We start from the raw sequence: 72,089 nt of genomic DNA, 5'->3' as shown, positions 1-72,089 counted from the left end.
GTTCTCTTCAACCATTACTCTTCCCAGAAATGTTTAAAACTTAGTAGATTTGTTAGGACTGTCAACACCATTAGGTGGTGGTAAAGGGAGGCTGATCCCCAAACCTCCTCCCTTGTAAAAAAAATGCATTATCTTGGATAATCGGGGGATTTGATATTTGTATTTATTTTCATGTTTAAACTATTTTTTTGTATTGCGGGTTGTTGGTTGAATGAATGGTGGTAGGGGGAAAGTTTGAGAGTGGTTGAAAGCTTCAAGAACGTTAATGGCGGTCGGATCTGTGATTGGAGAGCGATTTCGAAAACTGAGAATTTGGGGTTTCTTGAGGAATTAAAGTTTTGGGGTTTTTCACCCTAACCAATTTCAGTTGGTTAGTTTAGGGTGGTGTGCAAAGGTTGGGTGGCCGGAATTTGGGGTTGGAGCGCTGGAGAAGATGAAGGGATCGGGCACTGTTCCTGATGTTTTGTTTGGGTACTATTTTAGTTGGGTCGACCACACTAGTTGGGTTACCTTGGGCGGACCACATCAGTTTTGTTTTGGGCCAATTCTTTTAGTCTTTTATTTTGGGCCGCTTTAATATGTATATGTGGGTCGGTCCTTAAAATTTTAAGTGGGTTCGATGAGAACTATTTAGTTTCAAATTTTTAAGTTAATAACAAATCGGTTTATGGGCTAAACCGGGTCGGTTTAGCCGATCGCTTAGGACCGGGGTTTGAGCTCTTTTTAAATATGGGTTTGGGTGAGGACCGGGTGGAATGACCACCGGTTAGGACCGTTGACTGTTGGGTTGACTGTTGACTTTTTCCAAAAATGTTATAGATTGAATTTATGGACCAATCCGATGATAGGATGTGGGTGACACTTGTATAAGCTTGTTTGTCAGTATCTAATATAGATTTGACGTTGATCTTGTGTAAATATTGACACGTGAAGATAGGGAAATTTTAAGATGCATAGATATATACGTTTGAATAAATTACGTAACGAAAATCCTAGAACCTAGCTACCACAACTCATGTGATTGGCCCTGTGTGGGCGTGTGCAATTTGATTGGCCCTTCAGGCGTTTCAGTAAATCTGAATGGCCCTTCTGGCGTAGCCGAATAGTGGCTTGATTATCTCATTCGCAAAACTTTAGAACGAGACGCGCATTACTTTTATGCCGAATAGTGGCATTACTTACATAATGGTTTTCGTGTGAGGGTTACCGTGTTGCGGCATCCCGCTCAGGGTAGTTACGCACGGAGTGGTACATTATGTAAGGGGAGGAATGTGGATGTACATGTTCGGCGTTGGGTAGCGATTGTGGTAGCCAGGAAAACTAGGTAAAACATAGAGACGACGGGTTACTATGGACACTTGATAAATGTTACTACCATGATATTTTCCTCAGGTGTGGTTATTGATTTAAGACTTTCAAGTTAAGTTTCATTTTTGTTATGATTATTACAAATTGCTTGCAGGAGAGTGGGTTAAACTAATTATTCTTGCAGAGAGGACCCACTCTGTGATAAAGCATGCATAAAGGTAAGTACTAGGTTGACATAAGTTATTTACTCTTAGTTAGAAGTTAAGGTGCTTTTATGAAGGAACTAACTACCTTAAGCTAAGGCGCCTTGATGGAGGAACTACCTGCCATGTAAAAATGAAATATTATGTATGTCTAAATGGTTTTACTAAGGCTACTCATACCAGCATTATTTATAATGCTGACTCGATTTGCAAGTTTGCTAATCGGGTGTGTTCTTATATGAACATAGTCGATCAGCCTGGACAGGGTTAGCTGATGTTCGAGAAGGTGGCGTGTTGCTCGTGATTGATGTTAGCATTTGTTTTTAATAAGATGTCGTTTCATTTTTCCTCAGAGATGTAGTGGAATTTGTTGGGGACATATGTTTAATTTATTTTCTCCGAATTCGTAAGTGAAGAAGTTTGTAACTTAATTTTTTGATCATAAGTTTTTTTAATGATGAGTGGATTGTTTTGAGTATTTTATGGTTTAGTTTTCCGCATGTGTTATTATTTCATTAGGATTATGATATAGATTGGGTTGTGAGGTTGTTGTCACATCTCGGATATCGAGGAGTCGGATATCATTTTATTATCTGATTTATCGAAATTCAGGGTGTGACAGTTTGGTATCATAGCATTTGGTTAGCTTAGATTGGGAATGTCTAAGTGATCATCGGATATGGATTATGGGTAATAGTGTTAAGTGTTTTGGGGTTTCTGTGGATATTAATAGGAGTTTTGTTTGAACTGTAGATCATGGTTGAGACACGAGCTAGCAATGGTACTTAACCTGTAGGGAACGCTCCTATCAAGATGATAGGGGGACAGTTAACTCGGCTCCTGCAGGCTCGTGCAGAATAATGCAGGGAATCATAATGATCCGTTTGCTAAGCGTAATAAGGACTTTGCCAACCTGGGTGGTAAGAGGTTCACGAACCCTTTGGCCTCTTGTAGCCGAGGCTTGGCTTAAAGCTTATGAGATGATTTTCAAAGCGCATGGATCCGGCTGAGAGGTTCGTAAGCGAGGAGTTGGTGCCCCATCAATGGACGATGCAAAGACGGTTTTGGTGGATGTCTATTCTTCCACATGTTGATGCTGATACGATGTCTTGGACTGAGTTCCAGGAGAAGTTCGAGGCTAGGTTTATTCCCCAGGCTTTGAGGGAACAGAAGGCAGAAGAGTTTCAGCAGCTCAAGCGAGACGGGTTGACGCATGGTTGAACAAGATGTTACCCAGTTCAATGAGTTGTCAAGGTTTGTCGCTTATCCGTGGATACTCCTGAGAAGAAGAATAGAAAGTTTATCAAGGGACTGAACCCTTACTTGTCGAGGTCATTACTTCCTTTCGGCAAAGACACTTTAGACCGAGTTTTGGATCTTGCTTGATGTATGAGGAGCAGAACAAAGAGTTTCATGAAATGTGAGACAAGGGTAAGGGAGGAGCTAGTGATTCCAGACATTCTGGACCACATTGTGGTCATGATGGGGACAGTACGAGCCCGGGCGTATGGTCGTCGGAAGCTGTGGGGACCCCAGCCAGATCCAAATGAGACCCCCAGGGGAAATGGTTTCCGTGAGGTAGGGAAATCGATGATCGAATCGTCTAGGCGGGAATCAATATCAGAATCGACCAGGAAATGGCAATCAAAGACCAGGTTACCAAGGTCAACCACAATAGAATGGACAGTTTAGGCCCCAGATGGCAGCTCTTTCGGGTCCGAGAATTATCTCCCCAATTTCAGGCAACTGCTATAAATGTGGACGACAAGGACACCGGGCTAGTACCTGCCCACATGGATTTAGGGCAGAGCAGGGATGACAGGGACAGGCACCACCAGCTCGTGCCTTCGCAACTGTTGCAGGACAGGGAAATGTAGCAGGTACTTTTGCTACATCTCATAACAGTCTTAGAGTTCTATTTGACACTGGTGCATCTCATTCTTTCATTTCTCGTTAGCTCGTTGAAAAAGAAAATGTTAAAACCACCCACTCCCTAAACCTTTACGTGTTGAAACACCATTAGGAGGTTCAGTGATTTTGTATGATTACTGTAAGGACTTTGAGATCTCTTTTATGGGTCGTGAGTTCGTAGTAGACCTTGTAATTTTGGGTTTCGAAGGTTTTCACTTCATATTAGGAATGGATTGGTTAAGTAAGAACTATGCTACCTTAGATTGTGCTGCGAGGTCCATTTCTTTTAGTAGCCCTGGATTTCCTTTTGCCACTTATGAGTGCGGTACTCGGGGAGATTCGGTGATGTCTAGTTTCTTGTATTCGGTGGAAATACCGGAAAAGGACATTAGTGCGGTGGAAGTGGTACGCAATTATACCGACGTTTTTCAGGAGATCCCTAGACTGCCGCCTAAGCGAGAGGTAGAGTTCCGGATAGACTTGCTACCAGGGACAGCTCCAATTTCCAAGTCAGCGTACAGACTGGCGCCAAAGCAGCTGGATGAGATGAAAGTTCAACTTGAGGAGTTGTTGCAAAAGGGGTGAGCCTTGTTGTTTGTGTTTGACTTTTGTTGTGGTGTGCTGTGTGTTTATTATTTCTTATTATGTGTTGATATAAGTATAAACCTTTTAAGGTGTGTATGAACTAGGTTTATACGTCCGAGTAACTCGCTGTGGGCTGCACTAGCTATCTTCGTGTCCAAGAAGGATGGTACTTTGAGGATGTGTGATAAGAGCCCAAAACTGCAGTTTTAACCCTGTAACAGCCATACTTTTAGACCAATTATGTGAGTAATAATTAATAGTTAATACTGATTACGTGTTTTTATGCATTTCAGGCTTCAAAGTCCATTATGTGCAGAAATGTGCCACTTTAGCGAGATAAAGGAGCAAAGGTCGGTTGCTAAGGAGTTCTGTTATTAAAGGCCAAGATTCAAGAAGACAAAGCCTTTCTAAAGCCCGGTCAAAAGCTGAAAAGTCGACGCGGGCAGAAACAACACACAAAGTCAGCAGAACTTCCGAAGGCCGTATCTTTGGACTCAGACCTCAGAATGGGGCCTACCTTATGTCAAAACGACCGGCTCAAAATGTGCTTTCCAATGGTTTAAGCCTTGATCCAATCAGAGGAGCAAAAGTGGACGAAAGGTCTGTTGAAGCCAACTGCAGTTGAAGAGGCCTTTTTGGACTGAAATAATTGGGTTTTGGGCCTAATTCTCTGGCCCAAAACATGGCTCCAAGCCCATGCACGATTTTTGGATCTGAAAGTATAAAAACGAAAGCTTTACTCTTTGTTAATAGTAGATAGTTAATGGTAGCTAGTTAGACCTAAAACTATAGATAATTATAGATCTAGTTTTCATGTAATAAAATTAAGTTTAGTTTTAAATTCAATTCTTGTTTTAGATTAAACTCTTAGAATCATTATTCTTAATTAGTTTGATAAATAAAATAGCTATTTGTCAATTTCAATTCTGGTCATTTACAATTGTTTAGATCTAGTTCCATGTTAAATTAATTACTTTAGAACAAGTAGATTATTAATTTAGTATTTGAATCCACTACACCAGAATTGCGGATTAAGGACGAACCTATAAGACTGATTTTACCGTCCTTAATAAAGTACTTGTATACCCGTCGTACACTCTTCAAAACCGTCGCAGGTACAAAGTCCAGGACTCTTTAAAGATTTGACCTACTCATAATAGAAAACATGAAACCCAGCCGTCGTAATCCCAAACATTTTCCTCGCCTTCCAAAATCCCCTTTTCTTTGGACCCGTGTTTCTGCTTCACTTCAACCTAAAAAAATCCTCTTCTGCCTTTCTGTCTGTGGAAGCCGCCCCATAATCCCTTGATTTGGGTGAAGAATCATTCTTCTCTCATGGGGATCGATTCGGAATGGAAGAAGAACCATTTCAAAATCCTATATTTAGCCCTAGTTATTCATCCAATGAAAACATTTCAATCAAAATTAGTACGTCCCCATTTCTATTCCTTTTTCTAAAAACCTCGCCTCAAAGCACGCAGCTGTCCATGGTGAAGCTCAATTCCAACGCCCCACTATTCTCAACTCCTCAAAAGAGGAGCAGCTTCTCGAATGCTATTTTTCTGAAATGCTATAATAGAAAGGAATGTGTAGTAGCAGCAGCTTCTCAAATGCCCATCAATTGTTTCGGTGCAGCAGCCGTCGATGAAAGATTTGTTTCAAGAACGTGTCGGATAGTTGAGTCAAGTATGTGGTGTGTTGGATTGTCAATGGGGGTGATGAAGGTAAAGGTAAATTTGTCCATATTTTGGCTGCTCATTTCGACATCGTTGCTCATTGTCAGGTATATATATTGTTGAAGGCAGGAAACGCTTATCACAAATACAAGGTGAAGAGGAACTGTTGGCCCAAGGTCCGTGGTGTTGCTATGAATCCTGTTGAGCTTCCTCATGGTGGTGGTAATCACTAGCACATTGGGCATGCTAGTATTGTTCATCGTGATGCCCCTCCAGGACAGAAAGTTGGGCTCATTCTTGTCGCTAGGAGGATTTGGTCGCCTCTCAGCGGGTCAAGCCGCGCCAATTCTTTGCTAAAGAGAAGGCTTAGATATATTATGCGTTCGTTCTCAACTTTTTCTTTCGAAGTGATCTGTGTCAGACATTTGTTATTCACATTTTGAGAAAAAAAAGGTATATATATTGTTATTATTATTATTTTTCTAATTTATTGAATTTGTTTAGTGTTTTTCTTTTTATCTATATTATTTATATTAATATTGTCATTTTAATTTTAGTATGCAAGTTGGGATTATTTGATTGGGAACATGTAGTCAACGTAATCGTGTTGTCTAAGGTGGCCCTGAAGCCGTTGTCATAGGAAGACCAAGATGTCAGTTGGGAAACCAGAATGCCTTGCTCATGACAAAATAGCTCAATGACTCTATCTTGGGGCAAGAGTGTAACTAGATGTAAATAAATTTGTAAAATGCATAGTGACTAAAGGTAGTTATACAGTAAGACTACTAGTGTGTACTAAGAAGAAGAACTATGGGTTGTGATAGAAGGCTTTGGTATATTGAAATTACGAGTAGTGAATGAGCAATATAGAAGTATAATATGTTGTGTAATTTACATGTAAAGGACCGAGTCATTTACATGAAATAATGTTAATTATTAGGTATATACACTTTATAGGTGCTTGTTTATATATCTTATGTGGAAATGATGAATTGAGTGTTTATATACGCTTAAGTTACAAATCTTTTTCAGCTCTTGATGTCATCTAGTCTTGAGGAGGGATCATAGGAAGTGTTCGTCTTTAGTTGGTGTAATTGTCAGGCATTGTTAAGGTTTAGTCTAGTTATTATACATTCACATTATTCTTATACAAAGTAAAATGAAATTAGTGGAAGTTCATTGTTTCGATGTTTGAATCGTAAATTCCAAAGATTAGGTTGGGCGCGATTCAATTCTACTAGCTTTAGTCCCTGCTTTTTGTTTTATGTTTGCTATCTACTAATCTACAAACACGAGTCCTTATATAAATTCAGAAGGATTATGGCACGTTTTAGCTAAAGGAATCCCAGTTTTTTTTTAAAGCTTTTGAATCATTGCGTTTATGTACTTGTTTCTCAATTTGTTTAGTATCTTATTGTTGATATTCATGTGTCAGGGTGCTGGTATTCAAGAACTAAGGTTCTAGCTGCTTTCAAATCTATCTTTTTGGCTTGTTTAGGCATGTGTAAGATGTAGCTTGGCAAAGTATATTAATCGGATCAAATAGATTGGTATTAATTTTCATAGTACTTACTTTGTAATTGGCAAACATGAGTGTTGTTAACAAGTGTTGCCTACGTGCATGTGCAATTAAAGCAAGCTGAATTCTCCAAGCAAGCTGATAATATAGTATGTAAGCAGTAGTTTTCTTGGTTTAGTTTTCTGGGGTTGGTTCAGAAGAGTCCTGAAAAATCATGCTTGGGAATGAGGTCTCGGGGTTTGAATAAGATTTTTAGATCTGCAAGTCTTCTTTCCAATACAGTTGGATTCACCTCGTTTCAATATCTACACAGTAAGTTAAGGCTGTTTTAATACAGAGAGCTCCGTCAGAATTTTTCTGACCAAGTTCTGTGTTTGGTCGCGTTCTGTGAATTTTCTGTTAAGAACCTGCTTTCATGGTCTAAACGTTAGTTGTAGGTAATTTACTTATGTTTCAAACCCAATTTACCTTGTACTAATCCAAGTTATACAAAGGAAGTTACGACAGTTTTAGTGAAGAAAGGTCAATCGGTATTTTTCCTGATAACCTTCGGTTTACAATCAGGTCAAGTGAATTCCTGAGTGGGAATTAGGTTTTTGGGTATGAACAAACATTGTAGAGATTGGAGTGTAGTTTCTGACCCCTTTGGATTTGTATCAATCCAACTTATATAGAGAAAGTTAGAACTGTTTTAGTAGAGTGTGGTTAAACATGATTTTAATCTTGGCTATTATAAATATACTGAACCGATTGATTGATGAGTATTTTCCTATATAATACAATGTCTGTTTGATTATTATTTTAAATTGTGGCTGAAATTCATATTCTTGACATAATGATATTTGCTTAGAATGCATGATCTTAAGCTTGATTATTATATGTTGAGATTTGCTTGAAATATCGTATTGTTATTGACTTGAAACTTTGTTACGTGGATAAGGACAAAAATGGAAGGTGTATACATAGTCTGATGAGGTCATAACTACCAGAACTCCTTGATGTTTATTTTACCCCTCTAGAAGGAAACTAAATGCCTTAGTGCCGATGTCCTGAGGAGTAGGGCCTTCCACTTCTGAAAGGGAATGAACTAAGTGCCTTTGTGGCGATGCCCAGAAGACGTGGAAGTTTATTGTTAACCCTTGTGTGGCAGATTGATTATATTTTCTCCGTCTATATTAGAAACGTTGAGGTGTGCACTTGTTAGCCAATTGAGGCTCTTTTTGGACTTATATAGTCTGGGCTTCCGCATAGCCATATTCAAGACTGATGTCCCACTAGAATATGGCTAACGGAGTAGTTCCCATTATATGAGGGAGGCGTATGGGCATTGTACAATCGGCACATGGGTATGTGCGATCATGGTAGGTTCTAAACAACTAAATTAGGTCCACAATAATTATGCAAAACACTACGGGAAGTACGGAATATAATTAGTATCAAAATCTTAATTTCTGCATCTCTTCTTTAACTGGAAATAGAGAACATGCAATATAATTCTCATTGAGTAGGTGGCTTTCCACATAGGATTTGAACTAGATAACTGTGTATATAAGGTAGATGGTGCTAGGAGGTGCTCATGGTATATAAGGTACTTAATGGTAGGAAGCACTCCTCTTCAGACCATGAGTCTATGGAGTGTAAATGAACATAGTGATTTCGTGGGTATCTCTTGAATGAGTTCAGGACAAATAATTCTTCATTAGATATGATAGCTGATTAATTTTTCTTAAGTATTGGACTATTTATTGATGGCTTTATCTACTTATATCTACTGTTTATCTATTTTTCTTAAACTTATATCTACTATTTGTGTGTACCAATGTTGATGTATGAAGTCTATCTATCGTATATGCCCTTTTTTGTATATCGGTTCTTTCTTGGCAGCTCGTGTTGTTGTAAGTAGGGACAAGACCAATGATGTTGGGGCAGTCAAGCAAGTATATATTGTATTTCCTTCAACCTCTCTATACCTAGTTATGCTTTAAGACTAATTTGGTGGGTTCCAGCCTTGCAGGACCAAGAATGAGAATGAACTAGTTGCTTCCCAAAGTTTAGAAGGACTTGAGGTTTATAGTTTGGATGGTAAGTAGCCTACTAGATACTTAAACCTTGATGCATGTTTTCAGTAGTGCCCTTTTGTGTTAATTATTCGATTTTAGTTTTTAATATATGAATGATATTATTAGGTACAAGAAGGGATATCAAAATTAAAAAATGGAGAAGCTTGGAAAAATGTTTTCAGCCCAGTTTTCCTATACCTCAATTCGGGTCCGTTGGAACAAAGAGGCAAACACTTTGGAAGGCTGCAGATCACCAGGTTGATTTTATCTTTAGTAGATTGATTTTGTCAACATGAAGTGGCCTAATCCCTTCTTGTGATCTTAACTTATAAGTTTTGCTATATATGTAACAATGTCATTTTTTGTTTATAAATGGGGTGTGAAGTGCAAAGTTGGCCATATAGTTTTCCACTTTCAAATGATTTTCTTAAGTATGAACAAAGAGGTTTGGTCTACGGTAGGTTACTCGTCGGAGATAGGTTTTTCTCTTTGCATACATTGTGCTCACATGATATCAATTTGATGCATTCCTTTATTTCAAAATTTGTCTCAATCTCGAATAAGAGAACAATAAAAAGTTTGATGACATTTCATGTAATAATTACAATATGAAATTAGTGCTCTTGTTTTTCAATTCATGTACATCAACAAATTAGATATACATGTGGGTTCCGCTCATGTTAGGCTAGCTTTACCAGGAGAAGATGGATCTTGGCAGAAGGCAAGGTTTGTTACTATAACTTAACTACTTTATTTACGTACATCTTATGTGCATAGGTATTATATTATGGGTACCCTTATATTATTCATTGATCTGGTCATAAGTAGTCTTGCAGAGTAACTTCTAGTTTCATTCGGACGAACCAAAGTTAACTCTTGTGAACTCACTTCTATGTGTGGAGTGGTGCTGGACTGATAATGCTCCTGCCGTGTTGTTTGCCTATGTTTGGTCTAGCTACTTGTTTCATCTCTAGAAAACTCTCAAGGTTGTTTACCCTCATAAAAGGCTGTGCGATTCACATGAAAGAACAAAATGTGCAAAGGTGATGAAGATCGGAATTTCAAATTACAAATCATTTTTTTCATTATGTTCTTATTTTGCCTTGTATACTTTGAAAGCCTAGCTAGTTGTTGGCAATTAAAAGTTTGAAAACATTGTAAATTTTGGAAATTATCAATGTATTATATATCAATTTTTGAAATGTGTTGTTTTAGTATGTTGTTTGTGTAACTGATTATATGATCTGAGAAACTTCAAATCAGGTAGCAGAAAGCGGGGTAAATTCGCATAATTTTTTTTAAAATTATTTTAAAGTAATACGACGGGGAACAATGTCGTTAATAGACTTCTCCATAACAAAATACGACGGAAATCCATGTCTTAAACTCATACCACAAATTTACGACGGTTTGTTGAGTTCTAATTTTGAAAATTCGCTATCGTAAAGCAAAGGTAATTTACGACGGTTTTGAGTGTCCTAAATTTAACGACGGCATGAACTGTCTCATGCCCGTCGCAATTCTAATTCAGCTTACCATGCTGTTTGCCGTCGTTAATATTAACGACAGGGCAATACACGACGGAGTCTGGGACACCATTTCCCGTCGCAAATCTAGATTTAGGACGGATTTAACCGTCGTTTTTTGCCATTTCTAGTGTAGTGATCATTGTTTTATTATTCATTAGATTAAGAAAATAGTGTTCTCCATAAGTTAGTTTCATTTCCCTTAATTGTTTAATTTCAATTTGTAGATTCAATTAATTGTCATTATTAGTGTAATTCAATTATTGCATTAGTAGTTTTGAATTGGGTTTGAACAAGCAAAGTTTCAATCTTTATATCATGTCTTGTTTGAATTCCATTGGGAATGATAGCGTGATGATTCTCGGCTAAACCTCCATTGAGGGGGTTGAGAAGCCTTGATGAAAGCTTGATTCCGATTATCGTAGAGTCGCCGTAATTTCCTTTCCACTCTAGAAATGATTAGTTCACCATGAGAATGGGTTTAATCGTTCACATACTAGTTATGAATTGGTAGGAATGCCATGTGTAATTAGGGATTAGGAGTAACCATATTATTCTGCGAAGCAGTTCAATTCGGATTACGACGATTCGTCGTTAGTATGATTAAGTCAAGTTAAGGTGGAATCAATCCCCCTCTAACTCCATATCATAGAATCAATGTAGCATTCCCAAAGTTGTTCTAATAGTCGATTAGTTGCATCTTGTGGGTAGTTGCATCGTAGTCTAGTTGCCACTTCGTAAATCTCTCATTAGACTTTAGAGTTAAGAGTATTTATACGTAGAAAACATAGCATGCGGAAGGACTAGGAGTGGAACGAACTTCCTACTCCACTCTACTTCGATAGAATTGAGAGTAGAAACTTTGATACATATAGACACGTAAGATAGTTTTAGTTTACTTACGTTTTGATATTCATTGTTTATTTCGTAGGTAAACTATCAATTTTATGTTTATCAAATGGCGCCGCTGCCATCTTAGTTTCACTTTCGCATTGTTTTTGTAGTATAAGTACTTTTCTTAAAGTCCCATTAAACCCACCAACCCTTGTTTGATTCATACTGTGGTTTTCCGAGTCAGCGTTGGAAAGTTCCGCAAAAATATACACGGAGCGATCAAGGCTTCTAACCGAAGCGCACTCCCTAAAAAGATCAGAACAATCGAAGCGCGACCACCCCTAAAACATCTGTAACTTCAAGTTACCGGAGCGACCAAGCGCCTAAGTGAGCGATTTGACCCCACTAAGCTAGAGTTTTCAGTTTCTACAGCTTTGATTCGAATTTTGATTTTTCAAGTTTTTCAGTGTTCTAACTTGTTATATACACTGAACACGCGTAAACAAGACGCTATTCATAAGCGAAGCAAGGACACAATCAGGTATTCCTTTCTTCCACACCTCACTTCTCCTGTTAGAGGTTTATACTAGAATATCAGAATAGTTTGGAGTGTTGATGTGTTTAGCTAAAATTGGTCTTAGCCTTGTATGAGATTAAGGTCTGGCCGAACAAAAATACCGAACGTAATTACACCACAACGTCAACAAACAAGTCTATCTAGTATACCACCCACTACACCTCTAGCTACTATTTCACACACACCACCTGACATAATGCCCGACGAAGGAGAGACTCCTCTCTCGGACTTTTATAAAGCCTTGAGCGATAGCCCAAAATCTTGCATCGTTCTAGCAGACCCAGTGGTGGATTTCCGAATCCCCCCAAATATTTTTAATTTGTTACCCGTTTTTCATGGATTAGACCATGAAAAACCTTATCAGCACATGCGTAGGATTGAACAAGTCCTAACAACATTCCACCATCCTACGGTTGGTGCGGAACAAATTAAACTAAGGGTATTCCCTTTCACCTTAGTCGATAAGGCGGCGTCTTGGTTAACTGCCCAAGCACCTAATTCTGTGGACTCGTGGGCTAAACTTGTTCAGCTGTTTATGGAACATTTTTACCCACCCCTAAAGACGGATGAGATGCTTTCCAAGATTTATTTCTTTTGACAAAATCCTCATGAATCATTTTCAGAGGCTTGGAATCGTTTCACCGATCTCCTTATAGAGTGTCCACATCATAACTTAGCGAAAGACACGTTAGTTCGTGCCTTTTTCAAAGGACTTCTACACCACCATAAAGAAGTCCTAGACATAATGAATGGGGGTAGTTTCTTAAGCAAAGGAGCCTCGGAGGCTTATAAATTTTTAGAGGATCAAACTAAAGCGAAATAACAACTGGGGGTAGTGATGATATCCACCGCTCGCTAGTTCATCAAATACGATTAAGGCCGCGGGATGTTTGAAATTAAACACGATCCCGAGCTTAAAACTCTAATCGAATCAATCACTAAAAAGGTAGAGGCCATTTCTGTTCAACAAAAGCCTATCCCCGTCATGAATGTAAATTCAAATCCATGTAGTTTCTGTTGGAGCCTTGAGCATCCCGACTTCCACTGTCCTATAGCCTATGAACAGGCTTGTTCCATTAATAGTGAACCTAACGCCCCTTGGAGACAAAATCCCAACTTCGGTTAGAGAAATAACCAACACATCACACCTCCAAGGTACAATAATCAATATGTTAGGCCAACGCACAGTTTTAACCAAGCTCCACCACGACAAGGACAGGGTCAGGGTAATTTTAATAATTATAACAACCAAGTGCAACCTCGACAAGGTCAAGCACAAGGTCAAGGTAGTTATAATAATTATAATGCTAATAGAGGTATCGTTCTGGTAAATAATAATTATCAAAATCCACCCATAAATAATTCACGCGAAATAGTTCCAGTCACACCACCTGTGACTACTACACCCACACAACTGGATCGTCTTGACACCTTCATACAAGTGAGCCAAAAACTTTTCCAAACCATGGCTCAATCTAACCAACAACTTCTACAATCCGTTAATAATTTAAGCCAACAGTTGGCTCAAGATAAATCCCAACCCAAAGGTGTGTTTCCAGGTCACGAAATACCTAATCCTAAAACAACAAACACAGCCTTTGAGGTAACCCATAATACTAGTAATGAATATGAAAATGTAGGTGAGCTAAAGGCCATCACCACTCTTCGTTCTGGCAGAGTGGTTGATAACAAAGTAACTATGCCTATAGTTACCCCACTAGTAGCCCCTACACCTGCTATTTTACTAGATACCGAAATAGAAACTGAAGAGCCTACCACTGTAGAGGTACCAGTTACAACACAACCTAAGAAACAGAAAGGCATGGTTAAACATCCAGGTGATACCATTGCTAAATATAGACAGAAACCACCGTTTCCACAAAAATTAGCCGTGTTAACTTGGGGGCCCAACCAGCGCACCGGCCGCGCGCAAGCACCATACCTTACCTTTCCCCAAACAGTCGTGTTCATCTTCCAAATCGCCATTAACGACCACCAAGCTCCAAACCTAAAAAAAAAAAAAAAAAAAACCTAATTAAACCCACGCCCACAATCAAATCAACTTCAAATCTTCTATAAATCCATCCACCACCACCTCCACCAAGTAGAAAAAAGGCAAAAACCACCGGAAATCTCAAAAATTGTGAACTGTCGCGCCACCACCGCGCCACCACCACGGTTTGTTTCAGTTGGTCGACTCAAATTCCAACACCACATCCCTTTTAAACCCCCACTACATTCCAAACTCTAAAATGGCTCAACAACGTCGAATCTTGCCGGAGCAAGCATTTACTGGCGACGAAATGATCAGTAGAGACTAGAATAGCTTGTGGTACTCGACTGAAGCCTTTTACCACGAAGACTTAGTCCGACGGTTTTACAACACGAAAGAGGTGGAGGGGACTAGAATTTTTGTTATGGTGGCAAAGAGGAGGAAGGAAGTAACTACTGGGTTGTTGGCTGAGATTCTAGGCATTCCGCCTAGAATCCATCTGGATGTCACGTTGCAGGAGTCCCAATACAATGGGATAGAGCCATTGATGAACGCGGATAGATTCATCGAAGGAACTACAATGCGAGATCGTATTGTGTTCGCTAGGCATCCCTCGAACCAACCACGGGGCCGCATTTCGATGGATTGGTCGGGCGCCCCGGCAAGGAGAAGGTCACGACATCGGTCCGAATCGCCTCCATATTTTATGGATACTCCGTGAGCGTAAGTACGAAGTTTTGTATCTTGGAGTTTTTGCTTAGCATGATTAGGAGAGTAGGGAAGGCTGTTGCACCTCTCCCCGTGTTGATAACCAAGATCATCATTGAAGTTGAGAGCAGCTCCGTCGATAGGTCTTACATCACCCCTCGCACCAAATCCTCGCATTTATAAGGAGTATGTCCAACGAGTTTGGAGGTTGCCTGAGGATAGGATAGAGGACGAGGAGTATGGTGGAAATGAGAATGCCGAGGAGGATGGGGGAAATGAGATTACCTCGGAGGATGAGGAGGACTTGACTTGTTTTGATGCGGATGCCCTGGAGAGGTGTTGGTCAGATGCAGAACGCATGGCCGTAATTCATCGTGGCATGCGTTCACTCAACACTATCTGCGAAGACCTCCGGACTCAACAGGCTACTATCCATCATAACTTCGAGATCCGATCCCAGCGGGAGGACGAGCGATGGGAACAAATGAGGGCCGAGCTAGAAGCTCAGCGCCAGTTCCGGGCCGACATGCTTGCACGATTCCCACCTCACGGGGATTCTCCTTCTGAGGACACACCATCGAGGCACGAGCGTCATCGCCGAAAGACGAATGGTGCTGGCCTATTGGGAGCTCAGGAGCTATCTCCTGACCGTGTGCCCTCCGCTACCAGTACCAAAGTAGTTAGGAATAGTACCGTTTGATGTTTATTTGTAGTTTCATTATTGTTATTTATTTTAATGTAAGTTTAATTCTGTAATTTGAATTTTGTAGTGAAATGTACTTCGAATGAAAATTTTAATATAATGAGGTTATTTTCATTGTGCGTGGTTGTTTAATATTGATCCCACCTTCCCAAATTGTTTGGGGTGGGTGTAACCATTCCCAGCATGATTTTTATATAACCCTTATTTTAGAATTTATTGCGGAGTCAAGGTGAAAATATGGCCGTTTAGGCAAATCTATGAATAAGTATATGAAATCTCGATTAAATAGGTAGATTCTATCCTAAATTCAACCTAAAAGATACTAGGTTTGTTTTAGAATAAAGGAAATGAGTTGTTTCCGTTTTCGGGTTTGGAAAGTTTAGGATTTCTGGAAACTACCGTAAAAACTTTTTGGCAACTTCCCAATCCGTTTTAGCAACTTTAAACCTATATAAACTTCATTCATTCTACACTCACAACTCACACTACACCTAACCTTCATCACTCACCTTTCACTCCCACGATTCCCACGTTTCGTCTTAATTTCCGATCTTTAGCACTTCGAAGCACGCCTGCGCCCCAGAGGAGCGCACTCGCACCCTGCAATTTTTTCAGAATTTTTGTCAGAGCGCACTCGCGCCTAAGGTGAGCATGACCCATGCTCAAACACTAGAATTCCAAAATCTTCAGAGCGCACTCGCACCCTGACTTCCGTGGACCAGAAAAATTCCAGTTTTCTGCGGGTAGTTTCCGGATCATTCGCAGCTATTCTAGAGCGTAATTTTGAGATGACATCTCCTACCTTGATAATGGAACAGTCTTTCGAAGATTTGTTCCAAAGCACTACTTATGGTGCTTGGTTTCGCGAGGTGATCACATACGTTGGCTGGGAACCGCTTATGGTAAGACCTGATGCACTTTATTCTCCAACACTAGCATCTTATTTTTACGATAACTGCATTTTCTTTGAGAGAGCAGATGGAGAACAAGTGTTCTCCATCAACATTGATAATGAACCAATGGAAATTACCAGGTTCTTGCTAGTATTTGTTCTTGGACTTGCTATGCCCGCTGAAATATAAGACCCATGGTGCTATTGGGTAGATAATATGTATGTCTACACTTACGAGTTTTTGCATGAGTCGTATGGCACGGGCATTTTCCATATCGAGGACCAAGGGGAATATAACGTAGCCTTTGGTAGCCTGTCCATGAACATATGAACTGTTATGTTTTGGATCATGCTAAACATTTTAGGGGAATGGCGTTTTTCTTCTGTGAATGAGGCCACTTGCAGCGTCTTCCTTGCTTTAGCCACGGGACGTATGTGTCATGACCTTCCCCGAACCTTGATGTCTAGTTTAGCTCGATCCCATAGCATGAGGCATAAGTACCTTCTTATGCCTGTTCTAATTTCCCGTATTATGCTACGTTTCTTTCCTGTTTTTTGTACACGTTTCACGGATTGGATTACGGTCGACACTGTACGACCCACTAATAGTATTATTCGATCTTTCCGTGCAATGACTTGGCAAGGGTGGAGGATACAACCTCATCAGGTTGCACCCTACACCCGGTCAGACCAAAGTGGCTCTTAATAGGTTAGCAATAATAGATGATAAATGGCGGGAAGCCTGACAAATTATCATGGCATGGCAGGACAAGAAGGAACCTCACTTCTTTATAGAAGAAGAGGATGAGGAAGATGATGAGTAAAGCAGGAGATAAGGTAAGTTTTAATTCTAGTTAGTGTCTGCTTATGTCCCAAGCTATTTCATTCTTGTTAACCCCATAATGGGTAGAACTCGTATAGAGTTGAGTTAGTTTTTATTTCCTATATTAGTACGTTCTAACCTTGTTTTGCAGATGTTCCTAAATTTCACGCGATTCAATGGTATTTTTCCTACCCTCTTTATTTAAAATGCTTTGAGGACAAAGCATGTTTCTTGTTTGGGGGCATAGAAACACGTGTAATTAAGGCATCTGTTAGGATATAGATAGAGATAATATGCATTTGTTTTCTAGTTAAAATTTCAAAAATTCAAAAATATAAATAAATAAGTTCATGCTATACACTTAGGAATATTGGTATTGTTTTCCTTCTCTATGCTCTTAATAATCTAGAAGTCTCACGTAGATTTTGCATTAGAATAATTTTTAGAAACTTAGGTTAATATATAGGTAATAATCTTTGCATCTATCTATAAATATATTACATGAGTATCGATGATTGTTAGCAGTAAGTTTCTGAAATCTAGGCTAGAGTACTTATTCTACAAATCCTGTGAGAATATAGCCTAAAGCCTTATATGAGCGAAACATTTGAGAAATGACACAAGGGAGAAGTAAAATCCGGATAGAGAAATCACACGTTCACTTGCTTGATCACTATGCCATATCCTAAGCGAGAATTTAGGCCCTCTTTGGATCGATATAGCCAGAAATTCAAACCTATGAATTATTTTCCGCTAGTCGCCCCTCTGAGCCTTTCTTTAGCCTTTCATAAACCACAAATCCTTTACCCTGTTACAAAACAAAACAAAATAAAAAATTCAACCTACCCAATTTAGATAAGTCTGAAAATAGAATGAGGAAGAAAGAAGAAGAGAAAAACTTGTGTAAACAAAAGTTAGTTAATTACTTCAGAAAATAAAGAAAAGAAGTTTCCATCCAAAGAAAAGAAAAATAAAAATAGAAATAAAATAAAAACTCCAAAAATAGAATAAAAGGGAGTCAAAAGCCAAAGAAAAGAAAAAAAATATGGCTAAGGATGGAAACAAAGTATAGAAGAAAAAGAAAATAACAAGGTTTTCTCTAAGTTACATAATATGAAGACTCTATTATCTCAGACTTATCCTTTTTGAATATCCATTTCTTTCCTTCTTAAACCATCTCCTAATCCCCGCAACACCTAATAAAGACCTCTAGCTCAATTAGGAATAGGTTAGTGTGATAGTAAGTGGCAGATGTGTTTGATCGACTCCGGCTTCCTTGTTGTCATTGAGATTGTAAGGTAAAGTGTGCCCACCGCAAGACCGGAGTAAATGGAACTTGAGTGGAAAAATTAGAGTGTTGTATCTTGACTATTATTGTGAGAACCTACTTAAGGACGCTATCCGGAATTTCAGAAACGAACCTGCTAGGCATTTCATAGTATTACTCATAGTATTTATATTTGTATCATAGATGATTGATTATTATGCATATATTAGCTTAGGTTTCGACTTGATTACTCTATATGCATTGCTAGTGAGAGGTATAGTTAATTTAGAGCATGAATAAGGAAACAATAGTTTTATTTCTTAGTCGTTGTAGTATAGAGGAAGTTTGTGAGTACCTTCACTGGAAAACTCTCACGAGGCTATAACTCGTCCACTAGGGAATTCCTAGTGGTTTAAGGCCTTGTTGCATATGGTCAATATAATCGCACTCAGCGAAACGAGAGTAGATAGAACTCCATTTTTGGTCACTTATTCCAATTTCTCATCTTTGCTTGAGGACAAACAAAATGCTGTTTGGGGGTGGTTTGATAAGAGCCCAAAACTGCAGTTTTAACCCTATAACAGCCATACTTTTAGACCAATTATGTGAGTAATAATTAATAGTTAATACTGATTACGTGTTTTTATGCATTTCAGGCTTTAAAGTCCATTATGTGCAGAAATGTGCCACTTTAGCGAGATAAAGGAGCAAAGGTCGGTTGCTAAGGAGTTCTGTGATTAAAGGCCAAGATTCAAGAAGACAAAGCCTTTCTAAAGCCCGGTCAAAAGCTGAAAAGTCGACGCGGGCAGAAACAGCACACAAAGTCAGCAGAACTTCCGAAGGCCGTATCTTTGGATTCAGACCTCGAATGGGGCCTACCTTATGTCAAAACGACCGGCTCGGAAAGAGCTTTCCAATGGTGTAAGCCTTGATCCAATCAGAGGAGCAGAAGTAGATGAAAAGTCTGTTGAAGCAAACTGCAGCTGAAGAAGCCTTTTTGGATTGAAAGAATTGGGTTTTGGGCCTGATTCTCTAGCCCAAAACATGGCTCCAAGCCCATGCACGATTTTTGGATCTGAAAGTATAAAAACGAAAGCTTCACTCTTTGTTAATAGTAGATAGTTAATGGTAGCTAGTTAGACCTAAAACTATAGATAGTTATAGATCTAGTTTTCATGTAATAAAATTAAGTTTAGTTTTAAATTCAATTCTTGTTTTAGATTAAACTCTTAGAATCATTATTCTTAATTAGTTTGATAAATAAAATAGCTATTTGTCAATTTCAATTCTGGTCATTTACAATTGTTTAGATCTAGTTCCATGTTAAATTAATTACTTTAGAACAAGTAGATTATTAATTTAGTATTTGAATCATTGTTTTATTATTCATTAGATTAAGAAAATAGTGTTCTCCATAAGTTAGTTTCATTTCCCTTAATTGTTTAATTTCAATTCGTAGATTCAATTAATTGTCATTATTAGTGTAATTTAATTATTGCATTAGTAGTTTTGAATTGGGTTTAAACAATCAAAGTTTTAATCTTTATATCATGTCTTGTTTGAATTCCATTGGGAATGATAGCGTGATGATTCTCGGCTAAACCTCCATTGAGGGGGTTTAGAAGCCTTGATGAAAGCCTGATTCCGATTATCGTAGAGTCGTCGTAATTTCCTTTTCACTCTAGAAACGATTAGTTCACCATGAGAATGGGTTTAATCGTTCACATACTAGTTATAAATTGGTAGGAATGCCATGTGTAATTAGGGATTAGGAGTAACCATATTGTTCTACGGCGCGGTTCAATTCGATTCTGACGATTATTCGTCGTTAGTAATATTAAGTCGAGTTAAGGTGGAATCAATCCCCCTCTAACTCCTTATCATAGAATCAACGTAGCATTCCCATAGTTGTTCTAATAGTCGACTAGTTGCATCTTGTGGGTAGTTGCATCATAGTCTAGTTGCCACTTCGTAAATCTCTCATTAGACTTTAGAGTTAAGAGTATTTATATGTAGAAAACACAGCATGCGGAACGACTAGGAGTGGAACGAACTTCCTACTCCATTCTACTTCGATAGAATTGAGAGTAGAAACTTTGATACATATAGACACGTAAGATAGTTTTAGTTTACTTACGTTTTGAGTTTCATTGTTCATTTCATAGGTAAACTATCAATTTTATGTTTATCAATGTGCATCGACTATAGGGAGCTGAACAAGGCGACTATCAAGAACAAGTACCCCTTGCCCAGGATAGATGACCTCCTAGATCAACTAAAAGGGGCAGTGATATTCTCGCAGTTTGACTTGAGGACTGGGTACTATCAGATGAGTGTTGAAGAGCAGAGTATTTCTCTCACAGCTTTTCGTACTCGCTATGGGTTGTACGAGTTTCCTATTATGCCATTTGGACTGACTAATGCACCTGCATTCTTTATGGACTTGATGAATCGCATGTTCCATCCGTATTTGGACAAGTTCGTTATTATTTTCATTGAAGACATTCTTGTGTACTCCAAGAGCATTGAGGAGCACAAGGAACATCTGCGGATAGTGTTACAAATTCTTAGGGAGCAGCAGTTATATGCAAAGTTCAGCAAGTGCCATTTTTGGGTGGCTGAAGTCAGATTTCTGGGGCATGTTATATCGAGTAAGGGGATAGCAGTAGATCCCGAGAAGGTTGTAGCGGTTAAAGAGTGGAAGCAACCTACTAATGCCACTGAAGTGAGGAGTTTATTAGGATTGGCCGGGTATTATAGGAGGTTCATAGAGAAGTTTTCTCTTATTGCTGCACCGATGACACAATTGACTTGGAAGAATATTAAGTTCTTGTGGAATGATGATTGTGAACGAGCATTCCAAGAGTTGAAACAAGGATTGACTATCGCCGATCTTAGTTATTCCCATTAGAGGCGGGAAGTTGGTGGTTTTTACTGATGCTAGTGGTACGGGTTTGGGATGTGTTTTGATGCAGGACCAGAAGGTGGTTTCTTACACATCTAGACAATTGAAACTCCATGAGAGGCGATATCCTACGCATGATTTGGAGCTGGCGGCAGTGGTATTTGCTTTGAAGGTATGGCGACACTATCTATATGGGGAGAGGTTTGAGTTGTACACAGATCACAAAAGCTTGAAGTATTTGTACTCACAGAAGGAGTTAAACATGAGACAACAGAGGTGGATGGAGTACATTAGCAGTTATGACTTTGAGATTCTTTATCATCCCGGTAAGGGAAATGTGGTAGCTAATGCTTTGAGTAGGCAACACAGTGTGATGACTTCACTTATGGTGCAAGAGTGGAAGTCACTTGAGATTTTAGCTTCACTAGATTTGCATGTTGAGTCGGGGACGGCTAGAGCTTTTGTTGGCAGTTTAACAGCCCAGCCTTCGACCAAGTAAGGTTTTGAACCTACAGATGTGTGATCTTTCTTTGGTACAGCGTTTAGGTGATTTAGTGGTGGATTTTCTCGATGATTGCCCTACAGATTGGTCAGTGGATTCTGATGGTGCTTTGAGAGTCCGGAATAGACTTTGTGTTCTGAATAATGTTGAGTTGAAGAGAGAGATATTGGATGAGGCTCATAGGTCTCGGTTCACTATCCATCCCGGGGGTACGAAGATGTATCATGACTTGAAGAGGACTTTCTGGTGGGAAGGTATGAAGAGAGATGTGGGAGAGTATGTGTCTCGTTGTTTCACATGTCAGCAGGTGAAGGCAGAGCATCAAAGGCCTTCAGGTTTGTTGCAACCTTTGGAGATTCCCACGTGGAAATGGGAACAAATCTTAATGGACTTCGTGGATGGATTACCTAAGTCCCGGCAGGGAAATGAGTCTATTTGGGTTATTGTAGATCGATTGACGAAATCTGCTCACTTTATTCGGATTGGGGTACGGCGAAACACTAATAGTTTGGCAGTGAAGTACATTCGAGAGGTTATGAGACTCCATGGCGTACCTATTTCCATTGTCTCTGATAGAGAGCCACTTTTTGCATCAGAGTTTTGGGAGAGCTTCCAGTGTGCTATGGGCACAAAGCTAAACTTAAGCACAACATATCACCCTCAGACGGACGGACAAACAGAGCGGGTGAATCAGATATTAGAGGACATGTTGCGGGCATGTGTCCTTGATTTCGGAGGCAGTTGGGAGGAACATATTCCTTTGGTTGAATTTGCGTATAATAATAGTTTTCACTCTAGTATTGGCATGGCACCATTCGAGGCCCTTTATGGGAGGCCCTGTAGATCACCGGCGTGTTGGGCCGAGGTGGGTGATGGTGTCTTACTTGGTCCGGACATTGTTAGGGAGACTACAGAGAATGTTAGGGTGATACGAGAACGGATTAAGATAGCTCAGAGTCGACAGAAGAGCTACACTGATCGGAAGAGGAAAGGAGTTGAGTTTGAAGTTGGGGATTATGCATTTTTGAAGGTTTCCCCTATGCGTGGTGTGATGAGGTTTAGGAAAAAGGGCAAGTTGAGCCCTAGATTTATTGGACCGTTCGAGATTGTTGCTCGTGTTGGCAGTGTGGCATATCAGCTCGCATTGCCTGCTGCTTTATCCTCGGTGCATGATGTTTTCCATATTTCCATGCTTCGAAAGTGTGTGAAAGACCCGACACAGATTGTTGAGCCAGGCGAGATCGAGATTAATGACGATTTGACGCACTTAGTGAAACCTATCACCATCGTGGACCGTGACGTGAAACAACTTCGGTGGTGACAAGTGAACTTGGTGAAGGTGCAATGGAGTGAAGATGAGAAGGATGTTACGTGGGAGTTAGAGGACAAGGTTAGAGTCGCGCATCCAGAGTCATTCGCTTAGTGTTCTTTACTGCTGAATCTCGGGACGAGATCCCTTTAAGGTGTGTATAGTTGTAAGAGCCCTATTTTCTATTTACATTATTTTTCGTAACAATATTTAGTATGTCTATATTTAATTGTATTTTTCTGGTCAACGTGCTAATATGTGGGTTTGACTTTTGATAGAAAGAGAAAGGAGGGAATACCAAATAGTAATTTCGAATAATGTTAATATAGGAAAATAATATTTGAATTTTGAATGTTGGGTATAGTTTATCTTTAATTTTTTTTGGAAAGCTTTAAATAAAAAGGAAACAAGATATTAACCTAAGGAACATAATATATATAATACTTTTAATAGAAATAATATTTCCATAGTTATGATGTAAGAATATTTAGTAAAAATTGGAAGTTAAGCAGAATATAGGGTGTCTCCGGAGAAACTAGTTTTCCTAAAAACCACAAACAACACACACAAGCAAAAATGGAGAAGAACGTGGATTTCGTGAGCTAGCTGAGATTGGTTCTCACATTATTTTCTTCGATAATTTTCTTTTCACGCGAATGGAGGTGAGTGGTTTATTCTTTATTTTTCTCGTATCTAGACCTGCACCACTTTCTTGTAGAACCTTGTTTCGCTTCATTTTATCATTTTTCTTCTCTGTTCTCTTCAACCATTACTCTTCCCGTAAATGTTTAAAACTTAGTAGATTTGTTAGGACCTGCCAACACCATTAGGTGGTGGTAAAGGAGGCGCTTCCCCCAAACCTCCTCCCCCATAAAAAACACCATTATTGTGATACTGAGGGATTTGATATTTGTATTTATTTTCGTGTTTAAACTATTTTTTTGTATTGCGGGTTGTTGGTTGAATGAATGGTGGTAGGGGGAAAGTTTGAGAGTGGTTGAAAGCTTCAAGAACGTTAATGGCGGTCGGATCTGTGATTGGAGAGCGATTTCGAAAACTGAGAATTTGGGGTTTCTTGAGGAATTAAAGTTTTGGGGTTTTTCACCCTAACCAATTTCGGTTGTTTAGTTTAGGGTGGTGTGTGAAGGTTGGGTGGCCGGAATTTGGGGTTGGAGCGCTGGAGAAGATGAAGGGATCGGCAACTGTTTTTGATGTTTTGTTTGGGTACTATTTTAGTTGGGCCGGACCACATCAGTTTTGTTTTGGGCCAATTCTTTTAGTCTTTTATTTTGGGCCAGTTTAATATGTATATGTGGGCTGGTCCCTAAAATTTTAAGTGGGTCGCATGAGAACTATTTAGTTTTGAAATTTTCAAGTTGGGCCAAATCGGTTTATGGGGAATTTGGGTTAAACCGGGTCAGTTTAGCCAGTCGCTTAGGACCAGGGTTTGAACTCTTTTTAAATATGGGTTTGGGTGAGGACCGGGTGGAATGACTACCGGTTAGGGCCGTTGACTGTTGGGTTGACTGTTGACCCGTTGACTGTTGACTTTTTCCAAAAATGTTATAGATTGAATTTATGGACCAATCCAATGATAGGATGTGGGTGACACTTGTATAAGCTTGTTTGTCAGTATCTAATATAGATTTGATGTTGATCTTGTGTAAATATTGACACGTGAAGATAAGGAAATTTTAAGATGCATAGATGTATACGTTTGAATAAATTACGTAACGAAAATCCTAGAACCTAGCTACCACAACTCATGTGATTGGCTCTGTGTAATTTGATTGGCCCTTCGGGCGTTTCAGTAAATCTGAATGGCCCTTCTGGCGTAGCCGAATAGTGGCTTGATTATCTCGTTTGCAAAACTTTAGAACGAGATGCACATTACTTTTATGCCGAATAGTGGCATTACTTACATAATGACTTTCGTGTGAGGGTTACCTGGTGTGCGGCATCCCGCTCAGGGTAGTTATTCACGGAGTAGTACATTATGTAAGGGGAGGCATGTGGATGTACATGTTCGGGATTGGGTAGCGATTGTGGTAGCCAGAAAAACTAGGTAAAACATAGAGACGACGGGTTACTAGGGACACTTGATAAATGTTACTGCCATGATATTTTCCTCAGGTGTGGTTATTGATTTAAGACTTTCAAGTTAAGTTTCATTTTTGTTATGATTATTACAAATTGCTTGCAGGAGAGTGGGTTAAACTAATTATTCTTGCAGAGAGGACCCACTCTACGATAGAGCATGCATAAAGGTAAGTACTAGGCTGACATAAGTTATTTACTCTTAGTTAGAAGTTAAGGTGCCTTTATGAAGGAAATAACTACCTTAAGCTAAGGCGCCTCGATGGAGGAACTACCTGCCATATAAAGAAGGAAATATTATGTATGTCTTAATGGTTTTACTAAGGCTACTCATACCAGCATTATTTATAATGCTGACCCGATTTGCATGTTTGCTAATCGGGTGTGTTCTTATATGAACATAGTCGATCAGCCTGGACAGGGTTAGCTGATGTTCGAGAAGGTGGCGTGCTGCTCGTGATTGATGTTAGCATTTGGTTTTAATAAGATGTCATTTCATTTTTCCTCAAAGATGTAGTGGAATTTGTTGGGGACATATGTTTAATTTATTTTCTCCGAATTCTTAAGTGAAGAAGTTTGTAACTTAATTTTTTGATCACAAGTTTTCTTAATGATGAATGGATTGTTTTGAGTATTTTATGGTTTAGTTTTCCGCATGTGTTATTATTTCATTAGGGTTATGATATAGATTGGGTTGTGAGGTTGTTGTCACATCTCGGATATCGAGGAGTCGGATATCATTTTATTATCTGATTTATCGAAATTCGGGGTGTGACAGTAAGGTTGAAACCTTTAAAGCTAGGCTGGTGGCAAAGGGCTTTACTCAGAGAGAAGGTATCGATTATGAGGAGACCTTTTCACCAGTAGCCATGCTTAAGTCTATCCGGATTCTTTTATCTATTGCAGCTCATTTCGATTATGAAATTTGGCAAATGGATGTGAGGACAGCTTTCCCTAATGGAAGTCTTGAGGAAACCATCTATATGGAGCAACCAGAAGGATTCATTGAAAAAGTTCAAGAGCATCTTGCTTGTAAGCTTAAAAGATCCATTTATGGACTTAAACAAGCTTCTAGATCTTGGAACATTCATTTTGATGAGGTAATCTAATCTTATGGATTCGATCAAAGCCCAGACGAATCTTGTGTGTACAAGAAATTTGATGGAAACGTAGTGGTATTTCTTGTGCTTTATGTAGATGACATCTTACTCATTGGAAATAATGTGAAAGTGTTGTCAGACATAAGAGTATGGTTATCAAAGCAATTTGATATGAAAGACTTGGGAGAAGCGGGTCACGTCCTTGGGATCAAAATTATAAGAGATTGCAAGAAAAGGATGGTGTGCTTATCCCAGGCTACCTATATTGATACTGTGTTGACTCGTTAAAGCAAGCAAAACTCCAAGAAAGGTATCTTGCCTTTCAAGCATGGAGTTCCTCTATCAAAGGATATGTGTCCCAAAACACCAAAAGAGATAGAGGACATGAAAGCGGTTCCTTATGCTTCGGCTGTAAGAAGCTTAATGTATGCCATGTTATGCATGAGGCCAGACATCTGCTTTTCCGTAGGCATGGTTAGCAGATATCAGAAGAACCCAGGACAAGGGCACTGGACTGCAGTAAAACATATTCTGAAGTACCTGAAAAGGACTAAGGATTATATGTTAGTATACCATGCAGATAGTTTGGTTCCCTTAGGGTATACAGATTCTGATTTTCAGTCAGATAGGGACAAGAGTAAGTCTACCTCAGGTTGTGTGTTGACCTTGGGAGGTGGAGCCATAGTATGGAGGAGTGTCAAGCAGAAATGTGTGTCTGAATCCACCATGGAAGCTAAATATGTGGCAGCCACTGAGGCAGCCAAAGAGGCAGTTTGGCCCCAGAACTTCTTATCGGACTTGATAGTGGTACCTGGTTTACCTAAGAGTATCACACTTTATTGTGATAACACTGGTGCGGTATCTAACTTGAAGGAACCACGAGCCCATAAAGCAAGTAAACACATTGAGCGCAAGTACCACCTGATACGATCAATCGTAAAGAGAGGAGATGTCACTATTACCAAGATAGCATCAGAAGATAACCTGGCAGACCCCTTTACAAAGAGCTTACCGGCTAAGTCTTTTTGATAGGCATGTTGAGGGGATGGGAATCATATATTTGGCAGCATAGCTTTAAGTATAAGTGGGAAATTTGTTAGTAGTATACTATAAAGTAATGCTTTGAGTATAAGTGGGAGATTGATAGGGTTATATGCTAAAAGTATTACTTGTGTATTAACTCTAATTCTTTATATTTTGAATGAGAATCATATGGGCAAATGTTATGCATATTATATATGTTATTAGTTATATGCATGTGTCTAATACTTTATGTTGTAGATGATATGGTGTGAACACACAGAAGATTATATCATCAGTACCTTATAAAGTATAAGTAATTGTTCACAACCTAGATGGATTTGGACAAACCTTTAGTACGGTTGTAGTATAATTTGGTATTAGTCTATCTTGACTATATGATTACACTAGTACACTTTGTGTGTATTGAACAGGACCAAGTGAGGTTGTTTCTCTTTATATTGACTGTGTAAGACAACAAACGCCTCTGTTATTATGGATGCTTGTCCTCTTAATCCGGATATAATAACGAGCATTTACGTGCATTGTACATTACTTTAAATCATCAATGAGTGAGATTCATTTGTGAATCAACAAACTCGATGGATTGGGTAATGATATTATATGTAAGGTGTACTGTTGATTATAGAAGGAATCTGTGTCACGCAAGAAGTCGGGTTGATGATGTCCCATTGAGGAGCTCAAAAAGATTGTCATGTAAACCCTGTAGGTGGATTTATTCCGACATGACAATGAGGTTGAGTGGTACTACTTAAGGACATAAGAAGTTGATTAATGTAGTTGTCAGTAACTTGACTTAATCAACGGACATTCGATATCTTAAACACGGGGAGATCAACAAGCATATAATATTTAGCCCATAAACGCTGACACATAATTTGGGATTAGGGCGGTAGTGTAACAATGACCTTTAGTGGAATAAGCCATTTGTTGACGGACTTGGGCTGTATGTTCTCGGCGAATATGGGAAGCCCAAGCCCGTCAGGAGGCCCAACCCTAATTTCTCCTCATGGTCCCTGTTGTAGCCTATAAATAAAATACTCTCTCTCTCTCTGGCCAAAATTCACTATTCACTGGATTAGAAAAAGAGGCAAGGAAAGATAGATCCAAAATTAGATCTAGCTTTGTGAGAAAGAAGGGGATTGGTAGATCGTTGCCCACACAACGTCCAATCTGTTCTAAAGGAATACAATAGAAGATCAAGGGGTTGATTTTGGATTTTATAAAGCTTTGATTCTCAGAGATTACATCTAAGTTGATTCTCAAAAGGTATGTTCTCTGTTCAAAATCATGAGAACCCCATTGATTCCGCTGCGCGTGGGTTCTCGCGGTTTGTAGAAATATTCGTTCTGAAATAATGGTTCCTACAAAGTTAGTACAAGTATATCAGAGGTGAGGGTGTATATGGAGATACTGAAAAATAGAAATGAACACCTTCCTGAGCATCTTGTGTGTGGCCCCGGTTGCTAATAGGATTGAAAAAGATATTGAAGGGGTCTTTGATAAAAAAATATGTGTACCAACGTTGTTCAAAAATACTTGGAGGCATTCACGGTGAATAGGTGATAGAATTCATGGCTTTTAGTAAACATATAGAACTGCTTACAGTTGACAAAAATCTAAAACATTTGAGGCAAGTCATCAATTAATGAACTTGAAAGTTATCTATCGAAGAACTGGTTTAGAGGCCTGACAGTATATTTAATGAACGTGGTGTTATAGTCGATAGGTTCTTTGTATAATTGTCCCAAAAACCATTTGTATTAGCGATTCATGTCTACCATCCGATATAAATATTAGCGTGCGCTTGATCTTGGGGAATAGTGAAGCTTATCTTTCTTTGAAGTCGCCTCTCGACACCGAATGATCCTCCATATAATTTCATGATCCACGTTCTCCCTTTAAGGTTGATGCCTCACGGTTGCCTTCACGCCCATTGGTTTCTTCCATTGTACCACAAACTTAGCGGAGTAGGGGGTTTTGAAATCGAAAGTGGGTGTTACATAAATCCTGTCTTCCCAGGGGATGCGGCAATGGTATTGAGGGAAGTCGATGTTTAATGTACTCTGGAGACAAGGACAGAGTACGAAAGCCAAAATAGGCTTGTGGAGGATTTACAAAATTGGCTTGTAGACGCAGAGTTTCAAATTGTTGAGGCCGAAAAGCTGTGCAAGAAACTACACAACACTATATTGGTAGTTTTTCCCCTTAACACTTCTTTAATTTTCTTTGTTTCATATAGTGATAACCTTGCTTCAAACTGCAGGAGCTTAAAGGTAACATTTGCGTCTTCTGCAGAGTGCGACCCATGTTACCTGATGATGGTGCTAGTCTAGTGCGTAGTTAAGTTATTTGTTATCCCACATCAATGGAGTCTCCGGTGGGGCATAAACTTGTTACAAAATGGTAATTTAGGTATAGACAAATCTGGTCTTACTGCAGTTCAACTACACTGTATGTTTATTAAATGGGATCTTATCGTGATTGAAACTTTGTATGAACATGTCATATTTTATTGCAATATTGGGCAAAAACACCAGGTTTACTTTTTGATAAAGTCTTTACACACGAGTCTTCTCGGCAAGATGTTTTTGTAGAAATCTCACAACTTGTTCGTGCCCCCGGATGGTTATAAGGTGAGTACATGCTTTGTTACTTGGTCTTATCTATGTTAACAATGATTACTTTAACATTATGCTTTACACCTTGTTGGATTCATTCTTTCTTTGTCAAAAGAGTGTTACGAGCTTATATAAATGTTCATTTTGATGTGATTAACATTTGTCTATTTTTTTTCGATATTACCTATGTAAGCCTATTTTGATTTGTGCTTGAGTACTTGATCGATATTTTTTAATTATTATATTTTTCTCTCTTTCATAAAAATTGATTTTGTTTGGATGAAAATGTTAGAATATGCTTCTTTAACATAATTTGTGATTAGTCGATTCTGCGAATCGGTTCTTGGGTTTACAATATCACAATAATTGTGTTGATGTACATGCCACTGTTTATCTACTTCATAGAATATATGCCGGTTAACTCTTTGACTATTCGTTTTTGTTTTTCCCTCAAATTTGATTAAATCCCACCTGGACGTAAAATAAAACACATCTCAAAACCTCTGCCGCAATCGGGCTCATTCTTAATAGCTATCTGGATAAGCTTTTGCAAAACTCATTTATTGTGTTAATGAGGTATAGGTTTTTTTATTGTGCATTTTTAAATTTCAAATAGTTTATGTATTAACAAAACGTACTCTTGTCTGATAGAGGACCGAACAACAAGTACATGGCATCTTAAATCTTATTGACCTTGCCAATAGTGAGCGTCTATCAAAGAGTGGGTCCACTGGAGACCGCCTAAAAGAAACTCAGGTATGGATTCTCAATTTTGCCTTGACTTTTAGGTTTGTTGTTTTGTTTTTTAGTGGATACAAAATCTAAATTCTATTAAAACAACTATAACCAAGCTATAAACAAAAGTTTGTCGTCGTTGAGTGATGTTATATCAGGCTATAAACAACTCTTTTATGCTGCAAGGAAGCCTTTCTTTTGAGTACAACAAACTCAAGTCTAGGCTAGAGAGTTTCTATGAGGAGATTTAGCATGGTTACGGATACACAATCACTCATGGCGTCCTGCTCAGGTCTGTGTACTCTTTTTCGAGATATCTTGGATGATGATGTGCATCATTACTATAGGAAATAACTTTTTATTTTAACTTCCATATTTGATATTTTCATTATGTAGGTGTAGGAACCGTTATGGTTGCACCGAATGATTTACGAACCGCGAACACCCACGCGCAGCGGAATAAGGGGTGTCCATGGTTTTGGATAGAAATCATACCTTTAGATCGGCTAAGATAACTCTGAGAATCCAAGATCTACGAATCCAAATCAACCTCTTGATCTTCTGTTGTATTCCTATCCATGGAATGGACGTTGTGTGGGCAACGATCTACCACCTTCTTCTTTCTCTTTTGGCCTCTCTCACTCACAGAATTTGGAACCGATTTTAGATCTACTTTTCTTGTGCAAAACCTTGAGTAAAATGGCCAGAGAAAGAGGTTTCTATTTATAGGCTACAACAGGGACCATGAAGAGAAATTAGGGTTGGGCCTCCTGACGGGCTGGGGATTCCCATGTTCACCCAAAACACACGGCCCAAGTCTATCAACAAATGACTTATTCCACTAAAGGCCATTGTTGCACTACTGCCCTAATCCCAAATTACGTGTCAGCGTTTATGGGCTCCATATTATATGTTTGTTGATCTCCCCGTGTTTAAGATATCGAATGCCCGTTGATTAAGTCAAGTTACTGAGAACTACATTAATCAACTTCTTATGTCCTTGAGTAGTACCACTCAACGTCATTGTTATGTCGGATTAAATCCACCTGCAGGGTTTACATGACAATCCTTATGAGCTTCTCAAGGGGACATCATCAGCCCGACTTCCTACGGTTCACGAATTCCTTCTATAATCAACAGCACACCTTACATACAATGTCATTACCCAATCCATCGAGTTTGTTGATTCACAAATAAATTTCACTCATTAATGATTTAAAGCAATGTACAATGCACGTAAGTGCCCGTTATTGTATCCAGATTAAGAGGACAAGCATCCATAATAATAGAGGTGTTTTTTCTCTTATATAGTAAGTATAAAGAGAAACAACCTCACTTGGTCCTGTTCAATAAATACAAAGTGTACTAGTGTAATCATGTAGTCAAGATAGACTAATATCAGATTATACTGCAATCGTACCAATGGTTTTTCCAAATCCATTTAGGTTGTGAACGTTTACTGATACTTTATAAGGTACTGATGATATGATATTCTGTGTGTCACCACACACCATATCATCTACAACATAAAGTATTAGTCACATGCATATAACTAATAACATATATAATATGCATAACATTTGCCCATATGATTCTCATTCAAAAAATAAAGAATTAGAGTTAATACAAAAGTAATGTTTTTAGTATATATCCCTATCAGTAGGTGGTGGATGAGAAATGTGTGAGTAAGGACAGTAAACCCAAGAAAAAATCAGCAAAAGAAATTCTTGTTTGAGTCTACGGAGCTATAAATAGTGAGTAGTCTCTACGGTGTTTTACAGTTTTCAATTGGCTTTTGTGTTTGTATTGCTTGTAATAATTCTTGCTATCTTTTAGCATGTATGTTGACCCTTTGAAATACCGGACTGAGTTAGAGAATGTGAGTATTGAAGTTCTATCGTGTACCTTTTCATTATATACTTTTGTTAAGTCATCTACTCTATTTTGTTGGTCTGAACCAAATTTGACTATTTCATAATGGGAATTTATTTTTCAGACTCTTAAGCGATACAGTGGAAGTTATAAGGAATTATTTCAAAACTATTTGGAGAAGGTATATTTCTTTTGCACACTATAGACGGGTATTGATTTTTGTAAGTCTCAAGAATTAATAACACAAGAAGAGAACTCTAGTTTTTTCTTATTACTTGGGGTTGGCCTGTACGATGTTTCTCGCATCCAGCTTGAAGAGAAGAGTTTATGAAACCTGAGGTTAGCTAATACTTTTTTCTCAATCAGTGTGTCTATGCAGGTTTACTTGTACAAACATTGTACTACATCATTACGTTTGATCTATCACAATTTTTTAATTTAACCTTCACCGTCAAAAAAAAAAAAAAACTTCATCATTATATTTTTTGGATTCAGATCAATGGACTACCACTACCAGAATATTTATAGTTAACTTAAAATGTCGCAATCGCTATTTTGAGGCTCTGTTATATAGCATTCAGGATTCTTAATTCTTCGTTTCTTTCGATTTGATATTTAACCGTGTAATTTTGCTAGTGAGTATCTCTAGGTCTTTACGTGGTCTGTGATAGTTAGGCCCGCTAACTTTACCAACTAAGCTAGCTGCCATTTTGGCTGACTATTGACTTCATGTGTTAGAAATACATGATTGTTATAGATGTTGTTTCTAGGAAACATTTCCTTGGCCTCTGTTGTAAGGGGAAAGCTTCTCATCTTGTGGTTTTCCTTTTGTTGTTCCAGAAAACCGGGGGTATGCAAGTTAAAACATTCAAATCTATTAAGACAAGATTAACTTCTTTCTTCCGTTGTCGCTATAACTCTTTATAACAAGCACGGTGTTATCTAGATGTACCTTACTAAGATTCTAGTTTTGATAGATTAGCTATTATCTATCTATAACTCCTTATTAGCCGGGTGTTCTTCTACCGGTGTCGCCATTTCTTTGCCCGCCGCTTTGCCATGGACTTCTTTGGTGCTTGCCGTTGATAGGTGTTCTTTGCTTTGCCATTGGTGCTCTTCTTCTTCTTTGGTGTCGTCATTCTGGTGCCATGGACCTGGTGTTCTTTGGTATGGTTTGTAACAAGCGAGACACACGATAAACCCATTCGCTTGTATCGAGCAAGGTATTTGTTTTTGGTTTTTCTTAGTGGCTTGATAAAAAATGGACCAAGGAATAAGATTTTTTAGATCTTATTTCTTTCATTCTCGACATTATTTAAATGTTCAAACCTTTTGTTCCTCCACTAACTATCCAAACCTCCAAGGGTGGCTTTTCTCGATTCTTGTCTTACAAAGGAAGTTTTGGGCCTTTTTGTTCACGTCAACAATTCTTTTTATTTTGTGTTTATTACTGTTTTTCATTAGCGAATGAGATGCTGATTACCAAAAAGTCGCAAGTGTTCTACCACTACAAGTTTAATTATTTTCTTCTCCACTATGTAGGACACACACCATTAAATTTGAATCTTCATGTAGGTGCCATTATGCATTGCCGTTATTGCCTCCTGAAGCGGCATGAAAGAGGCCCTTGAAGCTACCAAAGTTCTTGTTGAAGACTGTCGGCTTAGAGGGACTACATTTCACCTCGGGGTATATATAATACTAGATTATTGATTTATTAAAATCTTGATTTTTGCTATCGAATATGGTCTACCCTGGTATTAATGCATATCTAAAACTAGACTTATTTTTGTTCTTGAAATTGTGTACCCAAGATCCCTCAGGTACATTATTTGTGTTAGCACCCTAACAGTGCATTTGATGCATATTTGCCTAATTTTTCTTATACTGAGATGTTCAATGAATGTTACTTTGAAATTACCATATAAACTAAGATTTGTCCATGCAGTACCATTTCTTTGACTAGTCATAACTGATTTGTTGCTGTTTGCTTATAATTGCTAAAATAGTTCCTTTTAATGTTTCATTTTGTGAGGCTAGTAAAACCTGAATGTTTGAATAGATTGTGTTGTGTTTCATTAAAAGACATTCGATCAGTCTAATTCAACACTAATTACTTGAAAGTTACAACTTTTCAGTTGTACATATTAATTCCTTTGGAAAAGGAAAATTTGTTCAAAAAGATATATGGGGTTTCTAATTACGGAATCTATAATATAACCCATTCTTCTTTTTAATTCTTGCATATGACCATTTACTTTGTGAATTATGGAATCTAATTTTACTTGTTTCAAAAGAGGGGTTCTTATATTTAATGTCCATTTGTAGGCTGTTCTAAGAGAACTTCTAGTGAAGTTCCTCCCTGATGATGTTCTTACTAGGTCCAATGGAAGAGTTCGTGGTAAGCATGTTTTTTTCTTTATAACTATTGAACAAACATAAGGTATCTTTTTTATGTTTAATTTGGTAACTGTCTTCTTAGAGGGAGAGAACTTAAATATTCTTCAATTGTACTTGACCTGTTATTCGTCTTCATTCTATTGGTCAAATGTTGTTGGCTGTCAATTGTCGCCAAGACTTTGAGCAGGGTATGTTCCGTAGGTTCTTACACTTCAACTTATAAAAAGCAAGATTTGAGAAAATATTGGGTCTTGAAAGTTGAAAAGAATATGCATTTTTCAGTGTAACTTTGAATATAATTGTTTAGCTTCGAGACTTTGTAAGAGGTTTGATGATGTATTGAATATAATTGTTTAGCTCCGAGACATATTGTAGTGACTACATGCTTTGGAGTACTATATGAAACTTCGAGACATATTGTTTAGCTTTTTGTGTACTAATGTATTTGATTATAAGTATTTAGTTTATTTGCCTCGCACTCTAAACTAATTTTATTTTGGCACGGAGCCCCTTGCTGATGCAGAAGGGGCTAAAAAATACAACATGATTGAGCTGTTGAAAACATATGGGGGCTTATCTTATGTAAGATCTGACCTACTAAATTTGAATTGTAGCTCTTGACTTGTATTATGCTAGTGAGTTCTCGATTTGAGGTAGCCTAGATGCTATCCAGGCAGCCTCCTCACCTTGTCGCCTTGCTAAGATCTCTAAATCTAGGTTTATGGCCAAGAAAATTCCAGAACTGTTGCCAATGCACTGTAGGACTTTAGCTTAAAACTTTTGTCTACTTACTAGATTTAACTCAAGTGTATTATTTGCAGGAGAACTCTTAGCTAGAAGGTTAACTGTAAATAGTTTCACTAGACTAGTTTTCATTGCCTACCTCAGTTTTTGGTTTAACGATCTTATTAAGTTAGTTTTTGTCGCCTTATTCATCCTCTTTTTAGTAATATAATCTTTATCAAGTTGGTTTATTTCTAAGTTACATCAATGGGGCAAGTTTTGTTTCATCCCTTGTAGGATATTGTGCGTAAGGAACTAAGAGACTAGTATAAGAGACTAATATGTGTTAGTGTGTTATCATGTGCTAGTGTGTTATCTTTGGTTGCATGGGTCTACACTTACACTATTTTCAATTATTGTTTATAGGGAAAGATGACATTTACCGTATGTTGACGAATCACAAGTGCATAATCAAGATGTCATAAAGAAGAGTGAAAGACTACATGCTTTGGAGATATCGAATCATAGCTTGCAAGGTGTTGTAAAAATTGTACTTAAAATAGTTATGCCGGAGAAGATGAGATCTTCATTCTGATGCATAAGGATTTCTTACTCGAATAATTATTTAGCTTGTACTTAGGTGGTGTGGATTTATTTATACTTAACTTTTACTTTCTTAAGTTGTTTATATGATACTCTGAAGTTCTAAACTTGAGTTGTAATTATTTAATGAAGTGTTGTTTGACTATCAATTGTTCCAAGTGATCAGTGATACATTGTGGAGTAAAAAAAGGTGCAAGTACGGGTACGTGCACCAGTACAGGTGACCCACATATAAAAGGGCAAGAGAAACCATTATTTTTTTTATATACAATGAAAATTCGTTAGTAACGGATACGTAACCGTTAGCAACCGAAAATCAAAGTGACGTTTATATCCGTTACTAACAGAGGATAAACAAATTTGGTAACCGTTACTAATAAATTCTAACGGTTATGTATCCATTACGGAAATTAATTTCAGTGACACTTTATAACCATTAGTAAATTTTGTAACAGATAATAAGTGTTACAGATATCCGTTACTAATATTAGTCACGCTTTTGTGTCACCGCAAGATAACCGTTACTAGTATTTTTTGTAACGGATGTATATCCGTTACAAATAGGCTGTTATGGTTGTAGTTACTTGACGAACTTGAGCACAATGACTTGGGTTTTCTGACATTTGCTCAAGAACAATTATGCTCCAGGAACATCAATCCGTTTCTTGAGGACTCATCTTTATCCGGACCCCATCCTTGTCACATGGATCTCAAAACTTCTCCTAAAACTAACATGAAACACTAATGGGCGAACAATGTAAACACCCAATAAGTCCATCTTTAAATGGGCCATCTTCAGCTCATGGGCTCGGGCTCATATTGGGCTCTGATCAAGATCATTTTTATTTTTTCGATAATCTCTGACCAAGATCCTTATTTCCTACAAAAATAAAAACGTTCTAATTCGAATTCTTGAGGTAATATCTTTCCAATTCATAACACAGAGAAACAAAATGGAATCAATCAATGAAAAATAAACAAAAATAAAAAACTGCAACTTGAACCCAAAACCATATCTTAAAATTTGAATTTGAATTTTCATGATTTAACAATTGTAAATTGATTATTTTCCACAGCATGATAAAATGAAGATGGGAACGAGGATCTATGGTACAAAACAATAAAATATCGACTAAAACAATTCGAAATTAATACAAGGATGAGTGATTCATCTTCTCCAAAATTCGAAAGTTGAATTTGAACTCTTGATATTTGCCTAAAGTTCAAACTTGACTGAATATTTAAATTGATGTTGAACTCATCAGTTTTTTATCTCCCAAAATCGTACAAAAGTTAAAAGAAAATATAATTCATATTCAAAAATATTAGAGTTAGAGTCTTGAAATTGTGCTGATCAACGGGGTTGGGTCAACGGCTTTTGATACGGTGTGGGTCAGGAGGCTTGACGAATCGGGTTTGAGCATATAACCTACACCTATAGCCCAACCGCGTAGAAATGGTGGCGGGTCGGTGTGGGTTTGGGCTGCGGCTGAAGACCGGGTCCCCTATCGGGTGATGGGTTAACGGTTTTTTATTACACTCCTAACTGTGGGCGTTGAAAATCTATAATTAGGGAGTTCAATGCAAACACATGGCTTTGAAAGTGGATAGGGAGTTAAAACAGTTATCAAGTGACCTGGTTTAGGGGATCCCAATTCTTATAAAATCCAAGATCACGGGTACAAATCAATTCGCGCAATTGTTCGGACAAAGCAAGCATGAGCTGCAAACCATCTCAAGATTTGTGCTAAGAAACTAGTTTGGGCTGCAATAGTAATCGGTCTTGTACAAGTTTCTTTAATCCTTAGAGAAATTGATTTGTCTCAAAAGAAACTAGCCCAGATGGAAAAGGAATTTCTTAGGTATGAAGATAGATTGTGTTGGTTGTTTTGATTTGGTTAATGGAACTGAAAAGTATAGATTTGTTCAGGCTAAAAGTAAGAATGATTTTCTTGTTAATGATGTTATGGATTTGGGGAGTGGGGGAATTAGAATAGGACTAGATATTGGTGGTGGGTCTGGGACCTTTGCGACGATGATGCATGGCAGAGAAAAATGTGATTGTTGAAACATCGACATTGAATGTTGATGCCCCTTTTAATGAGTTCATTGCTGCAAGGGGGCTATTTCCTATGTTCTTTAGTTTAGATCAGAGGTTCCCCTTTTACGACAATGTGTTTGATCTGGTTCATGCTGTCAATAGTTTAGGCAAAGGGGGTCATCAAGAGAAAATGGAGTTTTTTATGTTTGATATTGATCGGGTTTTAAGAGTTGGAAGCTTGTTTTGGTTGGATAACTTTCATTGTGTAGATGAGGAGAAGAAGATGACTCTAACACGGGTAATTGAGCGATTTGGATACAAGAAGTTGAAATGGGTGGTAGGAGAAAAAATTGTTTCTTCTTGAAAGTCTTAGGTTTACTTGTCTGCTGTTCTTCAAAAGCCTATAAGAGTACAATCGCACTAAGCTTGCTCTGACTAGTTTTAGGTATGGATGCTATTATATTTTATATCTCTTCTCACACAATATGTGTGAATTATATTATTTTCCTTAACATCTGCATGAAATTTCTTTTGTATGTTGAATAAGTGAAGTGCATGTTGTTTCCTTGCCATACTGCGAATTGGCAGTGGAGGGAGATCATGTAATTTATTGTTGTTAATGACAGTAGTGGTTAATTACAGTAGTAGGATTATCTTGTACCATTAAGCTCTTTCAATGAAAACACACTGGCAACAAGACATCTGCCCCGTAGATGTTGTGCTTCATATTGGGAAAATAGGGTTTAGATTATTGAGCAAGTATATTAAGGTACTAATAGTAATTTTTTCCATGTATGTTGCATAAGCCGACGGAGTTTTGGTGACAGTCATTAAGGTTATTACATAAATTTTGTGTTTTTATTTATTCCAGAATCATGACAATACTTAGTTTTTTGTTTTTTATGACTGTCAAGCAGGGAAAAATATTAACTTCTTTAGATTAACATATTTATTTCAATATTGGCTCTTGAAAAATAAACACACTATAGCTTGCATCTTTATTAGTATGTATCATGATAGAGGTCGTTTGTTGTCAGAATAATTAGCGTATAAGCTGCAATTAGTGTATAAGCATATCTCCGTTGGTTTTGAGTTTACCACCAAACTGGTTAGATTAATGCTAATGCCAAACTACTTATTGTGTGACTCATTTTGTAATATTTTGTATGTTATGTAGCTTAAAGTCAGACGGATGATACAAATTATGCATACTTTGTTGCGTGCTCTTCGCGATGTTAATTACATAATGGGAAGTTTCACGACAGGCCAATGGATAAAACGTTTAATTTAAGATTTATTAGAGCTATTTATTATTTTTACTTATTTAAGAACTTTCTAGAGTATTGAGATCCCATACGGTTGAAGTGAATGAAATTGGTCCGCCACTCGAAATAGCCCAAAGTATTACATTTGAAGAGAAAGTAACTGAATGAAATAAGGTTCACCTACAAGAGTTGGTCGATAAGAAGTAAGAACCACCCCCATGGCATGACTAGTGAAATTATAGCCAGTGGCATTATGTCCACTGACTATAATATCACAAGTCATGCGACGGTGGTGGTTCTTTTTTCTTATCGACCAACTCTTGTAGGTGAACCTTATTTCATGCAGTTACTCTCTCTTCAAATGTAATACTTTGGGCAATTTCCAGTGGCAGACCAATTTCATTTACTTCAACCTTATGGGATCTCAATACTCAGGAAAGTTCTTAAACTAGTGGAAATTATAAAGACCTCTAATAAATCTTAAATTAAAGGATGTTATATGCTAGCTATACTTTGGCAAGGGTCGGTGTTAATACAAACTATATGGCAGAATGCTTAGCCATCGTGGAGAGTGTCGAGATTGCAGTACAAAGAATTATATTGTCTTCAGGAGATCTTAATTGTAGCCAGTGCCATTATCGTCGAGGATGTAGGAGATCGATGTAGATTTAGGTACTTGTGACTTGTAAGGGAGATCTATTGTTTGTGTTTAATGTTTACTTTATAATCCTAATCTACAGTATCTACAAATTATTATATTGTTACTTGTCTATGTGTATAATTTCTATAGATATTGGATCATTTGTACTATTGATGTAAAAAGTTTTGACTGGCGTATTTCTTCGAAGTCAAGACTTAATTAATCAAGATATAAGCTTCTCATGGTCTCCTTATTGTACTGAGTGCTGACTCTCACTTTGGAATCAATATTTGTTGTTATTCCTGCTACGTTCATAGTGGCCTGTCAATGTTTTATATACATGTCAACAATGAGTTCAGCAGTAGTAGATGGTAATAACATGAGTAGGAATAGTTGTTGAAGCATCTCCACTGCCCACAGAACAATCGGCTAGAAGACACTCTCTAGCAAATGTTTGCTGGAATACATGGTGGTATATCAAAGATTCAATTTGATGAACCTCCTTCCCTGCTAGAGTGTAGTATTTGATTACCAGAGACCAGATTCTCAAGGCTTTGGCATCTCCACCTTGTTTTGAACTTCTTACTTATTGTGGTTTGAAAGAGGGTTTAAAATCAGAGCTGGAAAAGTTGTCTCACCTCCCCAGGTTGTTGATTGCTTTGTCGCACTACCCCTTTGCTAATTTTGGATATGTGTAGGTGGCAAAGAGAGCAACAACTATGTCTTCTGAGTCCCCCTTTATGTATCATGGTAAGCCTCCATGGCTATATAAATGGGAGGCTTACACTAGCACTTATTTTAGATTTGATTGAATGGAAGTGGTACCTGATGCAGTGATATATTGGAGGCATACGGGTTACGATCTCACTTCATCAGTGTATGCTGCCATCTTTTCCCCTTTCTTTATTTCTATTATGTATTTTACACTTAAACTCTTGTAATCTCCTACCCCTTTTCCCATACTTAATATAATTCTGAGCTTACTCGGCAAAAAAAAAATGCCATAATCTACAGTGCGCAGGCTTGTGAAACGGATAACTACTTAGGTAAGACATAAAGTCATTAGCTATTAGCCATTCAACAAATATTTATGACCACTCACCTTGAAACTCATCTACATCTATCGATGATGAAAGACTCAGAATCACTTTAAACGATTTGGGAAGACCGCTCATTTTCACTCTAAATGACTTTGTCAGACTGCTTCAAGTTGTGTACATGGTATATGGTATGTAGCATCCCAAATAATGGATGGTATATAATATGTATCATCCTTACTTTGGCAGACCAAAACTTCCAGTAAGAATGGTGAGATCTAAGTGATAATGGTGCTCAAAAGGATGGTATATGGAATGTAGCATTCCAAATAGGGATGGTATATAGTATGTATCATCCTTACTTTGATAGACCAAAACTTCCCGTAAGAATGGTGAGAACCAAGTGATAATGGTGCTCAACCGGATGGTACATGGTCTGTAGCATGACAAATAATGGATGCTACATAGTATTTATCATCCATACTTTGGCAGATCAAAACTTCCAGGAAATTAAAATGGGTTAGCGACACAAACAAGAATAACCATTTGTTAAAAGAAATTCTATATGTATAGTTATATTTGTTGAACAAGTTTTTAAAAGTGTCGGTGTGTATGCACACATCTACTTTCTAGTTTAAAGAATAATTTATTTTTTTATATAGGGTATGTATTTATGTAAAATCTTTTTCTTGAAAAGTACTATTTGAAATTAATAGGGTGTTTTAGACATTGGTCCTACTATTACTATGGTAATTAGACTTTGGTCCAAAAATGCTGAAATATTAGTTTTTAGTCCTACTTCAGTTACTTGACCGTCACCTACTACTGTGGTCATGCCGTTTGCTCTTTTTGAGCGTCGTCCACACGCGGCAAGTAAGACTAAACTCTAATATCTAACTTATAATAAGGACCATGTCCTAACAATGACATTATTATCTGGGTCAAATTCTAACTTATGTTTAAGAGTGAGAAAGGACGATGGTTTAGACAAAGTGTATCTTCCAATCCTCCTGTTTCGATCTTCTGCAACTCTTCCTTATGTTCTCTAAGTTTTGCAAGTTTTACTTCCAGTTCCATAGTATATGCCTCACAGAGAATCAAAAAACAAAAAGATACAAAAAGAATTGTTTAGAAAACACATGCATAGCTTAAGAAGGAAACTAGAAAAAATTGTTTTGAAAACACATGCATGGAAGAAGGAAACTAGAAAAATTGTTTTGAAAACACATGCACAGAAGAAGCACTATGGTGTCGTGAGTATCTCACTACAAAGTAAGTAGTCACAAAAGAAATAAATATGCATCTTTCAAGTAGGATCTTGGAACATGCATGTTATCCAAATCAAGGACATAAAGGTTCATATAATCTTTACATGTTCGGTCCATTATATATGAGGTGGCTTGGAATGATGGAACATATTAAGTTATTACTTAGCTTGAACATTGAATGACAATTCTACTTTCTGGAATTAACAAATCTACTTAGCTTGAACATTGAATCACCGATTAATCGCATATCACTGATTTTAACCGCTAAGGAAAATAGGAATTAAACATTCCAAAATCTATTACATTACCCAAAAATCGGAATCTACTGTAGGCGTTGAAAATCGGTTATTAGGGGATAATAGAAATCAAATGCAAAGGCATGGCTGTGAAAGTGGATAGGTCAGGAGTTAAAACAGTTATTGTGTGGCCGGTTTTAGGGGATCCCGACTCATAAAAAAACCCACAAATATCTGTTCGCGCGTACTCTATCTGCAGGTATAATAGGAGTTCGTACCAATGCAAGCATGGGCTGCAAACCATATAGAGATTTGCGCCAAGTGACATCTAGTAGACTTTGAGAAATCCATTTTTGTGAGGTGCAGCAGTTCATTCTAGAAAATAACTAAGTTGGCAAAGATGGTGAAGAGGATGAGGAGGTTATTTAACTTTGTTCTTGTTCATATAGTTTTAGTTGTTGGTAACTCATATACTTAAGTTTGGCAGCTCATTTTACAAAGGTAAACATAACCATATCTTCAAAGGTGCTACCTTTTCTAAAGTTTGTATTTTTCACTCTTAATATACTTGAAAATTGTATAGTTTGGGTTAAGGAGTGTCTTGTATAAGGATGAATGTGTTTTGGTCTGATATATGGTGCACAATGGTATGGTTTTGTTCAGATCCGCCCAAGCATAGAAATGTCATCTTTGTTTTGGTGACAGTAGTTAAGGTGATTGCATAAAGTTTGTGTTTTTATTTATCATGACAGAGGTCACCTAGTCTACTTTGGTAGTGAAAATTTTAATTTGAATCATTAACATTTCAAAATCAGAGAACTAGTGTAGTATTTATACATGAGGTTAGGTGAGTTAGTTATACTAACTAATTTCTGATACAAACGGTCTCTTCTTCTAGAACGTTTCATATGTTTCTGACATCGATTAGTGTTTTGCATAATACATAATATGTAGGAAAGTGTAAATATATGTTTTTGGTTGTTAACTACTTCTAGAGGTGTTGACGGACCGTATTCGGTCTTTGGCTTTAAGTAGAAGAGGTATTAATCGGATGATATGTTATATTTGGTTTGATTTGAGAAGAAGAAAAGAGTAGTTATTGGTGGATTTTCAGGAGGTTATTAGTTTTGAGGAAATTTGAGCAGTAGAGAAATTGAGTGATGGTAAATCTTTTTTTTGAAAGGCAAGTAGTGAAAAATCTTAACTTTAAGAGATTAACCCATTTATTTTGATATTGGCTCTTGAAAAAAAAAACACATTATAGCTTGCATCTTTGTAATTGTATGTAACTATGTATCATGATAGAGGTCGTTTGTTGTTATTGGTTTTTCATAAAGTTGTTTCTTTGCTAGTTCTTTATTTTTCATGTCTATTATAAACAATGACCTTGTGTTCTCCGTTGTTTTATATACGAAAATCCTAGATTCAGAAAAATACAAAGTTGAACTAAGTTTATCGTACAACATATATGACGCTATTAACTCTCTGAAGAGGGAGTTAAGCATTGTACGGGCCAAGGTCTAAGATATTAAAAGTACACTTGCACCAGCTCTAAGTCAAGTAGTGGAAGATGTTGGTGTGCTTTCTATTTCTATGAATAGATTGAAGAAGATGTTAGCAGATGAAATCGATAATACCCAAAGTAGGGGAAAAGTTCTAGATGAGGATGATATTGATATCTCTATTATGCCTTTCGACAATGAAGAAGATTTATGTACACCACCTTTAAAGAAAGGCAAGGTTCTATTCTCTTCTCCAGTGACCCCCAAAGAGAATAAGGTAACTTCAACTAGAATATAGAAGCATACCCTTCAATTAGCGTATAAGTTGTAATTAGTGTATAATTTGGGTTACATTGTAGTTTGTAGTTAGCCGTGACATTGAAGACAATCCATATATGGATATAGATCCAAAGTGGCTAGAACCTCATCGGTTGCTAACAACTGACGAAGAAAAAGTCTTCCGTTGGATATTCTCTCCTACTGCCAAACCAAGGTAAACAGTCTCATTGAATTGCCTACATGTTATTTTGTTACCTCATCCACCACTTAATACTATTCTTTCTTTTCACAGCGAATTCATTGCAAGCTTTCCTACGTGACACGAGTCCCAGTCTACATTTAAATGTTTGTTAGGAACCAGTGAAGTGTCGCTTTTCGTATGTTACTATCATCATAGTGTTTGATTTCATAAATTTACTATTGTTTATCAAATAAATGCAGTTACTAATATGTTATTTGTTGTAGTTTGGGTTTCTTTGGTGTGCCTATCTGAATGTACAACAAAAGCGCAGGTTTATGGGTAAGGACTACTATTATTCGACGTTTATGAACAAACATATGAAGGTATCAAGCTGAATCTTTTATGTTCCAAACCATAAGTTAAATTATGAGACAGTGAATCAATAACTAGGAGGATTTCAAACAAGAGACATTTTATGCATCCATCATTGTTTAGGAGTTCCAATTAAGTTTTGTAGGAATGGAGCACTGACCCATTGAAGATTGTTGCTGCAACAAAAGCAATTAAGTTAGATTCAGACATAAGACAATATCGGAGAGTAAGATGATTTTGTCATGAATCATATGTTCTATAACGTAGGTTGGGTTTGAACCATGGGAACTAATTCGATTGTTATTGTGCAGTGGTACATACCGATATTGAAAGATCATCATTGGTGGTTATACGCAATTGACCCCAAGGATCGCACCATAGTTGTGATGGATTCACTGTCAACATCGGCTAGTAATATCTCCGGTGGTCTTCCATTTACCACCAAACTGGTTAGATTAATGCTAATGCCAAACTAATTATTATGTGGCTCATTTTGAAATATTTTGTATGTTATGTAGCTTAATGTCAGACGGATGTTACATGTTACATATCATCGTTCTGACATGAGGTTATATTGTATATATCATCCATTTTTACACTTTATGCTTATGCTTTAATTTTTGTTTGCTTAGGTTTCCTATATGCATACTTTGTTGCGTGCTCATGGCGATGCTCATGCCACATATTCTCTAGTCACAGATTGGATAATTACACAATGGGAAGCTCCACGACAGGCCAATGGGTAAAACATTTAATTTCAAATTTATTAGAATTTTACCATCTAGAGTGACTAAAATGGAATTTCTCTATGTAGGTATGACTGCGGGGTGTTCACCTGTAAGTTCATGGAGTTTTGGAATGGGCAACAGTTGAACTACAACTTCACCCAACTAGACATTCCATACTTTCGACATCAAATGGCAGTTTCAATGGTGATGTTCGAATATAATGAAGCGAAACCAGATTTGAACGAGATTTGTCAGAATATATTTTGGGAGTTTGAAACATAGTTTTGTGCAGTTGAAGTGATCTATGATATTACTATTTCAAATTCACCGTGAATTTTGTTTTGTAAGTATTTTGTAAGTGATCTTAGATTTTGTAATGAATGTATTATTACTGTTGTTGATACATATAGCTGTCTTGAGTATAATGTATGTAATGTATTATGAACAAGTTGTCAATTATGATATATATATAATGTATCATCCCGAAATTGCTTGTCACTTGTGGGAGCTCCATTGACGTACTTTTGAGTGAGAAGGCTTGTTCTTGATCCTAGTTAACTAGTAAACTGTCCAATATGTACACTTTATAGATGCCAAAAACTATTGTGCGCAAGCTCGTGAAACGAATAACTACATATGGACATCAGGCCATTAGCCATTCAGCAAATATTTATGACCACTCACCTTGAAACTCATCTACCTCTATCGATGATGGAAGACCGCTCAGAATCACTTTAAACGATCTGGGAAGATAGCTCGGATTCACTCTAAACGACCTCGTCAAATCGCTGCAAGTTGTTCTAAACGATCTTTTCAAATCGTTTGGATCTATAGACCATCGATCTGTGGAGGTCGTTAAGGCCAGTTTCGTCTGTGCATGGTATATAATATATGTACATGGTATATGGTATGTAGCATCCTAAATAATGGATGGTATATAGTATGTATCATCCTTATTTTGGCAGACCAAAAGGATACTATATGCTATACTTTGGCAGTTCATTTGAAGATCTACAACATTATCAAAAATCATTTAGAATGTAATTAAATTCATAACAACTTTTGACAAAGTTACACTTAGTCTATTGAGCTGATTTTTAACAATTAGGTGTTCTTCATCATGTGATATATCTCTCTACAAAAAATTAGCCCTCAATTCATATTGAAGGTCACCTTTTAGGAGTGGAGTAACTTTGGAGTCATTATAAGGTGGAGTTAATATAACCATTCCCGTCAACAAAAGGATATATATCCACCTATATATCCCGGTTTATGGGGTACATGATATATTGCTCGAATTTGATATTTTCGTCCTTGCCCCAAACTGATTTAAAAAAAAAAAAAAAAAAAAACACAACATAAAATTAACCAAAATCTAGTGTTAGATGAGTGCATAGTGACGGAGTTCTCATTCAGAGAAAAAATATAGTGCGTAGTTTCCCAAAATGAAGTCCAGAGTTTAGTTCATGATAAAAATGACCCATAATAAACCAAATGCGAAATATTATACAACTGCCATTAAACTACTAAGTTGTATTCCTGATAATACTGTCATAGAAATACACTTGCCAAATAGTAAACAACGAGTTCTACGTATTCTTGCTGAGAAAAAACCGTTTGGTAAGCCATGAAATTGCGAAATGTTAAAATGGCCACTGAATCAACCCAAGTGCCCAACCATAATAAAATAAAATAAGTTAACAAGTAGGACCTAGTAAATCATCTTCGACTAATTCATAAGACAACAATAACAATGAATTTTATTGGGAGTACATAATAACACCCAACATTAAATGATCGGAAGAAGATACACGTGTCCCTTTAACGCAAACCATCCTCTCTCTAAGGTTTGTTGTAGCTCACCTGAAAAATTATATAAAAAATTGTCAACATGAGAACTAAATGCAAAAATCAAGATCTATTGTCGAGCTAAATTAGATAGAACGGTGACGGGAACATGATGGAATACCTGATTAACAGCACATTCAAACTACTCCTCATCACCATCTGCTTCACTCTCAACTTCCTCACTGTCAGCATCGGCTTCACTCTCAACTTCCTCACTGTCACCATCTGCTTCTATCTCACCATCCTCATTATCATTACCATCTTCCTTCATATTCATATCTACTTGGACCCTCTTCTGCCACTCGTCTTCCTCAGGAGCCTCCGGACCCTCATAATAGGATGGGATATAGTCTGAACACCAAATGCAGGAACTGTCTATACTGAGTTCCAAGGAGGACGGACAGTTTGTGCATATCTTCTTCAAGTATTCTACCATTATAGCCAGTTAGCATTTTGTACCCAGCGCTAGCCGGGACAAGTATTTTGTTTGGGTAGCATTAGGGACTATTGGGTAGTGATAAGAGCCCAAAACTGTAGTTTTAACCCCTTAATAATCAAACTTTTAAACCAATTATGTGAGTAATAATTAAGAGTTAACACTGATTATGTGTTTTTATGCATTTCAGGCTTCAAAGTCCATTATGTGCAGAAATGTGCCACTTTAGCAAGATAAAGGAGCAAAAGTCAGTAGAACTTTCGAGGTCAGATCTTTGGACTCAGACTCCTGAATGGGGCCTACCTTATGTCAAAACGACCGACTCGGAAAGAGCTTTCCAATGGTCTAAGCCTTGATCCAATAAGAGGAGCAAAAGTGGACGAAAAGTCTGTTGAAGCCAACTGCAGCTGAAGAGGCCTTTTTTTTCGAAAAGAATGGGTTTTGGGCCCGATTCTCCGCCCAAAACATGGCTCCAAGCCCATGCACGATTTTTGGATCTGAGGTATAAAACAAAAGCTTAGCTCTTTGTTAATGGTAGTTAGTTAATGGTAGATAATTAGACCTAGAAATAGATTAGATTAGTAGCCTCCATTAATAAATTCTAGATCTAGTTTTTCATGTAGATTAATTAAGTTTAGTTCCATTTCAATTATTGTATTAGATTAAACCTTTGAATCTTGTTCTTCATTTTGATTAGATCAATAAAGTAGTATTTTTATCAATTTCGATTTTTGTCATTTCTATTTCTAGATCCAATTTCAATTCCTGTCCTTATTGCATTTTAGTCATTAAATTAGATTTCATTATTGTTTAATTAAGTAAATTTCAATTCTTTATATCATGTTTAGTTTAAATTTAATCGAAATGATTATGTAATGATTCTCGGCTAAACCTCCATTAGAGGGGGTTGAGAAGCCTTGATGAAAGCTTGATTCGATTAACGTAGATTCGTCGTAATTTCCTTTCCACTCTAGAAACGCGTTTAGTTCACCATGAGAATGGGTTTAATCGCTTCACATGCTAGTTATTAATTGGTAGAAATGCCATGTGTAATTAGAGATTAGGAAGAACCAATTGTTCGAAAGCGATTCAATTCGGATTACTGACGATTTGTAGTTAATAGGATTAAGTCGAGTTAAGGTGGAATCAATTCCCCTCTAACTCCTTATCATTGAATCAACGTAGCATTCCCTTAGTTATTTTGATAACCGACTAGTTGCATTTTTTGTGGGTAGTTGCATCGTAGTCTAGTTGCCTCATTCGTAAATCTCTTATTGACTTTAAGTTGAGTACTTACACGTGAGAACATAGCATACGGAAGGACTAGGAGTGGAACGAATTCGTTACTCCACTCTATTTCGATAGACTTGAGAGCAGAAACTTTGATAAACGAATAGCATCCTAAATAGGTTAGTTTTACTTACGTTTTGAGTTCATCGTTCATTTCGTAGGTAAGACTATTCATTTTAATCGTTTATCAAATGGCGCCGCTGCCATCATAGTTTCACTTTCGTATTGTTTTCGTAGTATTAATACTGTTCTTAAAGTCCCATTTCACCCACCCACCCTTGTTTGATTCATACCGTGGTTTGTCCATTTCGAGTTGAAAAATTCGGGTAAAATTATTATGATGGCCTTGCCTCCTCCTTGAGCGCGACCATACAACTAACTCATCGACATAGAAGCGACCCGCCCTTGTGGACCCGCCCGCTTGTGGAGACCAGCTAAAAACACTATAATTTGAAAATTACTTTCGGAGAGCGACAGCGCCTTTATTTGAGCCAGCGACCGCCACGTGGTTAAATTTTTCGGATTTCGGCGGTTTGACTCGAACTTTGCTCTTTCATATTTTTCAGTGTTCTAACCTGCTATATACACCGAACAAAGCGTAAACAAGACGCTATTCATAAGCGAAGCAAGGGCCTTGTCAGGTACTCCTTTCTTCCACACCTCGCATCTCCTCGTTAGAGGTTTATACTAGTATATCGAAATTGTTTGGAGTGTTGGCGTGTTTAGCTAAGTTTGGTCTTAGCCTTGTATGAGGTTAAGGTCCGGCCGAACAAAAACACGAACGTAAATACACAACAACATCAACAATCAAGTCTATCTAGTATACCACACACTACACCTCTAGCTACTATTTCAAATACACCACCACCGATATAATGGCGGAAGAAAGAGAGACTCCTCTCTCTCCTCGACTTCTACAAAGCCTTGGCGATAGCCCCAAATCTTGCATCGTTCTAGCGGACCAGTGGGGGATTTCGAATCCCTCCAAATATTTTTAATTTGTTACCCGTTTTCATGGATTAGACCATGAAAACCTTATCAGCTACATCGCGTAGGATTGAACAAGTCCTAACAACATTCCACCATCCCCTACGGTTGGTACGGAACAAATTAAATTAAGGGTATTCCCTTTCACCTTAGCCGATAAAGGCGGCGTCTTGGTTAACTGCCCAAACGCCTAATTACGTGGACTCGTGGGCTAAACTTGTTCAGCTCTTTATGGAACATTTTACCCACCCCTAAAGACGGATGAAATGCTTTCCAAGATTCATTTTTTTCGACAAAATCCTCATGAATCATTTTCGTGGAGGCTTGGAATCATTTCACCGATCTCCTTATAGAGTGTCCACATCATAACTTAGCGAAAAGACACGTTAGTTAGTTGCCTTTTTCAAAGGACTTCTACACCACCATAAAGAAGTCCTTGACATAATGAATGGGGTAGTTTCTTAAGCAAAGGAGCTTGAGGAGGCTTATAAATTTTTAGAGGACCAAACTAAAGCGAAATAACAACCGGGGGTAGTGACGATTACTCCCCGCTCCGCTAGTTCTTCTTCCACACGCTTAAGGCTACCCGGTATGTTTGAGGTTAAATCAGATCCCGAGCTTAAAACTCTAATTGAATCCCTCACAAAAAGGTAGAGGCCATTTCGTACAACAAAAAGCCAATCCCCGTTATGAATGTAAATTCAAATCCATGTAGTTTCTGTTGGATCCCCGGAAAGCATCCCGACTCACACTGTCCCTATTACCTATGAACAAGCTTGTTCCATTAATAGTGAACCTAACGCCCTTGGAAACAAAATCCCAACTTCGGTTGGAGAAATAACCAAAACGCGTCACACCTCAAGGGTACAATAATCAATATGTTAGGCTCACGCATACGACTTTAACCAAACCCCACTACGACAAGGACGAGGTCGGGGATTTTAATAATTATAACAACCAAGTGCAACCTCGACAAGGTCAAGCACAAGGTCAAAGTAGTTATAATAATTTTAATGCTAATAGAGGTATCGTTCCGGTAAATAATAACTACCAAAATCCACCCATAAATAATTCACGTGAAATAGTTCCAGTCACACCACCCGTGACCACTACACCCACACAACCGGATCGTCTTGACACCTTCATACAAGTGAGCCAAAAACTTTTCCAAACCATGGCTCAATCTAACCAACAACTTCTACAATCCGTTAATAATTTAACCAAACAGTTGGCTCAAGATAAAGCCCAACCCAAAGGTGTGTTTCCAGGTAACGAAATACCTAATCCTAAAACAACAAATACAGCCTTTGAGGTAACCGATAATACTAGTAATGAGTATGAAAAATGTAGGTGAGCTAAAGGCCATCACCACCCTCCGCTCGGTAGAGTGGTTGATAACAAAGTAACTATGCCTATAGTTACCCCACCGAAGAGCCCCACCACCGCTATATTACTAGATACGAAATAGAAACTGAAGAGCCTACCACTGTAGAGGTACCAGTTACAACACAACCTAAGAAACAGGACACCACGGTTAAACACCCAGGTAATACCATTGCTAAATATAGACAGAAACCACCGTTTCCACAAAAATTAGCCATGTTAACTAGGGATACAAATTACAAGGAGATTAGGGATGTTTTCAAGAATCTAACTATAAACCTTCCCTTCCTCGAAGCTATAAAAAAGCTACCACACCATGCTAAGTTTCTTAAGGAATTGTGTACTACTAGGCGTAAGACCAATATACCAAAAGACGCCTTTTTAACAGAACAATTCCCAACTCTATCGGAACATAATGGAATTGTTAAGTACAAGGACCCTGGTCGTCCTACTGTACAATGCACCTTAGGAGATTCCTATACGACGACCGCGTTATTAGACTTGGGGGCTAGTGTCAACTTACTCCCGTTTTATTTGTATAGACAAATAGGTCTAGACGAGATGCAACCTACTAGAATGACGTTGCAATTAGCTGATCGGTCTATTAAGTATCCTAAGGGTGTCGTCGAAAATGTTCTGATAAAAATTCAGGATTTTTACTATCCGCTGATTTTGTCATCCTCGACCACGCGAAGTCGTTAATGACTCTGTCCGATCATCTTAGGGCGCCCTTTTCGCAACCGCCAATGCGCTCATTAATTGCCGTGATGGTTCAATGTCCATGTTTTTGGCCATCTTGCTGTTGAAGTCAATGTTTTTAAAACAAAGACACGCATACCCGATTAAATCTATGGATGGAGAGGTTAGCATGATCGAGAGCTTTGCTCGAGATTATTTCAACAACACGTTCCATGATAATCATATGCCCTAATTTCTTTCCTTTGGAAGATCATACTCCAACAATTCCATCCCTACACTAGCCGATACACATATTACGGATGAGGAGGAGATAGATGACTTTCTCAAAGATATAAAGAACTATCATAGTAACGAGGAAATGACCAATCTAGATGAGCAATTCGAGGAGTTTCTTTGAGCAGGTGATGAATCACCCTATCAAGAACTACTTTGCACAACGTCCACCTCGATTCCCCTCCTTCCACCCTTTCAAAGGAATCTCGAGTTTGCACTCGATCCTGTTGTTTCTTCTGTGCTTCATAATTTTTTAAATCCACCGAGTGAACAACTACTACAAAAGGACAAACCATTTGACACCTTCATTTTCAGAATTGAGACAGTCCCTACACACACAATGAATGAGTTTTGCGCTAAAACCACAACCTCATTGCTTACAGGCTGTCTTTCTACAACTTATCCATATCCACCATATTCTCCACAACCATTCACTTTTCCACACTTATTTACTAGAACACCCACTCATTCAAAAAATGAAAAGAAGGGGCATGCTAGGTTATGTAATAAGGTTATCCGACTTAAGCTTTCATTTCACTAGGTTGAGTCATAGGAAATCTTGGTGCTTGATTGTGTTTGGATATGTTTTCTGGGATATTTATTTATGGAATGATCCACAACTATTTCGGTTGTTGATATATGATAAACCTGCATGTTCATACATACGCCTAGATAAAGTCTCGAGTATCGACTATAAAAACGACTCAACTTTTGTGTTTGGTGCATTTCCTTTCATTTCCATATATTGGTGAGTGCACCATTAATGTAACCGGGCCCTCCCTATGGAGTGTGTGGCTATAAGTACCGGATCCTAAGTCCACGGTTAAACATAATTCACGTTTTCCACTCTTGCATGTTTTCTCGGATTTTTGAGTTATGTTTCTCTATGGGGTGAATTATGTCTTTATTGTTTATAGTTTTTCTTTTTAAAATTAAAAATAAATATATATATATATATATATATATATAAAACATAGTAACCTAGGAAGTCTCGGGAATCTGACTTTAAAAAAGACCATTTCAAAGAAACAAATTTTCTAAGCTTCGTTGTAAAAATTTGTTTGGGGGTGGGGTGTTCGTGTTTCTGTACTAAATATTTATGTCCCATTAGAGTTGCTTAGGCCGTTTTATTGTATTACGATTCGGGTTGACATAATCCATGAATTTGGATTTCAATTGTTCGCATAACGTACGTCATACACGCACTTCGAGGCGTTTTCCACTATCTTATATGTCATCCACGGTCGGAATGGAGTGTTTTATGGATCATTGGATTGGAAATTCTCTCCTGATTATTTCCATATCTCATTCGCAAAAATCGGACCGGTAACAAAGCCCCAATTTTGATTTGAAGTTCGCAAAAAATCGGGAAAAAATACACAAAAATTCGATTTTGGGCTTGGGCCCAACCCGCGCCCACGGACAGCGCGCACGCGCCCTTACCTCCACCAACAGTCGCGTTTCTTCTTCCTCCATTCCACCATTAACGCCCAAAAGCTTGAAACAAATAAAAAAAATATAATAAAAAGAAAACCTAAATTAACCCACGCCCCCAAATCAAATCCCAACCCAAATCAATTCCAAACACCACCGACGACCACCACTACCGATTTCCATCACTAAAAACCACCCAAAATTCAAAATTTTAGTGCTGCCGCGCCACCACTCGACCACCACCACCATTTGCATCAACCGGTCTATTAAAATCCCACCACCACATCACATTCAAACCCCCACTACATTCCAAACTTCCAATGGCTCAACAACGCCGAATTTTGCCGGAGCAAGCTTTTACCGCCGACCACTTCGCGCCGTTTTACGGTGACGAGATGATCACTCGAGACTGGAGTAGCTTGTGGTACTCGACTGAGGCCTATTACCATGAGGACTTAGTCCGACGGTTCTACAATATGAGGGAGTTGGAAGGGACTAGGATTTTTGTAGTTGTGGCGAAGAAGAGGAAGGAAGTGACGACTGGGTTGTTGGCTGAGATTCTAGGCATTCCGCCTAGAATCCATCTGGATGTCACCTCTTGCGAGGAGTCCCAAAGATAATGGGGTAGAACCATTGATGCACGAGACAGTTATTGGAGGGGACTACAATGCGAGATCGCATTGTGTTCGACGAACTTTCCACGAGGACCAACCAACCGGGCTACTGACTCGATGGATTGGTCCGGAACGATCGAGGAAGGGAAGGTCGGCGATATCGGCCTGAAATGCCTCCATATCTTATGGATACTCCAGGAGCGGAAGTATGACTTCTGCATCTTAGAGTTTTTACTGAGCATGATTAGGGGAGTAGGGAGGACTATTGCCCCTCTCCCTGTGTTGATAACAAAGATCATGCTCAAGTTGAGAGCAGCTCAGGCGACTGATCGGACATACATCACTCTCCACCGTAACCCTCGCATCTATAAGGAGTGTGTCCAACGGGTTTGGAGATTGGCTGAGGATAGAGAAGAAGAAGAAGAGGATGGAGGAGCTGAGAATGCCGAAGAGGCTCGGGGATATCAGGATGCCTCCGAGGACGAGGAGGACTTGACTGTTTTGGCGGATGCCTTAGAGAGTCTTTGGGCGGATCTGAGAGCGCATGGCTGTGATCCATCGAGGCATCGTTAAGCTGAACACTATCTGTGAAGACCTCCGGACTCGACGAACAACGATGCATCACAACTTCGAGCTCCGTTACCCGGAGAGAGGGCGAAAGTGGGAACAGATGAGCACCGAGCTAGAAGCTCGGCCCGGTTCGGGGCGAGATCTTTGACTTCGATTCCCACCTCACGGGGACTCTCCTTTTGAGGACACACCATCCAGGCACGAGCGTCGTCGCCGAAGGACGAATGGTGCTGGCTCTTCAGGAGCTCAGGAACAGTCTCCGGAGCATGTTCCCTCCGCCACCAGTTCCGGAGTAGCTAGGGATAGTATAGTTTGATGTTATTTGTTATTTGTAATTTCATTATTGTTATTTATTTTAATGCAAGTTTATTTCCGTAATTTGAATTTTGTAGTGTAATGTACTCCGAATGAAAATTTTAATATAAGGGGTTATTTTCAGTATGAGTGGTTGTTTCATATTGATCCAACCTTCCCAACTTGTTTGGGGGTGGTTTTATCAATTCAAGCATTATTTGAATAACCCTCGTGTTAGAATTTATTGCGGAGTCAAGGTGAAAATATGGCCGTGTAGGCATATCTATGATTGAATATCATTGTAGGATGAAATCTAGATTAAATAGGTACATTCTATCATAAAATCAACCTAAAAGATACTAGGTTTGAATTAGAATCAAGGATATGAGTTGTTTCCGTTTTCGGGTTTGGAAATTTTAGGATTTCCGAAAACTGCCGTAATTAGTTTTGGCAACTTCCCGATCCATTTTAGCAACTTTAAACCTATATAAACTTGATACAATCTATCCTCACAACTCACACTACACATAAACTCCATCACTCACCTTTCACTCCCGCGATTCCCTCGTTTCGGCTCATTTTCCGAAGTTTTACGCAACTCCGGCGCTTTTCAGCATCTCGAGCGCACTTTCGCGCTCAGATATTTTTTCTGAGTTTTTGTCAGAGCGCGCTCGCGCCCAAGCTGAGCGCGACCCGCGCTCAAACACTGGAAATTTCAATTTCTTCAGACCGCGCTTGCGCCCTAACTTCCGTGGACCATAAAATTTCCAATTTTTCGCGCGTAGTATCCGGATCATTCGCAGCTATTCCAAAGCGTAATTTTGAGATGACATATCCAACATTGATACCGGAACAGTCTTTCGAAGATTTGTTCCAAAGCACTACTTATGGTGCTTGGTTTCGCGAAGCGATCACATTCGTTGGCTGGGAGCCGCTTATGGTAAGACCGGATGCACTTTATTCTCCAACACTAGCATCTTATTTTTACGATAACTGCATTTTCTTTGAAAGACCAGATGGAGAACAAGTGTTCTCCATCAACATTGATAATGAACCAATGGAAATTACCAGGTTCTTGCTAGCATTTGTTCTTGGACTTGCTATGCCCGCTGAAATACAAGACCCATGGTGCTATTGGGTCGATAATATGTATGTCTACACTTACGAGTTTTTGCATGAGTCGTATGGCGCGGGCATTTTCCGTATTGAGGACCAAGGGGAATATAACGTAGCCTTTGGTAGCCTGTCCATTAACATAGGAACTGTTATGTTTTGGATCATGCTAAACATTTTAGGGGAATGGCGTTTTTCTTCTGTGAATGATGCCACTTGCAGCGTCTTCCTTGCTTTAGCCACGGGATGTATGTGTCATGACCTTCCCCGAACCTTGATGTCTAGTTTAGCTCGATCCCATAGCATGAGGCATAAGTACCTTCTTATGCCCGTTCTAGTTTCTCGTATTATGCTATGTTTCTTTCCTATTTTTTGTACACGCTTCACGGATTGGATTACTGTCGACACTGTACGACCCACCAATAGTATTATTCGATCTTTCCGTGCAATGACTTGGCAAGGGTGGAGGATACAACCTCATCTGGTTGCACCCTACACCCCGTCAGACCAAGTGGCTCTTAATAGGTTAGCAATCATAGATGATAAATGGCGGGAAGCCTGGAAAATTATCATGGCATGGCAGGACGCGAAGGAACCTCACTTCTTTATGGAAGACGAGGATGAGTAAGATGATGAGTAATGCGGGGGGATAATGTAAGTTTTCATTCTAGTTAGTGTCTGCTTATGTCCCAATCAATTTCATTCTTGTTAACCCCATAATGGGTAGAACTCGTATAGAGTTGTAATCGGTTTTTATTCCTATATTTAGTGCGTTCTAACTTTGTTTTGCAGATATTATTGAATTTCACGCGTTTCAATGGTATTTTTCCTACCCTCTTTATTTAAATGCTTTGAGGACAAAACATGCTTTTTTGTTTGGGGGCATAGAAACACGTGTAATTAAGGCATCTGTTAGGATATAGATAGGTATAATATGCATTTGTTTTCTAGTTAAAATTTCAAAATTTCAAAAATATAAATAAATAAGTTATGCTATACACTTAGGAATATTGGTATTGTTTTCTTTCTCCATGCTCTTAACAATCTAGAAGTCTCACGTAGCTTTTGCATCAGAATAATTGTTAGAAACTTAGGTTAATATATAGGTAATAATCTTTGCATCTATCTATAAATATATTACATGAGTATCTATGATTGTTAGCAGTAAGTTTCTGAAATCTAGGCTAGAGTACTTTCTACAAATCCTGTGAGAATATAGCCTAAAGCCTTATATGAGCGAAATGACACAAGGGAGAAGTAAAATCCGGATAGAGATATCACACGTCCACTTGCTTGATCACTATGCCATATCCTAAGCGAGAATTTAGGCCCTCGTTAGATCGATATAGCCAGAAATTCAAACCTAAGAATTATTTTCCGCTAGTCGCCCCTCTGAGCCTTTCTTTAGCCTTTCATAAACCACAATCCCTTTACCCTGTTACAAAACAAAAACATAATAAAAATATATATATATATATATATATATATATATATATATATATATATATATATATAAATCAACCTACCCAATTTAGAATAAGTCCGAAAAATAGAATGAGGAAGAAAAAAAGAGAAAACCTGTGTAAACAAAAGTTAGTTAATTGCTTCAAAAATAAAGAAAAAAGTTTCCATCCCAAAAGAAAAAAAAAAACTCCTCCAAAAAATAGAATAAAAGGGAGTCAAAAGCCAAAGAAAAAAATATATATGGCTAAGGATGAAAACAAAGTGTAGAAGCAAAAGTAAATAACAAGGTTTTCTCTAAGTTACATAATATGAAGACTCTATTATCTCAGACTTGTCCTTTTTGAATATCCATTTCCTTCCTTCTTAAACCATCTCCTAATCCCCGTAACACCTAATAAAGACCTCTAGCTCAATTAGGAATAGGTTAGTGTGATAGTAAGTGGCAGATGTGTTTGATCGACTCCGGCTTCCTTGTTGTCATTGAGATTGTAAGGTAAAGTTTGCCCACTGCACACTGGAGTAGCGGAACTTGAGTGGAAAAATCAGAGTGTTGTATCTTGACTATTATTGTGAGAACCTACTTAAGGACGCTATTCCGAGTTTCAGAAACGGACCTGCTAGATATTTCATAGTATTACTCATTGTATATATGTTTATTCGTAGATGATTGATTATTATGCATATATTAGCTTAGGTTTCGACTTGATTACTCTATATGCATTGCTAATGAGAGGTATAGTTAATTTAGAGCATGAATAAGGAAACAATAGTTTTATTTCTTAGTCGTTGTAGTATAGATGAAGTTTGTGAGTACCTTCACTAGAAAACTCTCACGAGGCTATAACTCGTCCACTAGGGAATTCATAGTGGTTTAAGGCCTTGTTGCATATGGTCAATGCAATCGCTTTTCGTGAAAACGAGAAGTAGATAGAACTCCATTTTTGGTCACTTATGTTAATTTCTCATCTTTGCTTGAGGACAAGCAAAATGCTGTTTGGGGGTGGTTTGATAAGAGCCCAAAACTGTAGTTTTAACCCCTTAATAATCATACTTTTAGACCAATTATGTGAGTAATAATTAAGAGTTAACACTGATTACGTGTTTTTATGCATTTCAGGCTTCAAAGTCCATTATGTGCAGAAATGTGCCACTTTAGCAAGATAAAGGAGCAAAAGTCAGCAGAACTTCCGAAGGCCGTATCTTTGGACTCAGACCTCGGAATGGGGCCTACCTTATGTCAAAACGACCGGCTCGGAAAGAGATTTCCAATGGTCTAAGCCTTGATCCAATCAGAGGAGCATAAGTGGACGAAAAGTCTGTTGAAGCCAACTGCAGCTGAAGAGGCCTTTTTGGATTGAAAGAATTGGGTTTTGGGCCTGATTCTCTAGCCCAAAACATGGCTCCAAGCCCATGCACGATTTTTGGATCTGGAGGTATAAAAACAAAAGCTTAGCTCTTTGTTAATGGTAGTTAGTTAATGGTAGATAATTAGACCTAGAAATAGATTAGATTAGTAGTCTCCATTAATAAATTCTAGATCTAGTTTTTCATGTAGATTAATTAAGTTTAGTTCCATTTCAATTATTGTATTAGATTAAACCTTTGAATCTTGTTCTTCATTTTGATTAGATCAATAAAGTAGTATTTTTATCAATTTCGATTTTTGTTATTTCCATTTCTAGATCCAATTTCAATTCCTGTCCTTATTGCATTTTAGTCATTAAATTAGATTTCATTATTGTTTAATTAAGTAAATTTCAATTCTTTATATCATGTTTAGTTTAAATTTAATCGAAATGATTGTGTAATGATTCTCGGCTAAACCTCCATTAGAGGGGTTGAGAAGCCTTGATGAAAGCTTGATTCGATTAACGTAGATTCGTCGTAATTTCCTTTCCACTCTAGAAATGTTTAGTTCACCATGAGAATGGGTTTAATCGTTCACATGCTAGTTATTAATTGGTAGAAATGCCATGTGTAATTAGAGATTAGGAAGAACCAATTGTTCTCTTGAAGCGATTCAATTTGGATTACTGATGATTTGTAGTTAATAGGATTAAGTCGAAGTTAAGGTGGAATCAATTCCCCTCTAACTCCTTATCATCGAATCAACGTAGCATTCCCTTAGTTATTTTGATAACTGACTAGTTGCATTTTTTGTGGGTAGTTGCATTGTAGTCTAGTTGCCTCATTCGTAAATCTCTCATTGACTTTAAGTAGAGTACTTACACGTGAGAACATAGCATCTGGAAGGACTAGGAGTGGAGCAATTAGATTTACTCCACTCTATTTAGATAGACTTGAGAGTAGAAACTTTGATAAACGAATAGCATCCTAAATAGGTTAGTTTTACTTACGTTTTGAGTTCATCATTCATTTCGTAGGTAAGACTATTCATTTTATTCGTTTATCAGGTAGTCATTATCACTATATTGTTTGTGAAAGGAAATGTCTGTACTGAGTTCCAAGGAGGAGGGCGGAAAGTTTGGGTATGTCTTCCTCAAGAAGTCTACCACTATGTCTAGTTCGGATTTTGTACTCTGCATTAGCCGGTAGATGTCTTTTATTTTGGCAGCAATCACTTCCATTGGGGAGTTGTCATAATCTTGTTCGTACACAGGCCTACTTGTCATCCTCGAAATAGTCAGTCGGCTAATAGGGGAATCCTGCTCAATATATATATAATGGGGAGGAACACCAGCGCCTGTGATGATTTTGCTGATAAGAATGCCATGAGGCATACATATATTCTTTTTGTTTCTACCAGAACACTCCACAATGTTATGCCAGATTATAGTTCCCAAGTCGAGTTTATCCCCTTTCCGCATTGCATTGATCAGATAAAGCCCAAAGTCGTTGATGTGGTTAAAATGACCACATTTTGGTAAGACAGTTAAGAATAATATCCGATGGAGAATACGGAACCGCGGCTTCATCCTAGTTGATGGCAGACTATTTTCATAAGACCCCACTCCAACAAACTTGGCAATAAAATCTTTGTAATGGTGTTGAAAATTGACATTCAAATGATAAAGAAGATGAACGTCTACTCGAGAAACCTGAAAGGTTAACACGATGCTTGCCGGAGTAACTACAATATCTTTCCCCCAAACTTTTGTTTTGAAAATGAGGTTATGCATTTCCACTCCATGAATATTTGCGTAAAATAACTTGACCAAATGGGGGTATGCCACTCCCTTTATTTTCATCAAGTTTTGCCAGTTCATCCTCTCGATCCATTTGGTCATAATATTGTCACCGATCTCATCGAGCAAAACCTCACGTTCCAAGGCCAACGGTCTATTATTACAAATCTCTTCCATGTATGTTGCATAAGCCGACGGAGATACGAAATCTTTATGAGAAACCCCGCAACTGTTCACAGTCGGGCCCTATTACCAATGGACTGAGAAGGCCTCTTTCGTTTCGGCACCATAATACTATATTTAGTTCTGAAGAACCTAAATTGGAAACCGGCTCAAGAAGACTACATCAGTAACAATTTAATCAATTTGCTCAGTAAGTGCAATGTGAATAGAGCTTAAATTTAGATCTAACAATGTTTGACATAATACTTGGTTCCACTTCCAATTAAGCATTTTATTTCATGAGCAAGTATCAAACTTGATGGGGTTAACTAAATAACTAGTAACTAGTATTTGACAATTTAAAAAGTTCTAAGTCTACACAATATACTCAAAACATAATTTAACACTGAATATAGTTGTTAAGTCATTAGGTAGAAAACTGAATTGAGGCTCAGTCTATAATGAGTAGAAGAGAAGGCATACCTGAATCAAAGCCAAATTGTATGTGTTCAATATTTGGTCGAGAAGCCCTGAGCACCCATTTTTCTAAAGGTTTCATGGTAGCAGCTAGCTGATGAAGAAGACAAGGCACCAAATAGATGAAGCCCAAATTGGAAGCCTAGTCCTAACCGACACAAGATATAATTGTGTTGAAAAATAAATTTTCAAATTTCGAATGAAATATATTGGAGTATTGGACCCTATTTTGCCCACTCCAGCCCACTCCAAATCTCGCGCACTCATCTCGCCCACTCCATCTCGAGATCTAAGTGCCCAAATTAAAACAACCCAAAATCTAAACCATTTGCTCCCACAAACAAGAGTACTCAAAAACAAACCAACCTCGAGAAACTAAATAACTAAATAAATTGAAACCTTCGCTCCCATTGTACCCACTCTACATCGAAATTCTCAAACTTGCAATACTCAAACCAGAACCAGAACCAAATCGATATGGGTGCTTGTAAACTTGCAATATTGGGTTTGTTTATCAGCTTCGCAAGCACAAGAAATACAATCATGCTATTCAGGTCTTTATTTTTTTTAAAACTCTCTTTGCCCCTTCTTCATTTTGTTTGAATTATATTAGTGTTATAGAATGTGTATGGATTGCTCTAAAATGATATTTGTTGAAATGGGATTGACTTAATTTAAGGCTAGAATGAATTATGAACTAGAATTTGCAACTCTAGGTTGTAGATGGCCCAGAGTCTAAAAGCTACAAACTCACGCCTGTCTTGCTAAGAGAGCATTCACATTAGAATGCATTAGATTTTGATTTGGTCTATGGGTGTTTTACACTTTATCAGGCTGATTATATTACAACAAAGCCATTGTTGTGCATTACTATAGCGTCTATGTTAATCATATGCACCCCTCATTGGGTTTTATTAACTAGGGCATGTTAATTTTTTTGCTAACTTCAGACAGAATTAGGAATCTGGTTTAAGTTGTAGAATAACTTTTTCATTGGTTCATTAAACCATTTTCGATTTGGAGTGGTTTTTTTATTTATTTGGAGTGGTTATGTTTGTTTGTTATTCGATTTGGAGTGGTTATGTTCATTTTTGTTTGTTGTCATTTTCCAAAGACGACAACTATTTTTTAAATTACCTTGTTACTAATACTTGTTTATTATTATTTTTTTGTAGTAATAATGGCTCCTCAATCAAAGAATGTCAAGAATGTAGCGAAAACTATCTACACAGGTGCGAAGAAATTGCTTAGTGGCGGCAGTAGTAGTTTGGGTCATGCTGACCCGCCTGAGAAAAAAATAGGAAGAACCACATCGACATCCGCCCGTAGAGGGGATCGAGAAGCCACTGATCTGAGTAATGTAGTAGGTGTAGGTGATTTAGAGGTAGTAGAAAAAAATAAAAGAATAAGGAAGAAAGAAATAAGGGCTCCTATTGTATATGAGGATGTAGATTTTGATTTAGATTTAGATGAGGATGTCGATGTCGATGTAGTTCTTCGTGAGAATTTAGATGGTGGTGATAGTGAAGAGGAGGATGATGATGGTGATGAGGAAGGGGAAGAGGAAGGGGAAGGGGAAGAGGATGAGGAGGATGATTATGGTGAGGATGAAGGGGAAGAGGAAGGGGAATGGGAAGGGGAAGAGGAGGATGTTAATGGTGATGAGGAAGAGGAAGGGGAAGGGGGAAGAGGAGGATGGTGAAGAGTCTGATGACGACGATGAGGAGGGGGAAGAAAAGGATGACGCTCTGGAGGAGGTTGATGACGATTTGGAGGAGGATGACAATGAAGGGGAGGATGGGGCGGTGGAGGAAACAATGGAGGCACCGGTGGTACGTCCTGTTCAAACTTTTGTGAGAAAATCGAAGAAAGACAAGGAGTACCAACTAGGCACATATGGTGGTGGCCCGACTAGAGTGCAAGGACGTGCCAAGGACCAACTTTTGTATGACTATGCTGTGCACATTGCTCGCGATGTTTGGGAGGGGCAAGTAATATTAATATTAAATAGTACTTTAATTTAATTTTTTTAACAAAATTAAATTTTCTCCTAATTGTCTCTTTGTTGTCTTTATTGTTTTAGGAGCGCGGAGTTTTGAAGTGTGGTCAGCACCTAACCAAGTTAAATCAATGGAATCTAGAGTCAGAATTTAAAAACTCTCCTAGATTTAAAAATGAGCTCAGAAATACGGGTTTGTATGATCTCATGATGGGAGTATACGAGCATCAGGATTCAGTGTTGGTCTCTGCGTTTGTGGAGAGGTGGTATCCGGAGACCAAAACATTTCATATGCCATTTTGGGAGATGACTATCACTTTGGATGATGTCTCCCAACTCCTAGGAATCTCAATCAAAGGAAGAGCTGTGAAAAGGAACATTGATATGAATTTGGATCAGACTCAGAAAATTCTTAACCAAGCTTTTAATATATCGATGGGAGTGATTAAGAAGGAGTTGGAAGACTGCCACTTCATATCAAAAGTAAGGTTACAATTTATCATGCATCACATGGCTGGGAAGGTGCATGATAGTGTGATGAATGTAAACGGGCGTGTGAAGAAGGCGTCGACAAAGACAGAGGTACAACGTGATGTCAGAGGTTATTTGTTATTCTTTTTTGGATGTACTCTCTTCCCCGACAAGTCTGGGACTGCAGTGCCTGTTTGTTACTTGAGGTTGCTGTTGAAGTTTACCTATATCAAAGACTATGCGTGGGGTGCAGCAATACTTGCATACTTGTACCGTGGTCTTGGGGCTACCACAGGTGGCAAAGTTAAAGGCATATCAGGCCATTTCACTCTCCTACAGGTAAAATATTTAGTATTTTAGTTTATATGTTAACCCTTTATCTTACTAGCATTTTAATTGTATGTGTATTTTCTCATCTAGGCATGGATCTACGAGTACTTCACGTGCTTCAGGCCAATCCCAAACCTGGAGTATGAGTTGGCGCAGCCTCGATGTCGTAGGCACTTAATTGCTGCTCCGCATTATGTGAATGTAAAACATGCATTGCATTGTTATCGAAAATGTCTTGATGAGACAACTGAGTGCCTGGTAAGTATATGGGCTTGTTTAATATTTTTTGATGAATTGATGGTTGGAGTATGTGATTACTGATTTATTCAATTTCTCATATGACAGGTTGAATGGTTGCCCTACAACAATGGTATAGCTTTACGCCTGGTGGATGATATTGTTTATTTTGAGGGTTTTATATGCTTTTTTTGTGTCGTAGAGTTTTATTCGGTTTGTAGGGTGGTCCGTCAGTTGGGTCACCTACAGCTTATACCCGCCAATCCTATTTGTCCAAATGTCACAACGAGAACTACCAACGGATGCGGGTACAAGGTCCAATGGAATCTTGCAGATGCATATTGGACCACATGGGAGAATCACGTGATCCAACCCCAAAATCGAGGACCCTCGGCAAGTTATCCATGGGAGTGTGAGTTTGGCTACATGGAATGGTATGAAAAGAATACACATATTCAAATGATAAATCCTCAACTTCCTATTCATTTCTCCCTACAATCACTTCCTAGTTCCAATGCTCAGCTGGTGAGTTTTGTGCTTTTATAATTGTAGTTCCGCTCTTTTAAAACTGTAAATGCTAACTTAGGTTTGTATTTCTTTTTATAGAGCAACGTTCTCGATGAAACTAGGATCATGATTGAGAAAGGTCTGCAATTGGGTGGGCCTGAGATTCCTGAGGAAGCTAGGAGATCGTTCTACGAAGCGGAAAACTTGACCCGATGCAAGTTTATTGGTGGGCTTTATCGTCGTGTTTAAAGTTGGAGTAGGGTTTTGTAGATGGTGATTAGGGTTTGAAGTTGGATTAGGGATTGGTTAGGGTTTGGTTGGATTAGGGTTATGAGTTGGAATTTATATGTTTGAAGTTATTAGTTATGAATTTCGAATTTGAAGCAATGTATATGAATTAGAATATGAAAATGTGGGTTTGAATTTGAGTTGCAATATGGTTTGATGTATATGAATATGATTTGATTTTGAACATGAGTTTGAGTTTGAGTTTAAATTTGAATATGACTGTATGTATATGAATATGAAGTTGATGTGATGTGCGTATATGAATTTGGTTTGGATATGAAATGAACTAAATCAAATAGAATATTTGCATTGATTTTGGTCCAAACGACCCACCCAGGTCGTACAACAACATAGAAAACGACCACCACATATCGTTTGCAGATGAAACGGGCCTTAACGACCTTATCAGATCACTGGACTATAGTGACAAACGATCTTATGGGATCGTTTATATCAACTTAAAGCGGTCTGAAGGTCCCGTTAAGAGTGACACCAAGCGGTCTTCCAAGATCGTATCCACTGATATGAGCGGTCTTCTAATATCGTCTAGAGTGATATTCTAATTCAAATTCAACGTCAAATTCAAATTTCAAATGTCAAATTCAAAGTCAAATTCTAATTCAAATTCAACGTCAAATTCAAATTCCAAATTCAACATCAAATTCAAATGTCAAATGTCAAATTCCAAATTCAACGTCAAATTCAAATGTCATATTCGAATTCAACGTCAAATTCAAATTCAAATGTCATATTCAAATTTAACGTCAAATTCATAACGAAACCCTAATATATATACAAAACCCTAATCTGTAATCAAGATCAAATTCAAATGTCATATTTAAATTCAAATTCAATGTCAAATTTAAATTCAAATGTCATATTCAAATTCAATGTCAAATTCATAATCAAATGTCAAATTCAAATGTCATATTCGAATTCAACGTCAAATTCAAATTCAAATATTAAATTCAAATTCAAATTCAAATGTCATATTCAAATTCAACATCAAATTTAAAATCAAATGTCAAATTCAAATTCAACGTCAAATTCATAACGAAACCCTAATCTATATACAAAACCCTAATCCGTAATCAAATTCAACGTCAAATTTAAATTCAAATGTCATATTCAAATTCAACAAATTTGTCATTGAATTTGAATATGACATTTGAATTTAAATTTGACATTGAATTCAAATTTCACTCTAAACGATAGTGGCAGACTGCTCAGAATTACGTTAAACGATATGCGGTGGTCATTTTCTATGTTGTTGTACGACCTAGGTGGATCGTTTAGACCAAAATCAAAGCATATGGTTATACTATTTAGGGTTTATAAATTAAACAATCATTCAATTGTTATTTCCTATAAAAAAATACATACTTGGTCTCGAAACCTTGCAATCCTGCAATCCAATTACTTGTGTTGTTCTGATTGGTTACTTTTCTTTTCTGGAATGGAGCTCAACAACTAGTCGACAATAATGATAGGGAGGAAGAAAGAATAGAAACTCAACAAGGAACAATGTAGATTGACAAGTTCTATACGACATAATTCAATATTCAATTACTAGACAGTACAGAAATGAAAAGAAGCCTTCATTGCATACATCCATTCAGGGACTCCGAGCCATCATATGCACATTTTCGTTTAACTATGTACAAGGGATTACATCAGACCTAGTCAATTAGGAGAACACCCTCCTAGCCACCACTACCATCACATCAAAGCTATACAATTCATTTTAATCTTCTTAGCATACATGAACCCATACTTCCACCAAATCTTAGTCTCATGTCTATCAAAGACTCATTTTAACACCACAATGATTCATTACATGTCAAAATATTCACAGCCATCTTTGCACGATGTTTCAACATTTTCTGTGGAGTGAAGCTACTCTTATTGACCTCTTTACAATTGCCAATTTTTCGTATAATCCTGCACACAAATACGCCACAGTCCACCCTGTTACATGGAAAATATTATTAGTATCTCAACTTTATTTCTTGCAATGAAATGAACTAGTTCTTAAACATCTCTAACAACGATAGTATAATCCATATAAAGCTAAGATAACTATCACCATCCAGGGGCGGCGCTAAGCATGTGGAGTGCGACCGGACAGGGCCCCGAATCTTAAGGACCCCAAAATTACCTATAACATGTTGATTCCAAAATTAATCCAAAATTCTAACGTAAAATATTCTTTTTATTAAAAAAAAATATCATATTGTCTCCATTAAAAGAGGAATTGAAATAAATGTCATACTAATTAAATTATGTTTCTAAAATAAAGTTTTATTTCTCCATTCAATTAAGTTAGACAGCCAGCTAAAACAAGGAAACGAAAAACGGAGGTCAAAAAAATAAAGAAGACTAATCGTTTTTTATTCTTTTTCCACACAATTTCACACTCTCCAATTTTCAATTTTTTTTTTACTTCTATACTCTCAGGAGATGATGGTCTGGCTCTTGCAAGGTTACTAGGCATTCAACTAGTTACTCCTCCCATAAAATATTTGGGTCTACCTCTATCTGCTGCTAGACTCTTCCTCTACTTGAGAGCATCACTATTCGAATGTCTAATTGGAATCTCACTCCTAACTAGGTTACAAAATAGGTTCAATAACTTGCATGATATAACTCGTTATTGAATATATATGCTTATTTACCTTTTTCATTTACATACTATAAGTTAATGAATTCAAACTAATAACAACCCAAATATTTCTATATGGTTTGAACCTATCTGTTCACATGTACTACTCAATGTCGTTCTGCAGCCTAGAAATGGGATTAACTTACCACTTGATGCAACAATGAGTGAGCTAATGACTGGAGGAAAGTGGAATCAGATTGTTCATGACCTTCCTCAAGGTTTTGTCAAGCAAGCTATCCTCAATACTGAGATACACTACAACTGGGATCGAGATAGGGTGGTCTGGACCCCCTCACAAGATGGCAAATTCACCTCAAAGAGTTCATATCAAGCCTTATCAGTGCCGAAGCCCAAGGTTAAATGGAGGCATCTAGTTTGGGGTAGGCTAGTAATACCAAGGCAATGGTTCTCACTGCCTGGCAAGCATTTTCTGACAGTCTTCTGACACAAGATAAACTAATGCATAGAAAGGTTATACAAAACTCTTCTTGTGTGTTCTGCAATAACCACCGAGAAAGCTCAAAACACTTATTCTTTAAGTGCCCTTACACTCTACAAATTTGGAAGAGCATCAAGCACCACTTGGGAATCACTTTTGATACCAATAAAACAAACAAAGAATGGATGAGGATATTCAAAATAGCTGGAAAGAAGAAGTGTGATTATGAAATTTACAAAGTGTATATTTGTACGTCAATCAGTTATGTGTGGAAGGAAAGAAACTTGAGAAGATTCTAACAAAAAACTATGGAGTGAGAACATGTAAGAGACACAATGATTAATGATATGAGAGTTTATCTGCAGGTCACTTTGACGAGAGTCGAAGACACACCCACATCAAGAAGCGTACTGATAAGAGCCCAAAACTGTAGTTTTAACCCTGTAACAGTCATACTTTTAGACCAATTATGTGAGTAATAATTAAGAGTTAACACTGATTACGTGTTTTTATGCATTACAGGCTTCAAAGTCCATTATGTGCATAAATGTGCCACTTTAGCGAGATAAAGAAGCAAAGGTCGGTTGCTAAGGAGTTCTGTGATTAAAGGCCAAGATTGAAGAAGACAAAGCCTTTCTAAAGCCCGGTCAAAAGTTGAAAAGTCGACGCGGGTAGAAACATCACACAAAGTCATCAGAACTTCCGAAGGCTGTATCTTTGGACTCAGACCTCAGAATTGGGCTTACCTTATGTCAAAACGACCGGCTCGGAAAGAGCTTTCCAATGGTCCAAGTCTTGACCCAATCAGAGGAGCAGAAGTGGACGAAAAGTCTGTTGAAGTCAACTGCAGCTGAAGAGGCCTTTTTGGACTGAAAGAATTGGGTTTTGGGCCAGAGAAAAACATGGCTCCAAGTCCATGCACGATTTTTGGATCTGAATGTATAAAAACTAAAGCTTCACTCTTGGTTAATTGTAGATAGGGTAGATAGTTAATGGTAGCTAGTTAGACCTAAAAATATATAGAATTCTAGATCTAGTTTTCAGTAGATTAATTAAGTTTAGTTCCATTTCAATTCTTGTTTTAGATTAAACTCTTAGAATTATTATTCTTAATTAGTTTGATTAATAAAATAGCTAGTTTGTCAATTTCGATTCTTGTCATTTACAATTGTGTAGATCTAAATTCCCTTATTACGTAGATAGCTAGACTTAGATTAGTTAGATTATTAATTTAGTATTGAATCATTGTTTTATTATTCATTAGATTAATAAAATAGTGTTCTCCATAAGTTAGTTTCATTTCCATTAATTGTTTAATTTAAATTCGTAGATTCAATTAATTGTCATTATTAGTTTAATTCAATTATTGCATTAGTAGTTTTGAATTGGGTTTAAACAAGCAAAGTTTCAATCTTTATATCATGCCTTGTTTGAATTCCATTGGGAATGATAGCTTGATGATTCTCGGCTAACCTCCATTGAGGGGTTGAGAAGCCTTGATGAAAAGCTTGATTCGATTATCGTAGAAGTCGCCGTAATTTCCTTTCCACTCTAGAAACGATTAGTTCACCATGAGAATGGGTTTAATCGTTCACATACTAGTTATGAATTGGTAGAAATGCCATGTGTAATTAGGGATTAGGAGTAACCATATTGTTCTCTGAAGCGATTCATTCGATTCTGACGATTAAATGGATTAGTAGGATTAAGTCGAGTTAAGGTAGAATCAATCCCCCTCTAACTCCTTATCATAGAATCAACGTAGCATTCCCATAGTTGTTCTAATAGTCGACTAGTTGCATCTTGTGGGTAGTTGCATCGTAGTCTAGTTGCCACTTCGTAAATCTCTCATTAGACTTTAGAGTTAAGAATACTTATACGTAGAGAACGCAGCATGCGGAAGGACTAGGAGTGGAACGAATCACTCTACTCCACTATATCTCATAGGATTGAGAGTAGAAATCTTTGATAAATAATAGACACATAACTAGTTTTAGTTTACTTACATTTTGAGTTCATCGTTCATTTCGTAGGTAAACTATTCAATTTTATCGTTTATCACTTACTGACAAAACTAATGATTTCTGCACAATTCAAAGAGAGAGCGACCAAGAGATGCAAATGGTCGAAACCAGATCACCAATTTGTGAAGCTCAATGTTGCTGGATCTTTATCTCAGAAAAGGCATAGTTATTGGTGGTGTAGCTAGAGATGAAAATGGAGAAGTCCTTTTTACCTATACAGGTTCAAGAGGAGCGAGATTCTACATATGTACTAGTAACTAAAGGTTATTGAGAAGGGTTACACAAGTGCAAGGATTTTCTAGTGATAAAACTGGTGGTGGTCTGTGATTCTCTTAGGGCCATCAATGCTCTAAACAATGCAAAAAATACGCCATGGTATTGTCAAAACTTGGTCTTGGAGATACAAAAGTTGGCACTAGAATTTGACATCATAACATTTGATCATGTTTATAGGGAAACGATAAGAGCCCAAAACTGTAGTTTTAACCCCTTAACAATAATACTTTTAGACCAATTATGAGAGTAATAAATAAGAGTTAATGTTAATTACGTGCTTTTATGTATTTCAGGAATTAAAGTAAATTATGTACAGAAATGTGCCACTTTGGCGATATAAATGAGCAAGGGTTGGTTGCTAAGAAGTTATGGGATTAAAGGCCAAAACGGGCAGAAACAGTACACAAAAGTCAATAGAACTTCCGAAGACTGTATCTTTGGACTTCAGCCTTGGAATTGGGCATACCTTATGTCAAAACGACCGACTCGAAAAGAGCTTTGCAATGGTCTAAACCTTGACCCAATCAGAGGAGCAGAAATGGACAAAAAGGCAATTGAAGTCAAAGCCAGTTGAAAAGAACCCTGTGGACTGAAGAAATTGGGCTTTGGGCTCGATATTCCGGC

General features: G+C 37.8%; 1 protein-coding gene, 3 long non-coding RNA genes, 1 other non-coding gene and 1 pseudogene across 5 annotated transcripts; 5 read left to right on the top strand and 1 right to left on the bottom strand.

The window, feature by feature from the left end:
- Positions 1 to 8,850: 8,850 nt before the first annotated feature.
- LOC147492658 (uncharacterized) lies at positions 8,851 to 9,985 on the top strand. Its single transcript, XR_015200297.1, has 3 exons — positions 8,851 to 9,139; positions 9,209 to 9,284; positions 9,389 to 9,985. It is a non-coding gene; the product is annotated as an uncharacterized LOC147492658 (long non-coding RNA).
- A 2,785-nt stretch (positions 9,986 to 12,770) lies between these two features.
- Positions 12,771 to 12,874, bottom strand: LOC147492657 (small nucleolar RNA R71). The gene has a single exon (XR_015200619.1). It is a non-coding gene; the product is annotated as a small nucleolar RNA R71 (small nucleolar RNA).
- Positions 12,875 to 31,077: 18,203 nt separating this feature from the next.
- On the top strand, positions 31,078 to 33,245 carry LOC147492656 (uncharacterized). The gene is made up of 3 exons (XR_015200048.1): positions 31,078 to 31,187; positions 32,559 to 32,774; positions 32,892 to 33,245. It is a non-coding gene; the product is annotated as an uncharacterized LOC147492656 (long non-coding RNA).
- A 1,131-nt stretch (positions 33,246 to 34,376) lies between these two features.
- On the top strand, positions 34,377 to 36,571 carry LOC147492655 (uncharacterized). Its single transcript, XR_015199391.1, has 3 exons — positions 34,377 to 34,456; positions 35,096 to 35,168; positions 36,317 to 36,571. It is a non-coding gene; the product is annotated as an uncharacterized LOC147492655 (long non-coding RNA).
- A 1,786-nt stretch (positions 36,572 to 38,357) lies between these two features.
- On the top strand, positions 38,358 to 38,958 carry LOC147492654 (putative methyltransferase At1g29790 pseudogene; annotated as a pseudogene).
- Positions 38,959 to 44,591: 5,633 nt separating this feature from the next.
- Positions 44,592 to 46,324, top strand: LOC147492653 (putative ubiquitin-like-specific protease 1B). The gene is made up of 7 exons (XM_086567579.1): positions 44,592 to 44,759; positions 44,842 to 44,975; positions 45,274 to 45,325; positions 45,460 to 45,540; positions 45,626 to 45,763; positions 45,947 to 46,056; positions 46,129 to 46,324. Exons 1-7 carry the CDS (start codon positions 44,592 to 44,594, stop codon positions 46,322 to 46,324), a joined length of 879 nt encoding a protein of 292 aa, XP_086423705.1.
- Positions 46,325 to 72,089: the final 25,765 nt, after the last annotated feature.

The sequence above is a fragment of the Coptis chinensis genome, chromosome 6 (genome assembly GCF_015680905.1).
Source record: "Coptis chinensis isolate HL-2020 chromosome 6, ASM1568090v1, whole genome shotgun sequence".
NCBI classification, from domain to species: domain Eukaryota; kingdom Viridiplantae; phylum Streptophyta; class Magnoliopsida; order Ranunculales; family Ranunculaceae; genus Coptis; species Coptis chinensis.
Note: the sequence above shows the minus strand (reverse complement) of the source record. Positions and strands in the feature narration are given on the sequence as shown.

Bases quoted from the DNA above. Each gene is read 5' to 3' on its own strand.
- LOC147492653 (XM_086567579.1), top strand. From the start codon at position 44,592: ATGTTAGCAGATGAAATCGATAATACCCAAAGTAGGGGAAAAGTTCTA. The intron at 44,760-44,841 runs GTAACTTCAACT...GTTACATTGTAG, and splicing joins TGACCCCCAAAGAGAATAAG to TTTGTAGTTAGCCGTGACAT. The intron at 44,976-45,273 runs GTAAACAGTCTC...ACAAAAGCGCAG, and splicing joins TCTCCTACTGCCAAACCAAG to GTTTATGGGTAAGGACTACT.